This window comes from Chelonia mydas, chromosome 8 (assembly GCF_015237465.2).
Source record: "Chelonia mydas isolate rCheMyd1 chromosome 8, rCheMyd1.pri.v2, whole genome shotgun sequence".
Lineage (NCBI taxonomy): Eukaryota > Metazoa > Chordata > Testudines > Cheloniidae > Chelonia > Chelonia mydas.
Window position 1 is genome coordinate 15,322,228 of NC_057854.1, and position 71,578 is coordinate 15,393,805.

The 71,578-nt window shown below is 41.7% G+C and overlaps 3 protein-coding genes across 14 annotated transcripts in view; 1 reads left to right on the forward strand and 2 right to left on the reverse strand.

The window, feature by feature from the left end:
* Positions 1 to 3,166: 3,166 nt before the first annotated feature.
* On the reverse strand, positions 3,167 to 41,926 carry KIF3A (kinesin family member 3A). 8 transcript variants are annotated; one of them, XR_005226452.2, is made up of 20 exons: positions 41,768 to 41,926; positions 37,636 to 37,918; positions 36,069 to 36,213; positions 35,690 to 35,774; positions 33,544 to 33,649; positions 32,279 to 32,418; positions 31,410 to 31,607; positions 28,566 to 28,740; positions 23,867 to 23,977; positions 21,563 to 21,634; positions 19,627 to 19,635; positions 15,741 to 15,897; positions 14,570 to 14,750; positions 14,093 to 14,203; positions 12,807 to 12,932; positions 10,867 to 10,920; positions 9,472 to 9,540; positions 8,344 to 8,434; positions 6,946 to 6,990; positions 3,167 to 4,705 (listed from the first exon to the last, which is right to left on the reverse strand). XR_005226452.2 is itself a non-coding variant. In XM_037906493.2 (20 exons), the coding sequence occupies exons 1-20, from the start codon at positions 41,771 to 41,773 to the stop codon at positions 4,690 to 4,692; spliced, it is 2,214 nt and encodes a 737-aa protein (XP_037762421.1). In that variant the 5' UTR covers positions 41,774 to 41,926; the 3' UTR covers positions 3,167 to 4,689. The 8 variants fall into 8 exon arrangements, 6 of the variants coding, with proteins under 6 accessions (XP_037762421.1, XP_037762423.1, XP_037762422.1 ...); XM_037906493.2 differs by having other exon boundaries at positions 8,344 to 8,468; XR_005226451.2 differs by having other exon boundaries at positions 3,167 to 6,990.
* Positions 41,927 to 47,765: 5,839 nt separating this feature from the next.
* CCNI2 (cyclin I family member 2) lies at positions 47,766 to 59,615 on the forward strand. 2 transcript variants are annotated; one of them, XM_043552541.1, is made up of 8 exons: positions 47,787 to 48,148; positions 50,303 to 50,363; positions 51,274 to 51,430; positions 52,581 to 52,715; positions 53,515 to 53,589; positions 54,817 to 54,957; positions 56,012 to 56,242; positions 57,141 to 59,615. In XM_043552541.1, the coding sequence occupies exons 3-8, from the start codon at positions 51,317 to 51,319 to the stop codon at positions 57,543 to 57,545; spliced, it is 1,101 nt and encodes a 366-aa protein (XP_043408476.1). In that variant the 5' UTR covers positions 47,787 to 48,148; positions 50,303 to 50,363; positions 51,274 to 51,316; the 3' UTR covers positions 57,546 to 59,615. The 2 variants fall into 2 exon arrangements, with proteins under 2 accessions (XP_043408475.1, XP_043408476.1); XM_043552540.1 differs by lacking the exon at positions 50,303 to 50,363 and having other exon boundaries at positions 47,766 to 48,148.
* Positions 59,616 to 60,628: 1,013 nt separating this feature from the next.
* The window catches only part of SEPTIN8 (septin 8), a 71,599-nt gene continuing 60,649 nt past the window's right edge, over positions 60,629 to 71,578 (reverse strand). For 2 of the 4 annotated variants that reach the window (XM_043552536.1, XM_043552535.1), the window contains one exon: positions 60,629 to 65,017. In XM_043552536.1, the coding sequence (XP_043408471.1) occupies positions 64,963 to 65,017 (55 nt within the window). In that variant the 3' untranslated portion in view covers positions 60,629 to 64,962. Of the gene's footprint in view, positions 65,018 to 66,881; positions 69,910 to 71,578 lie in introns of those variants that run through there. The other 2 variants (XM_043552539.1, XM_037906265.2) reach the window with 1 other exon arrangement.

Here is a 71,578-nt window from a genome sequence, read left to right on the forward strand (position 1 = left end):
TTACACCAGAAAAGGAGGATCAGATTTTGACAATTGTGTGGTGCGAGCAGTGAGAATTGGTGCTAGCCCAGGTGCTCCAAAAAGAGCTATAACTCCGACAAGAGGCCAGTGTTAGTGACAGCAAAGGAGAAAAGGAGGAATTGAGCCTGGGAGGAAAGATAAGGAGCCATGTTTGGTTTCAGCTGGCAAAGGGCAAGAAAGAATCCAAAGCATGTGAGAGTCAAATGGATGGTGGGAAGCAGTCATTAAAGCCATGAATAGAATATTCATAGAGTCTATTTTGCAAATCCGGTGTTCAGAAACGTGATCTTATGCAAGCAAGCTACAGGGATGGCATAAACCTAAGGCCAGCAATAGCAAGCCAGTGGCTCAGAAGTACATAGAAGTTGGCTACGTGCTTCAAAGGGCAATATCAGTTCTAGAGCCATGAGGTGGTCACAGGTGATTTTGCAGAGTCCTTCATACAGCAGACCTCAGATTTCCTCTTTTGAGTGCTCAACTCAGTGCAGCGTGCGCCATCACCACCCCACTTTACTACTATCAACAATTCAAAGAGGAGTTTGTGACAGCAGCAGCAAAGGGCAAGGAAGGAGAAAGACCAGAGGGCCAGAAGGGCCAAGAACAAGAAGTCTGAGCTGAACACCCCCAGACTCCTGTGGCATTCAGAGCAGGAGTTTAGTTTCAAGTCTTTCTATCAACAAAATGCCTGACGCAGCAGGTTGCACTTAACTTCAGCAAAAGTGTGGGAGATTTCTGATGAAACACAGCATGCAGTAGCTTTGGAAAGTCCCTGTACTCCAGTAAGGTTCAACTGGTACATCAGCTGAGTCAGAGTATTCTCAATGGAACTGCTCAGTTATCTATCGAAACCCTTTATCTATTGCCTGCACATAGCCCAAGAAAGATTTTCTTCTGCGAAAGGAAAGCACTCTAATACACAGTATTGTGTGTGTGTGTGTGTCAATAAGTCATTCCTTACAGCAGAGGAAATGGAACTTAACTTCTAAAAACCTCAGCTAATTTTGCAGCAGCCTCGCAACACTGTTTAGAGTATGCAAGTGTGGTTATTAACACCAAGAGCACATTTTTAAAAACATGAAATCAAGAGCAGTTTCAAAATGCTCCCCAATCTGTCATCTCATCTTCTACGTGCAGGGACTATTTTTGTTGTTGTGTACACAAAATGCATAGGCCAATGGCCCCTAATCCAATCACAACACAAATAACTACTACAAACGGGGACAAGACTACCTGCCATCAACTCTAGCCTCTCGCCCCCTTTCCCAGAAGGGCATATAGGCATTACAGCATAGGAGGTGAGCAAGTGCAAGGGATAGCAGGATGGGCTGAAGGGAGAAAGGAAGAATTTTCTGAGGTGAGAACACTATTCCAGAGGATGCCTGCCTACTAGAAGGGGTGGATTACCATACCAATCAGAGAGTGGTCTCCAAGGACTTCAGCTGGAATCCATTTAGAGCTTTAAGGATAGATTTTCAGTAGTGCTCAGAACCCAGCTGCCCCTCCAATAGATTGGCTGGGTAAGGATCAATTTTGAAAATCTGGCCTGTATACGGAAAGTGTTGCCTTTAATCTATGAATCAAGAAATGAATGGGCAGCCAATGCAGCTGACAGAGCAGAGGTAATGTGTGCCCAGCAAGAATCACCACTTCAAAGATGGGGCAACTCTATTCTGCACAAGCTAAAATTTCTAAACGGTCAAATTACTCTTTCTGCAGTCAACACAGGTGGAAGATTGCATTTGTGCTATGGTCAGATCTCGGAGCAAAGCAGCATGAAGCCAGCCTACGGGTGAAATAGAAGACTTCCCAAGAGCACCAAGATGGTGCATGAAGTTGTGGTGGGAATTCAGTAGGTAGCACTTGGCTCTGAGTCATGCCAGGGTGTAAGTAGGGGCCTTACACTACTGCAGGAGCTATCTTTTGGGCTAAAGCCTAGATAGTCTGACCACATGTTGTTATTAAAGATTTCATGACACTTTTGCTAAAAGTAGATGTAATATATGCTAGTTTCTGGACAAATTCTAGGGCAGGTAATTCTATTCTTCCTAGTTAAAAGTCCCCTGAATTTAAATTGGACACAATCTTCACTTCCGCTCTTCAACTGCATACAACATTACACAATTTAAGAGCAGCTAGGTTCCTCTCGAGAGCATGCCACATTTCAGTAGTGGGTAAGATGTCTTTTTTTTTTTTTTTTTTTTAAAAAAAGCTCTAGCCCAACCAGGAGTTTTAGGTTTGAAGCAAGAATCACTGGGTGAAATTTTATGTTGATCAGACCAGTGCTCATGATGATCCCTTCTGACCTTAAAAACGTATGATCCTTATTGCTTACTTCCCTCGCAGGGGTGACTGACTTAGTTAAGACTGGTAAAACATTTGAGATCCTTGGAGGAAAGATGCTCCAGAAGTGCAATTAAATGCTATTATATTTCAAAGCTCTATTGCTGATCTTAGCTACTGTCCTTCTAATGACCATTGGATGGATCAGTCAACGCAGAGTAGTAAGAAGTTGTGTACACAGAAGAACAGCCATACTGAGTCAGACCAATGGTCCCTCTAGCTCAGCATTTTGTCTTCTAACAGTGGCCAGGGTCAGATGCTTTAGAGCAGGGGTAGTCAACTATTTTTTGTTGAGGTCCAAATTTCTTGGTCAAGGTATAGTTAAGGTCCACATTCCTGAGAACATTTAAAAAAACCCAATAATAATAAGTAAAAAAGATTTCAGGGTCAGTTCAAAAGCATCTGGCGATCAGGACTTGGCCTGCGGTCCACCTATTGACTACCCCTGCTTTAGAGGAAATGAACGGAACAGGGCAATTTCCAGAGATCCATCCAGTCATCCAGTTCCAGCTTCTACCAATTGGAGGTTTAGGGACACCTGGCGCATGGGGTTGCATCTCTGAACATCTTGACTAATTGCTATTGTTGGGCCTATCCTGCGTGACCTTATCTAAACTCTTTTTTGAACCTAGTTATACTTTTGGCCTTCACAACATCCCATGGCAACAAGTTTTATAGGCTGACTGTGTTGTGTGAAGTAGTACTTCCTTATGTTTGTTTTAAACCTGATGCCTATTAATTTAATCAGGTGACTCCTGGTTCTTGTGTTATGTGAAAAAAGCCACACTGATAAAAAGATGAAACATTAGAGGAGTTCAAATTTTTATTCCTTGGCAAGAACATGCACCATGTAGACACAATACTGGTATGTACAATGTAACAAATAAAATTTATACATAAAATACAATGAATAATCAGAAACAACACTTCCAACAAAGTTAGCAAAACAATAAATAGGGAGTAATTGTACAACTAGAATTTCTTGCCTATATACAAATTGGTGAAACAGAACTAAAGAGAAATAGCTATAATTTAAAGTGTGCAGACTACAGTATAAGTCAGTGAAAGGCACTAAGGCAGATTTCCCCCCCATTCTAGCAATTCCAGGACCAGGAAAAAATTAAATGCAAAATATGCTCTATTAAAAGCAGTGTTAAGAATGTAACAAACTGACAAAAGACCCAGGAAATGTCAGTGTTAAGGCCAACACTTCCTGAAGAGAGGAAACTGGGAGGAAAACTGACAGACACAACCACACAAAAGAGCATGAGTTAAGGAAAAAGACCGAACTGAGACCAGAATAGCTGTACTGGCTAAAGCATAAATTTAAAAAAAGATTTAAAAATGAGTTATGGACAGAATAAGCCTGCAGATAATCCAAGAGCTGCAGGGTAAATCTGTGGCCCAGATGCATTTTTAGCAACTTTAAAAATAATGCCCATACTCAGACAAATATTCAAACCTTTCAAAGATCAGTCAAGCTTCATAAATATAAACAGAACCTACTTAAAAATATTTCATTTCAAAGTTCCTCCTTTTTAATAGCAAGGGATTTTGTTCTCCAAAGCCGAAGCTGTGACAGCAAATCACAGCCAGCAAGTCTATCATGGAGCATGCTGGTTTTATGTGCAAATTGGTATAAAAGATAGAAATGACACAAGAAGCTTCCTTTTTTAACAAACATACATACAGAAAAGCTGTCCTCTTAACTACTGTTGTACAAGTAACATTTGTTTATCAGGGACTTGTCTTTTACAGATCTGTTCCACCGTAGCAAATGCATTTTTAGACTTAATCATTTAATGTTTTAGTATGGGTAGAATAGCTCACAATGGCACCTTCAAGGTGCCATTAATGGTCTGTCAGACAGACAGACCATTTGGTAAGATCATTTTTAAAAAGCACTGATTAAGGAGGAAGTGTTTATTTGCCTAGTTGCTGGATCCTACTGCAACAAGGTCATAATGGTATTAACTTTTATCATAAAAACCAAGGAACTCCAGATCTTCTATTACTGATGTTGGCCCCAATTCTACACTGAGCACATGGCTCCAGAAGCCCACATGAAGCTTGGGCTTCCTGCGGCTGCAGAGGTCCTCTTGCATGGACCTGGTGAAGGCCTGGGGCCATAGCAATGACTTCTGAGCCATTATGGACTCTCTTCAGTCTTTTTAGCATGTATGACAAGTATACAAGTTAGGTAAATTAGAACGTTTAATAAGTTTACTGCACATTCACAGTAAGTTAAGTTTAAGTACCAATACTTTAATTTTTCTTCAAGATGAGAAGTACACCTCATTTTGGGGGAAGAGCTTGATGAATTCCCTCTTATTTAAATGCTGTGCTATAAAAAAAGAAATCTTGTATAAACTTTAAAATGATAGTGCCAATTGTTTTTAAAAAAACCCATGCAACATAATAAGTTTTGCTCCTGGGTGAAGACACTGAGTATGCCTACCCTTCAATTAAACACCCACAGCTAGCCCATGTCAGCTGACTTGGGCACACAGGGTTTGGGCTGCAGTGTTGTAAAATTGTGGTGCAGATTTTCAGGCTAGGGCTGGAGCATTCCCTCTCGCAGGGTCCCAGAGCCTGGGCTCCAACCCAAGCACAAACATCTACACTGCAATTTTACAGTACCCAAGCCTGAGTTAGCTGACACGGACCAACCACGTATGTTTAGTCGCAGTGTAGACATACACATCAAAAGAAACAGATTTTTTAAAAAGGACAACAGAGCTTAACCAGAATGCTACTGAAATTCTCAAAGTTAAATATGTCCTTGTGAGACCAAATTTTAACTATCAGACTGTGCATCTTACACTTGCATATAGATCCACAAGACAGAACTATTGGTCACAGTACTAAGAAGGGGACATGAACACATGGTATTTTGATGCATTTTTAAATATTCTGCACACTACAGAAAGAATATTTCAACTAACTGTAAATCTTGTTACCAGAACGAATGCACGACACCCGCAGTGGAACAGTGCTATGCTTTTGTTCAGGGACTCCACCTTTTCACATCAGCAGTCACAGCTTTTTACACTCCATGCAACATTGTAAGGTTATGCTGAAGTTACAGACATTAATAATAAATGGGTTTATGAAGACTGAAGACATCTGTAACCGATGTGTTCCTGCACTAGTTACAGAACATACATAAGACAAAGGAATAATTTCTCCTGTATCACAAAAGCAATATATTAAAATGTTAAATGTTTAGTAGCAGCACAGTATTCAGGGGGAATCAAATGAACTAGTAAATCAGCAGCCACTCAATGCAAAGGATAATGATTTTAGAAGAAATTAAGCTACTGTCTCTAAGTGTAATGGAAAACAAAAGGCTACTTGGGTGTAGACAGGACCGACTTTTGTGCGGATGTTACTACTACCTGGAGATGGGAAGTAAAGGAAGCACCTCTCTATTTTAAAATATAAAGGGTCCAAATTCATCCCTGGTCAATAGAGCATTGCCCCCAAAATATTAGGGCCAAGGGTGCGAAAGCTAGCCACAAGCTCTGAAAACACCTAGCCTGAGCTATATTACGGGTTTGTGGCATTCTCTTTAACACATTAGGATTTTATCTTCTCCATCCATATTGAGAGTAGAGCAATTCATACAAAAAATGCAAGGCTCAGTTACAATCAGAGAGATCAGTTACACATCCTCCACTCAGTGCAAGCGCAGTCAAGGTGCAAAGCAGCCTTTTAAAAAGTAAAATATATTCTCTTGCATTTTCTTCAGCAATGGCCACCCACACAAAAGTAGTCAAAGTTGTTGCCTAGAGATTGTGTGCATTTAAACAGTAAATAAAAGGACAACAGCACTTCAAATAAAATGAAACTAAACAGTTTTGTTTTCATTTGCACTGAAACTAAACAAAACATTGTCCTTGCCCAATGTTCTTGAATTTGTACAGTTTAGGTTTTCAGAACAGTCACTCTTTCTGCAACAATATACAGTAAGTCTACATATGTCAGTTACTAAAGGAACAGAAAGACAATTAGTCATTTAATGTATGAAATTCAAATAGCAGCTACAAATAGGGAGTATTTAAATAGCCAAGGAAGGGGGCTCAGTATTCAGATTAAGTTATATCATGGATTTATACCCACTACATGAAAACATACAACAGTGCAACACAGGACAACAGTGTAAGCCGCTAGTTTATGTACAAAGCAGGACATAAAACAGAGTTATCAGGATTTAAAGTTCAGGATCTATCCACCACACTGGGCTAATATTTTTAAAATTTAAACACACCTAAAGTTCTTGCTTTCTATACATTTCAACAAGGTTTACTGCCACTGGTTTCCCTGCACAACACAAAGAGTGGTGTAATATATTGACAATTTTGCAACAACACATATATTGGTTTAACATATGTTAATATAACATACAGTATAAGGGTAATTAGGGAAACAAGTTCATTTTTGTTTACTGATGAGGCATTGTTTGGTAGCCCCTTCTGGTCAAATTGAGCCAGTTTTTCAATATTTTCTAACGAATTATGAATTTTAGCAAAGCATTACAACACACATTAATCTTTACTCTGAAGCGGAATGCAAAACACCTACTGAAGCAGAGAGTCAATGACGGCTCCTGGCTTTGCTGAACGTTTTCTGTTGAGAGAGGAGGGGTGGAAAAAGACAAAACACACATTAGTAGTCTACCCAAGAAAAGGAAGGGGTTAACATTTTCCAAATCTAAAGTATATAGTATTAACATTTACACAAGTTTGGTTTCTAGCCTCTAAAAATAATATGCTAAAATCTCAACAACGGCATATTTAATATTTTAGAAGGCTAACTCGAAGTACAATCTATCTAGGTTTACATTTGGTCATCCATCAGCACCACCCTCATTTGGACAGGTAACTTATGTGTACTCTCACATGTCACTTGTGAATCTGACCTCCAAAGTCTATGCATGCTAGAATAAAACACATCAAGTAGCCAGAGGAGAGGAATGTAGCAAGAACTACACACACAAATGTTTAAGGTGTTAAGGTAGGCCACTTCTTAAGTCACTTAGACTTGATTATGTGTCTTTAAGAGTCAAATTTACCCCACTTTATGCCTCTTAACTTGACCCCAAAAGTTAATGTTTCTTGCCAAAGCCAACTCTCCCATGATAAAAAACTACATAGCATGCGCAGTATGTTTTCTCTGTTGACTATAAATCTTCATGCACTACAGTCAGTTAAAAAGTGTACCTTAAAATCTGGGGTATGTGTAACATGACTGAGTAAGCATAATGTATTATGTTTGCTGACTTGGTGTTACTGTCCCAATCTTAATGCTGGTGGGCTTTTTGTATAATTAACCCAAACTGGAACCAGAACTAAACTTAGCAACTCCCAAACCTTGACTCAGACTGAGTCTCTACCTCATATCACCTAAGGAACGTTATATTCCTCTGTGTAGGCTTCAGTGATTTTAGCATTGTTGAGGCATGTATTCATATATGTCTTCCATTTAATTCCATTCTCCATTTTATTTAAATACCACTATTTATACTATGACAAATCTTATACCCCTTTTTATAGTTCTCTGCAGGCACAGGACTATTTAGTTTGAAAAAGTTAGTTTTTTAAATGTCAAAATTATTTAAAAAGGGGGAAAAAAGAAACTGTCAATTTTTGAAAAAACAGAGGAGAAATCAGAACCAGCTCTAATAATTTGGTATCTTGGCAACAGAAAATTGCCCTTAAATCAATAGAGCATGCTTTCCAAGTATTATGGCTTTTGATCAGCATTCACTATAGTTCAATGACCTTCTCTGTGGAATGCATCACAGCACTGCTCAAAGGGCCTGGGATCCTGCTGTTCATTCCTTAACTCCCATTCAAATTAAAGGGATGCCCAAATGCAGCCTACCGGACTGATCCCCAAAATAAACCTTTAGTTAGGACTTAAAACACTTCACATGGAAGTTCCCAACCACATACAAAACCATTTCACAAGAACTCTCACCTTCTATTAGTTTTAGGCCTTGATCTTCCTTTTGAAGTCCTCGGCCTCTCTAACTTCATCAAAGACTGCCTCAGGCTTTCTTCTGTGTAAGCTAGATAAACATGGGAAAGATCCACCTCAAAGGGCTAGAGAACAAATACACAGAATCCATTTTACGACTGTTAGTATATGTTCTTCTATAACACTTATCAAGAAGTGTGCTTCATCAAAACACAAAGACTATAAAAATCAGAGTTAGAAAGTTTTACAGCAGGAGATGCAGCACATATGGTAGGGCCCTACGAAATTCATGGTCCATTTTGGTCAATTTCATGGTCTCAGGATTTTAAAAATGGTAAATTTTATGATTTCAGCTATTTAAATCTGAAATTTCACAGTAATTGTAGGGGTCCTGAACACACACACACACACACAAAGCTGTGGGGTGGTCACAAGGGTTTTTTTTTTTTTTTTTTTTGGGGGGGGGGGGGGGGGAGGAGAAGAGGAGTTGTGGTATTCTACCCTTATTTCTGCACTGTTGCTGGCAGTGGCACTGCCTTCAGAGCTGGGCAGCTGGAGAGCAGCGGCTGCAGGCAGGAAGCCCAGCTCTGAAGGCAGAGCCAGTGCCAGCAGCAGGGTAGAAGTAAGGATGGCCTGGTATGGTATTGACACCCTTACTTCTGCGCTGCTGCCTGCAGAGCTGGGCCCTCAGTCAGCAGCCACCACTCTCCGGCCGCCCAGCTCTGAAGGCAGCAGCACAGAAGTAAGGGTTGAATAGTATGGTATTGCCACCCTTACTTCTGCCCTGCTGTTGGCGGGGTGCTGCCTTCAGAGCTGGGTGCCTGGCCAACAGCCACCGCTCCCTGGCTGCCCAGCTCTGAAGGCAGCACAGAAATAAGGGGACTCCCTTGCAACTCCCTTTTGGGTCAGGCCCCCCAATTTGGGCAACACTAGTCTCCTCCATGAAATCTGTATAGTATAGGGTAAAAGCATACAAAAGACAAGATTTCATGAGGGGAGGCTATATTTCACGGTCCTGGATGCATTTTTCAAGGCCGTGAATTTGGTAGGGCCCTACATATGGGTATTCATTGGCTTGTACACTATAGATCTATACAGTTTGATCCATATTTAAGAAGAGATACTTACATCTTTTTCCTTTTTATCTGGTACTGGGGTCTGTTTTCTCATGTTGTTCCCTGTATATGCAACACATTTCTTAAAGAAAGAGAAAGATCCGTTAGCAAAGTCAACTATATTATAAAACTGATTGCATGACTGGGTAGGTTTATATTTGCTTCCAGCCTCAATTCAATTAATTTGGGAGTTTACAAGATGAAAGACACACTTTGCACCTTTTACCCATCATGACAGTTAAGATTAGCTTGGATTAGAGCTGAATGAATAATTTTTTAAAAATCCACTCATTTCAAACCAATTTTTCTCTCTCTCGCCAAAACAAAAAAAATATATATTCAAAATTTTTTAATTTGGGTCAAATCAAAACATTTGACATTTTTTGTCTTGAAATGTGGATTCAAAACATTGTCAAAAAACAGTTCATTTTGACATTTCCAACATTTTTGTTGTCCAGTTTTTTGTCAAATTCAATCCCAAATTCATGAATAATTTTAGTGCCCTGAAAAATGCATTTCTGTATCTTTATTTTTTTTTTTCCTTCCTGCTCAGCTGCAGCTGGGATGTTCTTTATAAAGCGCCTGAAGCAGAACTTCCTAGGACTAGTGGCTAAATAGAACATCTATAGCTCTGCAACTTTTACTACCCTTGGCAGTTTGCCAGTCTAGTGAACTTCAGGCCATGATGCAAGATAAATATATATACACAAATATATATTTCTGTAAGATTTCAGATGATCTTTTCTGTTCCAACAACATGGCTGGTAATATTGTTGGTGACAGCTGCAATGGCTTCGATTAGCTCACATCAATGAAACACCAAAATCCTCAAAAAAGACTCAAACAAAAACCTGCCATAACATCTGGGATAAGTAACAAACCCATCACAGAGATCTTGCAGTCAGTGTCTTACTACAATTCCCTGAAAGTCCATTGTTTAAAAGACCCTCTGTTGTGATGATACTGTATGCCAACTGAAGTACCTCTGCCCTGTTAAAACAGGTTTCAATCAATCTGCAGCCAAACAATAGTTGCAACAAAGGGGTTAGCTCATCCCTTCACCTACTCCATTTATTCTGATGTGGGGCGAACTTCTAATTGGAATTTCCATTTTAACAATATTAACAGAAAGAGGTTTGAATCCTGGTTTGCTTTAGGAAAGCCAGAGAATTAACTGCAAGAGACATGAATGCTACATGTTTTAAAGTGCAGAAGTCAGGAAGTGAAAACATGAAGGTTATCAGAGTAACACTGACTCTCCATTATGGCACAATCTAACTAGTCAATGAAAACTGTATAGCTAAGGTTGGCGAGTTAGCCTGAGAACCGTCGCTTTCATTTCATACCCCTTGAGAACCTTTGCATTGCACTAGTGTAGCTACCTGCATTTTCTATCAGCTAAGCTTACCAACTGCCATTCTCCAATGTCTTCATTCCAGTGAACATAGTTTTCAATCATTTCCTTAGAAGAAATAAGAAAAATAATTGTTCTAGGTTTGTGAACTTTAACTCTTCATACACTCTAAATACATCTTCCATAAGGTATACCCAAGAGATCATGGGCAAAGTGAATTTAACAACAGCATTAAAGCCCTGTTAAACATGGCTCCTCCTCAAGTCAATTTAATCAAGGCTGATTCACTGATGTGGATGACCATATCCTGTTAAAAAACCACACCCACACACTGAAGGCCATAGCCTGTGAGGATAGGTCTACACTGCCATAAAAAAATCCGTGGCAGCAAGTTTCAGAGCCTAGGTCAACTGACTGGAGCTAAAAATTGCTGTGTAGATGTTTGGTTTCAGGCTGGAGCCCAGGCTCTGAGACCCACCTACAAATCCAGGTTTTCTCACCCCCCGCCCCCACCCACACAAACCCACTCTCCTGCTGGTAATAGGATTTGTGCTGGAAATGGCCCACCTTGATTATCATACACATTGTAAGGAGAGTGGTCACTTTAGATAAGCTATTACCAGCAGGAGAGTGTGGTGGGAGGAGGTATTTTTTCATGCTTTGTGTGTATATAAAAAGATCTTCTACACTTTCCACAGTATGCATCCGATGAAGTGAGCTGTAGCTCACGAAAGCTTATGCTCAAATAAATTGGTTAGTCTAAGGTGCCACAAGTACTCCTTTTCTTTTTATTTAAATTGTCAGATACAACGAATCTCAGGCATACCATAAACTGGGGAGCCAAGAGAACACTACAAAGGAAGTTCTAGGTACTGTCATGTTGTGCGTCTTTTAACATCAAATACTGCTGCTAACTTCATCTTCATCCATCTGTCCCTAGACCAGAACGGGTCCTGAAACATCCCATTAGTCATTCTGGTGAATGGATCAATTTTCATTAATTTTCTTGTAATGAACTGATAGCCCTGTTTTGGGGGATCTGCACCAGTTTTAACACTTTGCCTTTGGGTAGGCTACATAAGCTGGCTTTGTGCCTTGTAACTCCTACTCCCTTTTGATGGGAACTGTTCATCCTCAATCAATAATGCTTTTTATAGTAGGAGGTCCAACAGGAGATTTTCATTTCTGTGAAGAGCAGAGTGAAAGATGAATATTTAGGATGCGTTGGCAGAGTTTGAGCCTGTAGTTCCCTGTTGGTGCAGTCATCAGCTATTTGTAACCACTGTTGTCCAAAAGCTACTCAGTCCCAGGGTGAAGTTGCCACAGTGGACAATTACAGGTATACGTTTTCCTATTGTAGAGATGGCCTTCAATTTTAGAAAATACTTCAGATCTTTTAGACAGAGGGTGGAGAGGAAGTGGATCCACCCCAGATAATCAAGTAATTGCTTCACTTTATCAATATACTCAACCAGGCTTTTCAAAGCATTACATAAAGACTACAGGGAGAAAGGTGACTGGTGAAGTCATTCTGCTTAGTGAACAATTGTAATGCTCACCAGAAACCTCTGTCTTGGGATTTTCAGAAGACTGACTCAGTCACATCTGGGGTCTCTGATTTTCACGTTTTTGACAGTGATTTAAAACTAATATGGAAATGTGACAGAGTTGCACCTGGTAGCACGCATATAACTGTGTTGGTCTGAAACAAACCTAATTACCTTGATTTTCCTTCTAATTAAATTCAATTAGAGGTTTGCTGTGTTTTATAAATACTCTTTTACAAATATATACATAAGTTAGAATCTTAAGTGGCTCATTGTTTTTTGTGCGATGCTATTTAACACCTACTAGCTCTAAAACTGGATACAGAGATGAGGTGTGCTGAGTCACTCCCACTACTGATGGGGACAGAAGGAATGCTGGAGAAATCAATGGGTGTGTCTAACATTACTAAAAACCCCAAATCCAAGACTAGGCTTCCCTTCCTTTACCTGGTAGTCCTGAGGAATGAAGTTATCTATGATGAGCATTTGAAGACGAAGCTCCCTGCTGAGCTGCCGAATATTCTCCAGCAATCCTTCAATCTCTCTCTGATGTTCCTGTTGCAGATCTGCCATCTATGGACAATAAAGCAAGCCATCAGGAAGCTAGAAGTAGTTCAAACATGAAAGCCTTTTAAAAAGTTGTTGGCCTTTCATCATTCCATCTCCATTTAAATTCACAGGCAAAATGAATTCATTTATTATAAACTATCCCCAAGAATTGATAAATTAAACATACAAGCTCAGACTGGCACTTTTTGCCTACAAGACTTCTGCAAATCCCTGCTCTGCACTTGTTGGAAGAAACCAGGAGCAGAGCAGTCTAGGTATATCCTGTTCAAGGAAGGGACCTGCACACCCTAAAGAAAATCCCATTATCCAACAGACTACTATGCAGCTCAGGCAGCTGCAGGAAGCAGCTCTCAGCCTGAAGACCTCCTGCAGCATGGGCTACAGGCACCAGCCAATAGACATTCTGAGCTCCCACAGGCTGGAGGGAAAGGGAAAGAATGTGGTAACCAGGTGGCGAGTGATTGGGGATCCTGGACAGAAGGATAGGATAGGGGAAAAAAAGCTACAGAAAGGAGAAAAATATGCTACGGAGATGAAAAGTCACAGGAGAGAAACAAAAAAGAGTGAAATTCCAAGGAGATACAACTAAGATAAATTATTAATCCCATATTCTGTCAAGTGATTACATTACTCTGACAGAAAAGATAAGAGACTATTCAAGTCAAGCAGGAGCAGGGGATTGTGCAGAGCAAGTGTGTTGGCAACTGATGATTTTATAACATGTTTAGCGATAACTGGTGATTTTATTAAAGCTCCAGCTCCCAGAGTCATATGAATGAGACCCTCCGCTTTCATTTCAAAGAAAAATAATTCTCGCCTTCATTAGGGTGACCAGGTGTCCTGATTTCATAGGGACAGTTCTGATATTTGGGGCTTTGTCTTATATAGGCACCTATTACCCCCCACCCCCGTCCTGATTTTTCACACTTGCTGTCTGGTCACCCTAGCCCTCGTGGATTCAGAGAAAAGCTTGAAGATATAACCCCCAGAGGCTCAAATTACCAGTGTTCATGTAGTTCTCTGAAAACATACAAGCCAAGAGGTGCTTTATAAAGACACCGGTAAAACACTTTTCCAGAGTTACATAGTGCAGGGCACATATTTACAAACTAACTAAATTAGTAATTGGAAATACTAACTAAACAACTCTTTTGGACACTGACCTCTGATTTTGCAGCCATTAGCATTGTCCAGACTTTCTTCAGCTTCTTGGTCTTGCCCTGTGCCTCTTCCTGCAGGCTGGTGTACTTCTCTTCAATGTCCAGGCGTTCTTGCTGTTTGCAACATTTAAAAACAAAAGGCAACACACAATTTACTATTGTTAGAGAAGCATTTGGCTGTGGTATAGCCAGAGGAGAAACTACTTGGACTAAGTGAAGTGCCGGCTCTGCCTACACCGATCTGTATCACACACGCCCCACTGTTTTTACACACTGCTATAAAGCTTGTCCTTGCACACACTTCTGTACCAGAGAACTGCCTACCCATTTCAGGTGTCAGTCTCTAGGAACGCTGGCATCAGCTCCTGCCATAGCTTCCATATCAAGTGTGCAACAAGGCTGAGAGAGACAATGGAAGGTGAGGACAATCAGTCCTGTCAGTTAAGATCATCAGCACTACAATAAGGAAGCTAATCAAACCTCTTTTTCCTCAAGCTCTTTGCGAAGCTGCTCAGCTCTTTTTCTTCGCTCTTCAAGCTCCATGTTAGATTCCTCTAGAAGTTTCTCCTGCTCCTCAGCTTTTGCCAGCAAGTCCACACCTCCCACAATCACCTTCTTCTCCAAAGCTGATAACTTCTCCAGCAGCGACTGGTGTTCCTGTCTGATGAGAGAGACAGGGAGTGGAACACCATGTATTCCAGGCTCTCTCTAGTGGTGGGACCTGGCCTGAACAATGGGCCTGAAGTGTGGGCGGGAGGGGGCCTGAACACTCATCTCACTTTCGAGACTGCAAGAATAAGAAAATACAAGTCACTGGAGAGAGCTGCAGCTAAAAGTCGAACAGGGCAGCTGACAGTGAACAGTCTCTCCTGCTGCAAATCCTCCCTTCCACTGGGGGCTGCTGGGGCACTGAGATCAGGGAGACTGTCTCCTCCTCCACTTTCAATGCTCCCTCTGCTGGGGCCCAGGCAACATGGAGACCCAGGAGGAGAGAGAAAAAGAGGTGGCAGCAGCAGCTGTTTACCTCAGGGCCTTAGTGGCAAGGAGAAGAGAAAATAATCACACATGGGGGCCAGGGGAAGACAAGCAGGGATCATGGAGGCTTCACACAGGAGTCCATTACCTCTCCAGCCCTTGTCCCACCAGCCACGTGCCTCGTGCACCTGCTTGCCTTGTGCTCTGCCCTGAGGCTCTGTGAGAACTCACAGGTCACTTTTCAGCTCCAGCCTGGATCAGTCTTTCCACATCAAGACAGATTCTGTGCCCAGAATCAACCACCTCCATCTCATTAAACTGTATGGCAGTAAAGGCTGTTATGATGGTTCTTAGTACTTGGACTACTACATACAGGAGCTTGTCCGGCTTTTTCAAATTTGGAGTTTTTTTTTTTTTTAAAAAGCTCTATGGCTGGCTGAAATTTTGAAAAAAATTTAAAAAATGCAGTTTTTTTTTTTAATTGGATTTTCTGACCAGCTCTAACCTACACAGGAAGCTCATTTGCTTTAACAGCAGGACAGGGGAGCATTCATTTTGTGCATCCCTGCTTTAATCAACCAATTCATTTGAATTTCCACCAGTCACACATCCCTAATTAGATCTGATTACTGAACTGTAAAAAAAAAAAACCACGTTCTTATGATACAGTACTAACTGGGCTTTGAGCAGATCTTTTTCTCTCTTCTCCAGTTCAGCCCTGGCTTTGTTTCTCTCTTCCTCTTCCATGTCAAGCTTGGTTTCAAGTGCTTTTCTCTCTTCCTCAATCTTGGCTTGCATCTCTACCATTTTATCTGGGGAAACTTTCTTCTTGCCTTTGGAAAGATTCAGGTTAAGTATGAATTATTTGATGACAAAAATAAAACACCGTCTTTTATTATAGTGAAGATTTCTATCTTGTCATCCGATTTCAAATTAAATGTGATTTTCAACAAAAGTTAAATAAAAATATTTCAATGGCAATATATAGTTATACGGTATCTCTGCAACTACTGGAGTGTATAATAGTACTACTCAGTGCAAATGGATATTTAATAGATGCTGGTGATGCTTCCCAGCTCTGTCAGGAAACCAGCTTGTATCACATCACTGTCCAACACAGGCAACTTTTATACTAAATGTTTTAGAGTAGCTTTGTTATTAAGACTTCAACAAAGCCATCCAGTGGCACTTTGGAAACTGGACAAGAAGAAAAATAGTAACTGACTTATATGAAGAAGAGTTAGGTGCACACCAGACTAGTTCCATCTTCGAGATCTAGTAACATTTACAAGCCACTCAAGCCCTGCTTTTGCTATTTATTGCCACTGGGGACACAGAAGTATTAAGCTAATATTAGTGTATAATATTAAAATCAAATTTAAAAAAAGAATAAAACTGTTGTGAAAAAGACTGCCATCTTAAAAAAAGCCAGAAGTTTGAGACCTAAATTACTTTAAAGGGATAATGAAAGGTTAGTCTGCACAGTTCAATCCAGAGTTTATTTTTTAAGCAAACTTTAAAATGTAATCACTTCTCTTTATAATTAGATGCTCATGTTTCTTTTTGTAGCCTGTTAGAAGAGTTGAGTTCTAAAGCTAAGTTCAGAATTCCACTTTCCAAAAATTCACACTGGAAGAAATTTTCTCCAAGATACCCTTCTGTATTGCATTCCCTATGGAACGTCACTGCGAAAGTTAGCAGTAAGATCTTTTAAGACTGTATTGTCCACAATGAAGAACTACAATGTGCAGAGAAATGCAGAAAAGCCCTATTCGATAACAGCAGATAAGGGATGGACAACAGCTTGTGGACTCAGATTGTCTTTGTAGCAGTGTCCATTCAGAGATTCTGGGGTGGTGCGATTTGTAATGGTCTATAAAGGTAGTACTTTGACCACTGGTAAAAAGTAAAAAACAAACCAGTTTTTTACACTACACCTCTGTGATTACAATGGAGGTAACTTGAGCAGCTAACTGGTATTCAGATTGAGTTCAGTAGCCCTATAAGGTCATCTGAAAATAATTCAGAATTCTAGAACAAGAAGAATGGCTCCTATAAATCATCCTCCAAATCTCAGAGATCAACATTAGTTGAAAAATAACTTTGGATTGGGAAGATCTTAATTACAAAACTGCACAATATATCAATGCATATGAACATGAACAGGTTTTGGATTAATTGCACGAGGGGTGGCAGAGAGGATAGCAAGATACCAAGCTAATTTAGATTTCTAGAACTTTTAGTGTGTGGAAAATACCCTTTATTTACCCTGTTTTGATTTTTCCCAGCCACATTCTAACAAAATCTAGACAAAAGAAAACTAACTTGAATGTGTGAAAATCCAATAGCAACAATTTACCGCTACTGCAGGGGAGAAAAAACAAGAAAAAAAAACCCTGCAGAATACCCTGCCAAACATTATCATTCGGTAAAAGGCTCTCCACTGCGCGCACACACACACAACTTTTGTAAAGACACTGAAACATCACCTTATTAATTTTTAAATTAGGGCTGTCAAGCGATTAAAAAAATTAATTGTGCAATTAATCGCACTGTTAAACAATACTAGAATGCCATTTATTTAAATATTTTTGGTTGTCTTCTACATTTTCTAATATATTGATTTCAATTACACAGAATAAAAAGTGTACAGTGCTCACTTTATATTTATTTTTGATTACAAGTATTTGCACTGTAAAAAAAGAAATAGTATTTTTCAATTCACATAATACAAGTACTGTAGTGCAATCTCTTTATCACGAAAGCTGAACTTACAAAATGTAGAATTATGTACAAAAAACCGCATTCAAAAACAAAATGTAAAATTTTAGATCCTGCAAGTCCACACAGTCCTACTTCTTATTCAGCCAATCGCTAAGACAAACAAGTTTGTTTACATTTGCAGTAGATAAAGCTGCCCACTTCTTGTTTACAATGTCACCTTAAAGTGAAAACAGGTGTTCGCATGGCACTGTTGTGGCCAGCGCCACAAGGTATTTACGTGCCAGATGCGCTAAAGATTCATATGTCCCTTCATGCTTCAACCACCATTCCAGTGGACATGCATCCACGCTGAGGATGGGTTCTGTTCAATACCAGTCCAAAGCAGTACAGACCAATGCATGTTCATCATCTGAGTCAGATCTCACCAGCAGAAGGTTGATTTTCTTCTATGGTGCTTCGGGTTCTGTAGTTTCCACATCGGAGTGTTGCTCTTTGACGGCTTCTGAAAGCATGCTCCACACTTCGTCCCTCTCAGATTTTGGAAGGCACTTCAGATTCTTAAACCTTGGGTCGGTTAGAAATCTCACATAGATACCTTCTTTGTGTTTTGTGAAATCTGCAGTGAAAGTGTTCTTAAAATGAAGATGTGCTGGGTCATCATCTGAGACTGCTATAACATGAAATATATGGCAGAATGCGGGTAAAACAGATCAGGGGACATACAATTCTCCCCCAAGGAGTTCAGTCACAAATTTAATTAATGCATTATTTAACAAGTGTCATCAGCATGGAAGCATGTCCTCCTGAATGGTGGCCGAAGCATGAAGGGCCACACGATTGTTTAGCATATCTGGCACCTAAACACCTTGCAATGCTAGCTACAAAAGTGCCATGCAAATGCTCAATTCTCACTTTCTGGTGACATTGTAAATAAAAAAAGAGAGCAGCATTATTGCCTGTAAATGTAAACAAACTTGTTTGTCTTAGCGATTGGCTGAACAAGAAGGAGGACTAAGTGGACTTGTAGGCTCTGAAGTTTTACATTGTTTTGTTTGAGCGCAGTTATGTAACAACAACAAAAATCTACATTTGTAAGTTGCATTTTCACGACAAAGAGATTGCACTACAGTACTTATATGAAGTGAACTGAAAAATACGATTTCTTTTGTTTATCATTTTTACAGCGCAAATATTTGTAATCCAAAATATACACTTTGATTTCACTTAGAACACAGAATACAATGTATCTGAAAATGTAGAAAAACATCCAAACTATTTAATAAATTTCAATTGGTATTCTATTGTTTAAACGTGCAATTAAAACTGTGATTAATCACGATTCATTTTTTTGAGTTAATCGCGTGAGTTAACTAAGATTAATCAACAGCCCTATTTTAAATACACACACACACCCCCACCCACCAGAAATGGGGGTGTGGAGGGGGAATTATGTAGGTATCTGGGTGTAGTATATAATTTCGTGGCAGGATATGTGACATTAATTCAGGAACAGGACAATCAAAATAATTTGGTTTAGATTCTATTTGCTTCTCCTGTTGGCCCAATGGTGAGAAGTAGCAACATGTAGGTTCACAGCCGCAGTATGTTGCTTGACCAAGCTTTGGGCAATATACTTTAGAAGTCTGAGCTTTCTGTGAAATTCTATATAGAGAAATCCTTAAGCAAAAAGGTCAGGGACAGGTGAATGAAGGAGCCTTACCTGTCAAAACACATTCTTAGATCTTCTCAATTTTAAAGAATGAAAGTTAGATTGAGCAGCAAGACCGTTTACAAGCTCTGTATCTGTACTATATCGATCACAAATCAATCACACCAACCTGCTTGATCTTGCATTAAGAGGAAGTAGTAAGCAAATCGCAGATAGGCAGCATATGCATAAAAAAGGGAGGAAAAAGAAAAACATTACTGCTTGATTGTTTTGTGATAAGATCATCAGTATCAGTATAAGGATTAATCTAAATCTGCATCTACAGACAGAAAAAATCAGCAGAATAATCATTGAGAAATAAGAGGCCATTAAAGCAAATATTTGCGTTACGATTTATGGTTGGCCAGAGTAAATTTTCTGAACCAAAGGATACTTTTTTTTGCATATTCAGATTAATCTTCAAACCATTCTTGCATTCTCCTATTCAGTTCAATAAAACGCAGATTCTATATATGACATTACGAGCCTGCCGCAAAGATCATGCCCTAAGAAACATCCAAGCGGGCATCTACCACCCTAAAGTAAGACTGAGGTATGTTTTCAAGGTAGCCAATTTTTTTTTTACATTACCTGTAAAACCTTAGCACACAGAAAGAAAGCTTGCTTTGCATTTTAGCGAGATTTCCAAGTCAATTCTTTGTTTTATATGATCAACTGCACATATGGGATTTCAGCACAAGATTTCTATGTTCAATTAAACAGGATATTAGTAGGTTAATTTGCAGTAACTGATGCTTCCATAGAGGTATATGGCTAATTTTGGTTATTCAAGCAGGTGTGATCAGAATGAAACAGGAAAAGAAAAAGAAAAAAGATAATGTAGAAGGAAGACGACATGCAAAAGATCCACACAACATATGAGGACAATTACTATTTTGACTGTAGAACAAGTAGTGTTTATTCTACCACTGACGGTCTGAGCCAACTTCCACAGTAATAAATTGGAGTCTCTTCACTGACTGATGGGAGGTGGACTGGTCCCCAACTAAGTATTTCAGTAGACAACTTGCCATTAAGTGATTTGCCCACATCCAAATATTCTGGTTAAAAGCAAGTTCGGAAAAGCAAATGCATTTCAATGCCTCCAATAAAGTAAACCACTAGAGGGTTTTTACATTTTAAGCCTTCTTGACTGTGACAAGTAAATGGGATTTTGTATTTTACTATTGGTGGAAAAATGTTAATACCACCAATAAATGAACAGTTTAGAAACTAAGGAGCTCTCCTTTTTAGATAAAACTAGAAGATATCAACACCATGAACTATCAGCCTCTCTCTGCCTAAGAAAGGGGAAAAGTGTGACTCGGGCTTGCAGAAGTAAGATACAATCTAGTGTTAGAAAGTTCCCACCAATCTGGAATTAGGGCTTTTAAAGAGTATTTTGAGTAAAACAGCCATCACTAATTAATTAATTCTGGTGTTTATAAGAGGACCAAAAAGCCCTGCCTGGAGCCAGGGGCAACTAAGCCAATAGTTTCTTCATCCAGACCACTGGCCCCTTCTCTGAACAAAGAATGACAATGATGCCCAAGCAAATGATGATTTACAGTGACTTGGATATCTTTCCACAATAGACAAGTCACATTTACTTGCCACCCTTAAAGATCTGAATCCAGATCTCTTTAGATCAAAGGACTGTGAATTAATCAAATGCTATCTAGCCCCCTTTCCAGATTATAAATCTAAAGTAAGATTTTGATTGTTCCACTGATTTGTTCTCTGCCAATGTCTCAATAAAGAAGGAAGCCAATGAAACAAAAACTGGAATTGGATTTTCCGTGCTATTTCCCCCCTCTCTTTACAGTTAGCTCGAACAAAGCACTAACTTGCCTTACATTTTCTCAAACATTAAGCTAAGTTGTACGTTGAACAATTGTTTAAAGCTTGGAAGCAGCAAAAGAAAAGCATGCTTTAGCCAATTTATAAACCCACATTTTTCTCTTAAATAAAAAAGTGGCAGGGAGCAGTGTGGCATTTACAAAATGGAGTGCACAGGTTATGGAAAGGCCAAAGCTTTGTTAAATGACTTAAGAGCTCCCACTCACTAGTGAAGGACTTATCCAGAGGTTTCTCTATGACAGAGCATGTGGAGTCTGAACTACTGGTGCTGCTACTGCCTGGAAAACAAAAAAGTAAGACCCACGGAAAACCCAGGAAAGAAGGAACAAGAATATGAAGAAACACGCAGCTAAAAATTAGTTCCAAAAGAAAGAAATCCAAAGAAACCCAGAAGAACCAGCAAACTGGTTTGAAAAGGCAAAGTAATACTTATGTTTGGAAGCATTTGCTTGGATCCCACTTAGATACACTCCTGTAGAGCCACCATTGTATACTCTAAAATGTAGGCTATAGAACAACCATATTTCAGCAAAAATCCATCCTGACCATGTCTAGTATGAGACCCAATATGCCTAGTGATTTTTTTTGTTGTAATTGCTCAAAATGAAAAGTGACCCACATGTCTATTTTCGCTTTAATTCTACAGATTATGAAAAAAAATATTATGCACCATTCATTCTGTTATCAGGCACATGACTCCAAGAAGGATTTGTCCTATAAAGGGTCATAATACCTGCTTGCAAAGGGGCAGTTACTAAAAAGAAGCCTGTTGATCAGGTCACGAAGGTAACTAAATCACAAGAGAACTCTTGACCCACCGTGCTATTTAGAATCGACTAGTTTAACGCAGCAACATAAGTAGTGGTGGTCAGCTTTTTTGCCACAAGAAATGAGACAAGTGCTAGGCTACAGACCTATTAAACAATGGTATAGGCAATGAATTTCTAGAATCAATGAATCGTAATTGACAGGAGATTCTCAGCACCATACAATCCTCTGAACTGGCATACGCTGAAGATTTATAGTGCTTAGCAATGAAGGGCATATTACTTCATTGAGCTAAATTCTGCACTCAGATAACCTTCTGGATTTGCACCAGTTAATCCGAGAGCAGAACTTCAGCCCCAGAGATACTTCTGTAATTGTACTGAAGACCAGTTACAACAATTATACTTTTTGCCCTTATGGGCTGATAACCCACTATGAACATCAAGTAGAGTACACGTAAAAGTAAAATCATCTAACCAACTGAAAGCATGTAAACAAAACAGAAAGGCCACTTGTGGATTTTTAAAAACACACCAGGTAACCATGCCAACAGCACTAGCAGCAACTTGATTGAACACGATAAACAGCTGTCACATGAACATTACCCATCAAAAACAATCCCACATAAGCTTGAAATGACTTGTTTAAACCATACATCATATTGTAGATTTAATACGATTATGTTGCAATACTGATCATCAATAATGTGACTGAAGCCTCCTTAAACACCAACAATGAAACAAATTGTAGAGAAAGCTGCAGAATTTAGGCTCAGGACAGAGTTCTGGGAGTTCACCATGGCAAGATGCACTTTTTACATCTGAGTAAACCTTTAAACATAAAAAGGTTAATTAAAACTGGCATTTGAGCTTGGGGCCCCTCTGAAGAAAACAGACAATTTGTGACACTAATGAAAGACAAGTCAAATGTAACAGATTCCTTCCAGCATTAAGTTTGGAATTCTGTTTAAACACATTCTACACTTCAGACAGGAAAGAAGTCTGAGCACTAAAAATAGTTTAACAAACAGGATGAATTTAGCTTGTAATATTAGAGCCCAATCCTACAGTCTCTACTCCCAGCAAAGAGAAGTCAATGGGAGTTCCTTCATCTCTTCCATATACACAGCAGGCTCTTATTAGACAAGGCCACTAAGTTTCCTGTTTTTTGTTTTTTCTTTTTTTAGAAACTGATCTCTCTCCTTGTGGCAGCTCGTTAGACTCTCCCGCCCAGCGTTGCCAACCCTCCAGGATTGTCCTGGAGTCTCCAGGATTCAAGGATTAATCTTTAATTAAAGATTATGTCATGTGACGACACCTTCAGGATACATCGAAGCAAAATTGGCAACCCTACTCCCTCCCCACAACTCCACATCCCAGAGGCAGTTCTGTTGTGTGGGTTTGCTATCAGTCTCATAGACATGCGCACAGTAAAAAGCCATACGTGGCCACCCTGCTGTAACCAGGGAACCACCACGTAAGAGAAAGTTACTACAAGCAAAACTACCCAAGTGGAAGCAGATGCTATATAAAGGTATAGCAGTCTAGCTAGACTGACTGCTTCAAATGGCTTCGTTTCTACAAGAGGCATGATAATTGCAGCGGGCAGCAGAACTTTACTACCGTCTCAGTTAAGTTCATACTTATGCAAAGTTGCATCCTGATTCCTTCATGCAAAGAAATTTCCGGAGTCAACTTCTTGATGACTAAGGACGAGAGAATTGGAGCATGTGGATACCTTACCCCTTCGTTTTTTACGCTTTTCCCCATCCTCTCCAACCTCCCCATCTTCTTCTTCTTCTTCTTCATCTTCATCTTCAGAACCACTGATATCAGAGCCAGATATCTCTTCCCCTAAAACACAAATATATGTTTCCAAGGCACTCTCTTTCACAGCATATCAGACAATTAATTGTAACAGCAGCATTTTATCGACCTTCAACTTTATTTGAGCAGTGTCTTGGCAGCAGGTACTAAATGACTATACAGACAATGCAGATTTGGGAAAGATCTCAGTTTTTCCATTTGTTTACTCATGCAATAGGTACATGTTTCTTTTTCAGCATATAAAATCCGATAAATATTAAACCAGCCATCTCAGTAAGGCTGACAGTCCAGTTCCAAAATACGCTGACATACCAAAATTCTACCTATAATTATGTATTTTAGAAAGTTTGCGATTGGAGTCTAATATTGCAGCGTTTGTAAAGCACGAGTGCTAAGCATTATTCTGCTACAATTCTTCAACAAGATATTATTTTACCTCTAAGCACTTTAGATGAAGTTTGAAATACAGAGAAAAATGGCTACAATGTTCATCAGGAATAAATATTTATACTTTAAGCATTATGCCATATAGATGTTTTTTTTAAACTGTCCAGAGTCTCTCAGTTTTCTGAAAAGATGACTCTCTCCTGTAACGAAGGTATGCTTTGGTATTTTTAATGATTCAACTTCAATTTGAAACCAAAGTCTGTCAGAACTTTAAAATGTAATTCAGTGCAAAAGTTCAAAAGAATAGCACAGCTGCATCCTTACATCTATGAGTGTCAGTTTCTGAGCTGTACGCTTTAATCAGACTTCCATTTGCAAGGCATTTATTCTGCGGTGCGGGGCCCAAAATTAGCAAAGGGACTCAACAGGGGTTGAAATAATGGGTTAAGAACAGTGGGTGGGAACACTGCTGTACTTTCCATGTCTCTCTCGGATTGAAAAGATTTCCAAGTGGAAATCCGAGTGGAAATCTCCTTCTCTGTGCCTTCTCCCTTATCCACAATCGCTACGATTCTGATGTGTCCGTATAAACACATGGAATCATAGCTCTGCTCTCTCAGGCTATATGCTGCCAAGGACCCCACCTACGAAGAGGCTGATTCTCGTTTGTGGGATGTGAAGGGTTCAGTTGCTCACAGAGCCTGTGGAGCCATATGGTTTTGTAGCTTTACCCCCTTATTCTTTAGAAGGAGACTTAAAAGCCATCTCCACAAGTTCAGTTTGAGAGTTTCAGAGGCATTTGTTACCTTCCCAAGCACTTTTTTCTGCTAGGAGGAGAACATTTAACCCTTTGTCATTATGCTTTTTAAAACCCCAGTCTGCACTTGTCCCCAGCCTGACATTAACATAACATGAATGAGGAGGAAGCAGGAGCGCGTGAGAGGGCAGGGCTCCTGCCTCATTCTGAGAAAGAGGGACGATCAGCGAGTTATCTCAAGTGCCTATACACAAATGCAAGAAGCCTGGGAAACAAGCAGGGAGAACTGGAAGTCCTGGCTCAGTCAAGGAATTATGATGTGATTGGAATAACAGAGACTTGGTGGGATAACTCACATGACTGGAGTACTGTCATGGATGTATATAAACTGTTCAGGAAGGACAGGCAGGGCAGAAAAGGTGGGGGAGTTGCACTGTATGTAAGGGAGCAGTATGACTGCTCAGAACTCAAGTATGAAACTGCAGAAAAACCTGAGTGCCTCTGGATTAAGTTTAGAAGTGTGAGCAACAAGGGTGATGTCGTGGTGGGAGTCTGCTATAGACCACCGGACCAGGGGGATGAGGTGGACGAGGCTTTCTTCCGGCAACTCATGGAAGTTACTAGATTGCAGGCCCTGGTTCTCATGGGAGACTTCCAGCAGATATCAGGGTGATTGGAGAGCAATACAGTGGTGCACAGACAATCCAAGAAGTTTTTGGAAAGGGTAGGGGACAATTTCCTGGTGCAAGTGCTGGAGGAACCAACTAGGGGCAGAGCTCTTCTTGACCTGCTGCTCACAAACCAGGAAGAATTAGTAGGGGAAGCTAAAGTGGATGGGAACCTGGGAGGCAGTGACCATGAGATGGTTTAGTTCAGGATCCTGACACAGGGAAGAAAGGAGAGCAGCAGAATATGGACCCTGGACTTCAGAAAAGCAGACTTGGACTCCCTCAGGGAACTGATGAGCAGGATCCCCTGGGAGAATAATATGAGGGGGAAAGGAGTCCAGGAGAGCTGGCTGTATTTTAAAGAATCTTTATTGAGGTTACAGGGACAAACCATCCCAATGTGTAGAAAGAATAGTAAATATGGCAGGCGACCGGCTTGGCTTAACAGTGAAATCCTTGCTGATCTTGAACACAAAAAAGAAGCTTACAAGAAGTGGAAGATTGGACAAATGACCAGGGAAGAGTATAAAAATATTGCTTGTGGATGCAGGAATGAAATCAGGAAGGCCAAATCACACCTGGAGTTGCAGATAGCAAGAGCTGTTAAGAGTAACAAGAAGGGTTTCTTCAGGTATGTCAGCAACAAGAAGAAAGTCAAGGAAAGTGTGGGCCCCTTACTGAATGAGGGAGGCAACCTAGTGACAGAGGATGTGGAAAAAGCTAATGTACTCAATGCTTTTTTTTGTCTCCGTCTTCATGAACAAGGTCAGCTCCCAGACTACTGCACTGGGCAGCACAGCATGGGGAGGAGGTGACCAACCCTCTGTGGAGAAAGAAGTGGTTTGGGACTATTTAGAAAAGCTGGACGAGCACAAGTCCATGGGGCCGGATGCACTGCATCCAAGAGCGCTAAAGGAGTTTGCGGATGTGATTGCAGAGCCATTGGCCATTATCTTTGAAAACTCATGGCGATCCGGGGAAGTCCCGGACGACTGGAAAAAGGCTAATGTAGTGCCCATCTTCAAAAAAAGGAAGAAGGAGGATAGTGGGAACTACAGACCAGTCAGCCTCACCTCAGTCCCTGGAAAAATCATGGAGCAGGTCCTCAAGGAATCAATTCTGAAGCACTTAGAGGAGAGGAAAGTGATTAGGAATAGTCAGCATGGATTCACCAAGGGCAAGTCATGCCTGACTAATCTAATTGCCTTCTATGACGAGATAACTGGCTCTGTAGATGAGGGGAAAGCGGTGGACGTGTTGTTCCTTGACTTTAGCAAAGCTTTTGACACGGTCTCCCACAGTATTCTTGCCAGCAAGTTAAAGTAGTATGGACTGGATGAATGGACTATAAGGTGGATAGAAAGTTGGCTAGATTATCGGGCTCAACGGGTAGTAATCAATGGCTCCATGTCTAGTTGGCAGCCGGTATCAAGTGGAGTGCCCCAAGGGTCGGTCCTGGGGCCGGTTTTGTTCAATATCTTCATTAATGATCTGGAGGATGGTGTGGATTGCACCCTCAGCAAGTTTGCGGATGACACTAAACTGGGAGGAGAGGTAGATACGCTGGAGGGTAGGGATAGGATACAGAGGGACCTAGACAAATTAGAGGATTGGGCCAAAAGAAATCTGATGAGGTTCAACAAGGACAAGTGCAGAGTCCTGCACTTAGGATGGAAGAACCCCATGCACCACTACAGACTAGGGACCAAATGGCTCGGCAGCAGTTCTGCAGAAAAGGACCTAGGAGTTACAGAGGACGAGAAGCTGGATATGAGTCAGTGTGCCCTTGTTGCCAAGAAGGCCAATGGCATTTTGGGATGTATAGGTAGGGACATTGCCAGCAGATCGAGGGACGTGATCGTTCCCCTCTATTCGACATTGGTGAGGCCTCATCTGGAGTACTGTGTCCAGTTTTGGGCCCCACACTACAAGAAAGATGTGGAAAAACTGGAAAACGTCCAGCGGAGGGCAACAAAAGTTATTAGGGGACTGGAACACATGACTTATGAGGAGAGGCTGAGGGAACTGGGATTGTTTAGTCTGCAGAAGAGAAGAATGAGGGGGGATTTGATAGCTGCTTTCAACTACCTGAAAGGGGGTTCCAAAGAGGATGGATCTAGACTGTTCTTAGTGGTAGCTGATGACAGAACAAGGAGTCATGGTCTCAAGTTGCAGTGGGGGAGGTTTAGGTTGGATATTAGGAAAAACTTTTTCACTAGGAGGGTGGCGAAACACTAGAATACATTACCTAGGGAGGTGGTGGAATTTCCTTCCTTAGATATTTTTAAGGTCAGGCTTGACAAAGCCCTGGCTGGGATGATTTAGTTGGGGACTGGTCCTGCTTTGAGCAGGGGGTTGGACTAGATGACCTCCTGAGCTCCCTTCCAACCCTGATATTCTATGATTCTATGAGACTTTTAAAATTAGTACATTTCAATTATATACAGGTCACATCCAAACCTAAACCAAGGAGAGAAGAAAAGATGAAATCTGCTAGCTTACATTAGCTCTAAATACCATCTAGTGGACAAATCCAATACTTAACTGAAGAAAAAGCTCTAGCTTGCATTCAGCATAGAAATACGTGCATGCCATCTATTTCTATTTATGGGTGATTTTTGGGTTTCTTCTTTTTACTTGAGACTAATGTAACAAACTCATATGTAAAAGCACGGGGACTTCAGATGTTATTACAAAACTCCTGAAAAGCATACCATGGTAAGTCTTTAAAAAGGAGACGTGTCACACAGGAACAGAATAACCTGAAGGTACAGAGAACATTATTAGGAACAAGGGAAGTTACCTTCCTCCAGCTTTTTTTTAAGCTCTTCAATTTCTTTTTGAAACTGACGGAGCAAGGCATCCTTGGGATCTTCATTAATTCTGGCCTTATTCTTGATGTTTTTGGCACGGTTGGCATATCTGAGTGTGCTGATAGTCTCATCATAATTATAGTCTGCCGGACCAATATTTGCACACTGTTACATAAAAAAAAAAAAGGAGTTACTTGTGTAGATGGGATTTAGCACTACGTAAAAGCTTGAATGACACAAATACAAGGAATTGCAAGACCAGGAAATGTAAAAACAGACCCACGCCCTGTTCTGCAAATCCCTTACTGTAGTTTTCTGCCTGCAAACTGTACTTTTCTGCTGCCTTCAGAGCATGAACTAAGTCCTGCCCCGGGATGCAGAAGCACAGCTTCCATTTGACCCTATGCGTCTGGGTACTCTTGTTCTGGTCTATAGCCTCCCATGTCCATGAAGTGAATTTTATGTTCAGACAGATGTAAGGCTAAAAGCTGTACAGGATGAGAGTATGTGAACAGGACTGTTGTATACGAGAGACACAGGAGGTAATTGTACTGCTTTATAAGGTACTGGTGAGGCCCCAGCTGGAATACTGGATTAAGTTTGGGTGCCACATTTTAAGAAAGATGTGCCAAAGTGGAGAGTCCAGAGAAGAGGTACAGAAAATGACAAAAGGTTTAGAAAACCTGACCTATGAGTAGGGCCCTACCAAATTTGTGGCCATGAAAAACACGTTGTGGACCGTGAAATCTGGTATGTGTGTGCTTTTACCCTATACTATACAGACTTCATGAGGGAGATCAGCAGCGTTCCCTTTAATTTTTCCCCACGCATATGAGGAATGAATTTTATGATGTGCACAATATGGAGGTTATGTGACACATCACCTCCATATTGGTGTACATAACAAAATTCATGTGTCGGGGGTGGGGCCGAGGGGTTCGGAGTGTGGGAGGGGGCTCAGGGTGTGGGCTCGGAAGTGGGGCCGGGGATGCTGAGCTCAGGGCTGGGGCAGAGGATTGGGGTACGGGGAGGTGAGGGCTCCGACTCTGGGTGCAGGCTCCGGGACTACAGGAGGGAGGGAGGGAGGACGGACGGGGGAGAGAGAGAGAGGGAGAAAGAGGACTCCCCCCAGCTCTCTCTCGCTGCAACAGCACCTGGGCTGGGGAGGGGGTGGGGGAAGAGGCATCTCTCCTCAAGGCAGCTCTGAGGCTAGGTCCGTGGGATAGGCACCCCTCCCCTGGCCACAGCAGGTCCGGGGCATCTCTCCCTGCCGCAGCCCTGAGCACCTGTGCAGCGCTTAATAGGCTACTGCGTGGCTTAGAGGGAACTTAGGAAACCAGCGTTTCTCAAATTGGAGGTCCTGACCCAAAAGGGAGTTGCGGGCGGGGGGGAGTCACAAGGTTGTTTTAGGGGGAGGTTGCAGTATTGCCACCCTTACTTCTGCGCTGCCTTCAGAGCTGGGCAGACGGAGGGTGGCAGCTGTTGGCCGGGCGCCCAGTTCTGAGGGCAGCACCCTGCCAGCAACAGCGCAGAAGTCAGGGTAGCAGTGCCATACCATGCCATCCTTACTTCTGCGCTGCTGCTGGCAGTGCCTCTGCTTTCAGAGCTGGGCTCCTGGCCAGCAGCTGCTGCTCTCCAGCTGCCCAACTCTGAAGACACCGCCGCTGCCAGCAGCTGAGCAGAAGTCAGGGTAGCAGTACCGCAACCCCCCCTACAGTAACCTTGCAAACCCTCCCCGCTCCCTCCTTTTTGGGTCAGGGACACCTACTGTTACAACACCCTGAAATTTCAGATTTAAATGGCTGAAATCATGAAATTTATAACTGTTTTAATCCTATGACCATGAAATTGACCATGACTTTGGTAGGGCCCTACCTATGAGGAAAAGTTAAAACTGGGCATATTTAATCTTGAGAAAAGAAAACTGAGGAGGGCTGAAAGAAGTCTCAAATATGTGAAGGGCTGTTATAAAGAGGATATCATACACATTGTAAGGAGAGTGATCACTTTAGATAAGCTATTACCAGCAGGAGAGTGAGTTTGTGTGTGGGGGGGGGGGGGGGGGGGGGGGGGGGGGGGGGGGGGGGGGGCGGTGAGAAAACCTGGATTTGTGCTGGAAATGGCCCAACTTGATTATCATACACATTGTAAGGAGAGTGATCACTTTAGATAAGCTATTACCAGTAGGAGAGTGGGGTGGGAGGAGGTATTTTTTCATGCTTTGTGTGTATATAATAAGATCTTCTAAACTTTCCACAGTATGCATCCGATGAAGTGAGCTGTAGCTCACGAAAGCTTATGCTCAAATAAATTGGTTAGTCTCTAAGGAGCCACAAGTACTCCTTTTCTTTTTGCGAATACAGACTAACACGGCTGTTACTCTGAAACCTGTCATAAAGAGGATAGTGAGCAATTGTTCTCCACGTCCACTAAAAGTAGAACAAGAAGTAATGGGCTAAACCAGCAGCAAGGGAGATTTAGGTTAGATAATAGGGAAAACTTTCTAACTATAAGAATAGTAAGCACCAGAGCAGGCTTCCAAGGGAGCTTGTGGAAGCACCATCATTGAAGGATTTTAAGAACAGGTTGCACAAACACGTATTAGGGATGCCCTAGGTTCTTGGTCCTGCCTCAGCATAGGGGTTGGACTAAATGACCTCTCAAGGGGTCTTCCTGCCCTACATTTCTATGCACTGATGAAAGAGCACAGTCCTGAAATAAAAAAGGGTAAATACAAACGTCAAACTATTCCCATGAGAATTTTGCTTCAATTCCACCTTAAAGATATAAACCAGGTTACTGGGACATTGAACTTTGGCGTATCCCATTCTTACCATCATGGTTTTTGAGTTGCCCCCCAGGGAATCCTGAAGAAGTCGAGTCAATTTAGAGTTACGATAGGGCACATGAGTACTCTTGCCATCCACCAGTGCAGAAATAACATTCCCAAGAGTGGAAAGTGAAAGGTTAATTTTTGTGGCTTCCTTTAGTCGTTGCCCAGTAGCTCCAGTTTTTGTCTGCCTTTCTGATCCCTGGCGAAAGGAATACACAGGTATTTAGAGGGTGAAAGGACAGGGTCAAGCAGGTCTTAATGGAATCTTTAGACTCATGGTAGCACTGAACAGTGCACAGCAAAGAGACATAGCTGGAAAAATGGAATGTACCATTCTCATATACAAACACTTATTTTAGAAAAACAAACTGTAGCTAATACACAACACTGCATAACACCCTAATGATAAGTTTTTAAATATGATCTTCTGATTCCCCCAATCAATGGATATGAGGGAAAAGAAACATCTAGTAACTTATAAACAATTATACTTTTACAAGAAAAAAAATGTAATGGAACCATCTAGATGCACATAACACACTTGAGCGACCTCAAAAATGTGACTATTGTATCCCTTGTCCTCCCTCGGCCATCCTCTCCACTGGGAAAGTTATGCATGTCTAAGGAAGGCCCCAATCCTGCAATTTATTTCACATAGGCAGATCTTTGCATTCAGGCAGAATTGCATTGATTTAAGTCGGGTTCCACAGCAGTCTGTCCCCACAGAAACTCGTACTGCATCTGGGCCTTACATCGTAAGCTCTTTCAGGGAGGAGCAGTGCCTTTTCCCTATCTTGTTAAGGGTCCAGCATAACAATCAGTAACCATCCCACAACTAGCATTTTGTTAGAGCTGCACGTTACTACTTACAGCTAGATCTACAAGGTGCAGCTTGCCCATACGAACATGCATGTTTCCATCAACACCCTTCTCGCTGCATTCAATGGTAATAGTGAAGATGGCATGGGAACGGGAGCTGTGCTCATTCATATTAGTGGCACCAACAGAACCTTTAGTTAAGAGACCCAAAAACATCAGAATTAACAATGAACTATAAGGTAAAACAGTCCCTAATCTGAAAACAAAGAGGCCACAGAGCAGTTATAATTTACAGAGTTTATAATCTTACTTAAAACAACTGAATGCATTTCTTGTTTAACTTCAGAAAATGATAAGACTTAATAATTAGTGTAGAATAATAATCTCAGCTATAACACCCAACATTTTGCAGTGATTCTGATGCTGCATCTCCCCTCAGACCCTGTGGTGAAGGATTTTTTTCTGGGCTTGAAATTGCAGCATTCATCTTTAGTCTGGACGTGCAATCATTTGAAAGACAAGTAGAGGTTTTGCTTCTAGCTGTACCCCTGCATATGCCTTTCAAGGCCCAATCCCAAAAGGCACTAGGCAGCCTCACACCCATTCATCTCCTTTGGAAAATACAACTGACTCAGCAAAGACTGCAATCTAAGAGAGATGATGCTCAGTACCCATTAGGGTTAGACCATTAATCCTGGCTGATTGAGTTGTGTTTTACGAGTAGTAAAAATATTGCAGTTTTCAATGTAGTGGCAGTGACAGTCATTAACCCTTGCTTGATTTGTATATTAACCTATAGTACTTCATTCAGAAAGTGTCCTGGATGTTAAAATGAGCTGTTTTGTTGCTCCGAGAAAACATGCAATCGCATCACCAGTTTACAATACTACAGAGCACTGGTCTAACGTTTGCTCACCTGGGCAAAGGTGAGAGGAAGAAAAGGAGAATGAATGGGCAAGTTCAAGACCCACTAGGAGTCCCAGTGGTCTCCTCTTGCTTTGCTGTAGTCTCAAAACCTCAGTTACAGCCCCACTCTCACACCCTGTCTCACACCGTCAAGACTCCACATTGGAACAAGCCTTCCAGCCAAGAAAAGCTGCTGTATAGGGCCTGTCTTACCTTCATTGGCTGCTTCTGAATCACGGGACTTAGCAAGGAGTCATCCCTCTCACTGCTCAGCTGAGAGTGCTGTTCCTGAAGAGTTGTGAAGACTGTACCCAGGTCCGAAAGTCAGCTGTCTACCTGGCAATGCATAGTGCTACACTAAACTGTGCTCTGGACAAGAGTTTAAAACCCTAATAATGAGTGCTACTTACGGTTTTTGTGGCCTAGTGTCATGATTCTATCCATATCATCTGCATTGTTTACAACATAAGCTGAAAGATCTTTGATATAAACTCCCACATCAGGTCTCTCTTTAACCTAAACAAGAAACAGATTTGTTTGGGCACTTCCAGGAGGTGCACAGAGATTATTTTTGGGAGCTGTTCTCTGTAGTATTCGCATATACCAGTTATCATAACGTAATGCACTATGCTTCTAGAAATAGCAGTACTCTAGTTTCTGTTCTATACAAGCATGACTTATCAGAACCATACAAGCCTATGGATCAAGAGCGTTGTAGCCTTCTACTGCCCCTTCTCCCAAGGCAAATCAAATGGAGGGAACACCAATCAGGAGGAAGCCTCAAATCTCCATAGAGATCGTAAAGAGGGGTTCAGAGAGGGGAGTAGGCACAACACATTCAGAGGCAGAGAAAGCACTTGGTCTAATCAACTGTTTCCTGGCCCCAGGGACCACTGAGAATTTCTGAAGTATTTAATAAATAAAAAGCTGGATTGTCCATCTCTTATTTCTTCTCTCAAGAGAAGTACTTCAAACAAAGGTTTCAAGGCATTGCTACAATAACTGAACAGCATACCCCACATGCCACTCTCCTATTCTGTACAGATGCCCACATCTTTTCTCCTAGCCCTGGGAAGAGTCTTTGTGAAGTCAGCTAAAGAGCCATGGTTTAGAGCAGGGGTCTCAAACACGCAGCCCGCGGGGTTATTTCCTGCAGACCGCCAAGCAGCCCGCACTCCCCTGGCCTACCTCCCGGCCAGGGGTGGGCAAACTACAGCCCACAGGCCGGATCCAGCTGGCGGGATTGCCCCCCCGTGGCCCCGCGCTGCTCCCTGAAGCAGCCGGCACAACTTCCCTGCGGCCCAGGGAGGGGGTGGGGAGCAGAGGGCTCCGTGCATTGCCCTGGCTTCCAGGCACTGCCCCCCGCAACTCCAATTGGCCAGGAACGGGGAACTGCAGCCAATGGGAGCTTCGGGGCAGGTACCTGGAGGAGCCGCAAGGCAGCACACAGAGCCCTGTGCCCCCATGCCCCGGCCACAGGGACATGGTTCCAGCTGCTTCCCGGTGCGGAGCCGGGGCCGGCAGGCAGGGACCCTGCCCTGGCCCCAGTGCACGCTGCTGCCACCCTGGCGCCACTCTAAGTAAGCGGCGCAGGCCGAAGCCCGCACCCTGAATCCTTCCTGCACCGCCTGGGGGCGGGGAGGGGGGGTGGGGACTTCAGGGAATAGGTTGGAATGGAGGCAGGGAAGGGGTGGAGAGAGGGGCGGGGGCGGGGCCAGGGACAGCGATGGGGGGGTGTCAGTGATGCGGCCCTCGGGCCAATGCACTAGTCCTCACGTGGCCCTCGTGGTCATTTGAGTTTGAGACCCCTGGTTTACAGCCTGGGGATCTGCAGACTATGTCTAAAGGGTCCATGAAAGGCTGTAATTACCAGAGAACAGTGGTTTTCACCCCATGGTTGCTGGACCCCTTGGGATCTATAGACTATGTCTAAGATGTCCAAAGGTATCCACTCCTCCATCTGAAATTTTTTTAGGGGTTGCAAATGAAAAGATTGAAAACCACTGGTCTAGAACCAGAGAGTAAATATACCACCCTGCAAACTGTTGGCTCTTATAAACAGGCTCATAACTCACTGAGCGATCTACAGACAGTCTGTCAGGGAGCTCCCAAAAGTCTTTGGGATGATAAGATTGTGAGAAAACTGGCCATAAAAGTGGGAGAAGTTCCCTGGAGGGAATCACAGGAAAAGCACCGGTGTAAAGGACAAAGGCACTTTGGCCACGGAGTTCATTTGACAGCAATACAGGCGCTGACTAGAATGTTTTTGTATCCTATTTTGAATATTTTCAGCTATTCTTCCCCGGATTCTCCTAAGGGGAATTAGTCTAGAGTGTGAGGGAAATAATGTTACATTACTAGACTAAAGGTTAAGTGAGAAGAAGAAGTGAGAAAAGGCAAAATATTGATAGTGGCAAAAGGTCACCTTTGGTGCTAAGGAAAACTTTTCTTCCCCTCCAAGGTCTGTCTGTTCTTTTAACACTCAGTTCTTCTTGAAGAGACAATTTGTTCCTTTAAAATGCAAAATGTCAGTGATTCAAAACACTCCATCCTCACCTCTAGCCTCTGTGTCTGGTCTTTTCCGAGCAGGTCACGTACTTCTTCATTGTAAATTTCCAAGTAAGACACTCGAACCAAAAATCTAAGATTAAAAAAGTCATTTATAAACTGAAATATTTGTTAAATGTAACTGGTTTGATCTCAGTGTACAAAGAAAATATGCAGAGTACTAATACAAACTGACAGCTTACTGATTCATAAACGAAGATGTGCTTAAGCACAAGAGGTGAAATCCTGGCCCACAATTAAGTCAATGGCAAAACTCACATTGACTTTAACAGGGTCAGGATTTTACCCAAGATGTCTGAAAGTTTGTGCTTCAATCTTTTGCTTGTCTCGGGGATGGGGGTGAGGCAAAGGAAGAAAATTTGTTCACCTTGTGTCCCCCTCTGCCTTTGCAATGTGACCAAATATATGGGCAAATGAATTGGGGATGATTCCTCTAAGTTCAGGAACAGCTCGTACACCTTCCATGGTAAAAGTTTTGCCTGTGCCAGTCTGTCCATATGCAAAGATGGTGCCTGCAGTACAAGAAAAATATTTATAATGAATCGTAATACCAAAGATGGCAGTTTTTAATCATTACCTTGGCACTACCAAAACCACCACCAGCAACGAGTTAGAACTTACCAGCTTTTCCAGTACACACTGTACAGGCTTATAGGAAATGTAAGTGTTGTACAGTCTTTGCAAACAGGGCTGAACTACCACAAAGCACAACGGCTCTAGGAATATGTCTCACACAATCCGTCAGAGCTAGGCCAATCAATAATGTATTTATTAACAGGGAGAATATGCAAATGTAGAATGAATGACTCTTCGTTCAGGCACATTTACTCGTTTCCTTTAAATTTAAAAAGTAGATTTCAATCTTTGTCTTGTACAAAGGCAAAGAAAAGTAATTAACAAGACAAGGGTAACTCATGTTCCGAAATATGTACAAACCTGTTAAGACAGAAACATAAGTTTCTTTTTAAAAGGGTAACTGGCTACAGAATGGTGTCAACCTGCCTCAGGGCCACTCTCCATGGGTGGGCATCAGCAGTCCCTCAACCACAACTGTAGCAACCTCAAATTGATTCAGCACAGGCCCCACACATGGGCATTTCACAAACCAGGATACAGATTTTCAGAATCATTTACAATTTGGATTACATCACCAATCTGTGAGGCACGAAACTTCCTCCTTCACTTGTATCAGAAAGGCTTACCAGAATCACGGACCCAAGTATTGCAAAAATAAGTTTGGCTCCTAAGTCAGATTTATGCTTTGTTGCAGCTACAAAAAACCCCTGGCCAAAAACAGATACTTAATTCTACTCTACCTTTACACACAGCCTTAACAAATCTTTTGCCTTAGCATTTAAACTTCAGGAAACTTCCTATATTTTACACCTATACTTACCCCAATACAAATGAAGTATTTCTCCTAGATCTTTAAAATCTTTGCAACTTACTATTATTTATAACTGTCCATTTGGAAACAATTTATTTCCTTACCAATATTTTTCTTCCATTATACATACATGCCAAGTTGTTACTGCAGAGTTGCTCACACATGCAGGGCTACTGATATTTTACAAGAAGAAAAGCACTCAAGAACCTGGGTGTGCTAAAAAGATAAATAAAATGCAAATCCTTTACAAATAGAAAAAAGTAGTTGAGAAGTTTGACCCACTAACCTTGCCAGTACCTGATGCTCACAATGTAACTGATAATTATCTGTTACCAATTATAAAAGCACAACCACTGGCAACAGGGAACTCAGAATTGTGAATACCCTTATTGGATTTTCTATTTTAAGTAAAACGAGGTTATTGTTAACTATATGAATGATATGGTGCTTTTACCTGCAGACTTTCTTCAGATAAACTCCTACTAAAATCAGATGGAATTTTGACAGCATAAGGGATCCTTAATTTTTAGGACAATAAGGGACTTACCATTGTATCCTTCCAGAACAGAGTCAATAATTGGTCTCGCAGTTAAGTTATAGACATCAAGCTGTTTACTCTCTGGTCCAAAAACTGTATCAAATGTAAATGTCTTTGGAGGTTCGTTGGAAGAGTCTGTTTTATGAACAGTAATGGTTCCCCTCATTTCATCCACATTAACTGCCATCTTGTAGCACATTACTTTCTCTCTTTCATTGAAAGGTCGGCATCGGACGACAACCTTGACATTATCACAGCTCTCAGGCTTGTCCGGCTTCTCAGATTTGTTGATCTACACACATGAAAAACAAAATAAACATCTTCATGTGTTACAGTGTAAGATGTACAGATGTGCTTAAATGTACACACTGAGTAATTATATTACATATATTTAAGTACGAGCAAGTCTTTGCAGGATCAGGGGCCTAAGTGTTCAGAACAGGACTGATTTACAACTGGAGCTAACAGAATAAAGTGCAACAAAGAACTAATTTGATTAAATTAACCTTTTTCTGTTCACAAGTTGTACATGGGTTGTGAAATTCAAATGTATTAGTCATTCAAGATTTGTGAATTTCAACAAATGATTCTTCGCTTGCACTCTTTGTTGAAAATATTTGTTCATTTGAAAACATGTTCACTGTACTGTTTAGTTACATTGATATTGTTTTTAGTCCCTGATTGAAAGAAGTAAGTAAGTAATGAACACAAACTGCAGATTTTACAATCAAATATACTGTTAAACATTTGATTTTGAACAGTCAAGCTAAAATTCACATTTTGCAACTATGTACACTAATAACACATGTAAGCTTGAACATTCCCAGAATTCAAATACAGAAGGGTCATGAACACAATCAAACAGATTTCTTTTGAAGTGAATTTTTGCCAAAAAGTCCATATACACACTTCGTTCAGTTCTACTTCAAGTGTAACTTGGGGGACCATATTTGGGGTGCTGGGTCTTTCATATACTCCTAAAATACATGAAAGTTTTCTATTCTGCCATCAAGAATTTTGAAATACGAATTGTAAGCCAACTGTAACACAATGTGAGGTTGAACACTGCTGATGAAAGACATCTATCACTCATCTTAACACTTACAATTGCCCAGTCAGTACAAAAACCCCTATCGCTTGATGCTACAGAGGCTGCTAACTACCAGCCAGCATCTAACTTTTGCTAAGCAAGCTAATCAGGATGTTAGCATTTCGAGAGTGGGGTTGGTTTGGTTTTTTTGCTACTAGTCAGCAGCCAATATTCTGGATTGCTGTCAAGCTTTAGGCCAAAGCACTACTGAGGCAGCATTTGTTCTGCTGGTAGATGAGCTCCTCCAGCCCACAGACAAGAGAAGTACATGTACTCATCCTGTTGAATGGGTGATCAATTATTGTTCCATCATAGGACCAGCAATAAGAGACACTCCCTGATATGGCCTACAAAACAAGTGGGTTATAACGGGCAACAGTTCCTCCATCTCCAAAGACGTCACCTGCATCACTCCACAAGACTCAGTCCCTTCTCCCATTACTCTTTATGAAGCCATTGGGAGAACTAGTTAAATAATACTGGCGATCAGCACCCAGATGAAAAACTGGCTAAAGCTGAACCCAGTAAGACTGAGGAGAAAGAAGTAGCTTTAAAAGAACGTTCTTCTTGTATAACATTCCCCACCCAACCAAGGGCATCTGTCCTCAGATTGTTAAATTGGTTACTGTTATGTTCCACTGGAACAATGAAACCACTAACCAATAAGAGAAGGGTGAGAAACACAGCTTTCCGAGAAGTTGAACCTAGCCTATGGAGGTTACTTCCACAAGGGATAAGAATGATCAGTAAACTCAGCATTCTGAATTAAGCGTACTCGCATCAGAACACAACATGTAGGCAGAGCATTTTAAAAAAGAAAATCCCTATATATTAATCATGCTATTTCTCCTGTAAGTTGGGAAGAGAAAGATTTCTATTTCTACTCTGAAATACTTATAAAGAGCTCACATGCCAAGCTAATAGGGGCCTTATAAGTAAATTAGATCAAAAATCTTATCACCAAAGACTAAACCTAGTAAGAGCCACAGGGTGGCCAAATGTAACAGTTACTTTAGGTTATACATTGCAGTTCAGAGTCAGCAGAGGAGTCTAAAAGTAAAGACTTTAAGTGGAGATAGACTCAACAAGGCTAAAAACTTGCAGGTCCTCTGTCTGCAATCCAGTCATAAGGAGAAACCTTATTATTTAACTGAATCATTACTATTAGACAATGGTAAGGACTGCAGATCAGTAGTTCTCTGCTACAGTGAATATCATGTACTTTGAAATTCCTTGAACTCTCTAGCTCCCTAACATAAAAAAAAAAAAAATTCTGTAACTAGTTGAGATTTCACCATATGAAGAAAAATAAATTGCAGAGCATACATCAGACAGTATATGGGGCACCAATCATTCTGGCTGCATAGATTACCAAAAGCACCTGTCAAAGGTTATTGGAAAGGCAGGCATTTTGGGCCTAGGAAACATATTACCTTAAAAAAAAAAAAAAAAAAAAAAAAAAAAAAAAACGCAAGCCAAAAATAGCCTTATCACCATTAGAAGCTCAGGTTGATCGTAATAAATGTGCACAACAATCAGGATGACTTTGTGAATAATAAATAGAGACCACGGGAGGCACAACAGTGTGTTACTATCTATAATAAATTGAAATATGCATGTTCTGCAATCCAGTAATAGGAATACAGTATTTGCCATACTAGATACAAACCACTCACTCAAGAAGCCTAGGATCTAGCACTATCCAATGCTTCAGAAGAAGGTGTGAAAAATCTCTACACTTTCATTGTACAATAATCTATTTGAGGTGTGGAAGAAATTCCCTTTCTGAACCCTGCAACAACCAGTTTATGCCCTGAACTGTGAGATTTGTTTGCATACAGAACTATTAGTAAAAAACATATAATATACTAAACACAGCAATTGGCATGGAGGAACTTAGTTACAAAACAGGATATTATTCTAAGCAATAGTAGAATATTGCCCAGGTCTTCCACCACCCTCCAGGCCTATCCATTATAAAAGCATCCTGCTGGCTTATAAATGCACATGATTTAAGCTTCCCTGTGTCAAACTTCAACCACCACCTTTGTCTAGCACTTCTCTGCCCCTCCCTTCTCTCAGATCCCAGTACTCAGCAACACCCCAGGCCAGCACCATCCCTGTTACACCCGATCAGCACCTGCCTACACCGTGAACCGTAGGCCTAGGGCCCCAAACCTAAGGGCTCCAGAGCCTTCCTGCACCGTGAGCCTAGGACATCCGACACAAGCTACCCAGAGACAAGCACTTTACCAGGGCCCCTCTGCATCCTTCACCTCCGAGTGGGCACCACTCACAGGCCAGACCCTCCCGTACCCTGCACTCCATCTCTCAATACCAGGCCCATGATCCCAGACCCACTCCACAGACCCAGCCCAGAGCCCCACTGTAGTCCATCCCCCAATGCCAGGCCCCGACCTCAGACCCACTCCCTAGACCAGGCCCAGAGCCCCCCTATACCCTGCACTCCACCCCCCAATGCCAGGCCCCGACCTCAGACCCAGCCCAGAGCCCCCCTGTACCCTGCACTCCACCCCCCAGTGCCAGGCCCCGACCTCAGACCCAGCCCAGAGCGCCCCGTACCCTGCACTCCACCCCCCAGTGCCAGGCCCGGACCTCAGACCCAGCCCAGAGCCCCCCTGTACCCTGCACCCCACCCCCCAATGCCAGGCCCCGACCTCAGACCCAGCCCAGAGCCCCCCTGTACCCTGCACTCCATCCCCCAGTGCCAGGCCCGGACCTCAGACCCACTCCCCAAACCCAGCCCAGAGCCCCCCTGTACCTCGCACTCCACCCCCACCCCATGCCAGGCCCCTCTCCTCAGTCCCCCCTCCCCGCTCTAAGGCCCCCCGTACCCTGCGCTCCACCCCCCAATGCCAGGCCTCGACCCCAGATCCACTCCCCCTCCCCGGCCCCCCTGTACCCCGCACGCCACCCCCCCAAGCCGGCCCAGCCTCCCCGCTGCTCCCAGGCCCCGCGCCACCCTAGCAACGGCACAACGCTCCGTAGCGACGGGGAAGGCGGGACCGCGGGCCGGGTCTGGATCCTCACCGGCATCCTGAGCTAGTCCCTGCGGGGCGGCTCCGGTCCGCACCCAGCTTCTCCGCCCGAAGGGGAAGGGCGGGCTCAGTGTAACCCCGAACCCGCTACAGTGTAACAATAACAGCGGCGCGAGAGCCGCGGCGCCTGCCGCTCCTGGCCCAACCTCCACGCGCGAGTGACTGGGCGCTCAGCTAACCCCTGCGCCATGCGGAGGACGCTCAACCAATGGGCTTGGGGATGGGGTGGGGCGCCTCTACCCCCCGCGCGGCCATTGGTGCAGGGTTCCAGCCAATGAGGGGAGAAGGCAGGGGCTGGGCGAAGCGGCCTCACTGCAGCAGCCGCGCCCGATGCTTCGGGGGGTTTGGCTCTGTTGAGGTTGGGGGCTGGGCCGGGCCGGGCCGGGCTGGGCTCGGCGCGGCGCGGGGCCACACGCAGCCCAGAGTGGAAGCTGGATCCAAAAGCAGCCTCCTGGAGCAGCAACTGTCGTCACCATATTGCATCATTAATAATAATTAATGCTAATTAACTATTCATTCATTAGTACTGATCTAGAGGTTCTCATCCAGAGAGCTCAGCATGCTCTGCCCAGTTCAGGAGCTGATCCTGCAGTCTGATCTGCTCAGGTGTACGCCATACGCCCACACAGACTCCAGCAAAGGGGCCGGAATCTGGCATTATCTGGCCAGCTGAGGATTTACTGGTCTATACAGCTAGCTTCTATCTCAGCCTCCTGACCCAGAGACAGGCCTGGTTGGAGCAGCGCTAGATTCTGGCTATTCTGACCTGACAGGTGGCCTCTTTGTGGGACTTTTACCAGCTAGCCAAGGTCAGAGCAAGTTCCCAAGTTGCTCGAACCGGGGCAGTGATGGCAGAGCATGAGGGGCACAGAATCAGGGAGCTATAATAACCAATTGTCTGATGGCCTCCCCTCTGCTGCAAGGAGCTGATCTCTGCTACAGCAAAGAACCTGGCCTGTAGATGTTAGTGTTCACCATAGTCGGGTTATTAGTTTATTTGGTAGAAGGCTCTGTTGTTATTATGGCTACACTATGACATGTACAGATGAGAAGCAGTTATTACGCAACACAGTGAAAGGGTCTGGTCCTGCAAGTGCTTTCATGTTTGCTCAGCACAAAATCAAGCCTGGTCTCCTTCCTCACAGAAATACTCTCACTGACTTCAGTGGGGCTTACTCACATGAGTAAGGTGAGCAAACATTGAGACCAATTTTCTCTTAAGGGAGCCATTGTGAAAAATGAGAACACAGTATTTTTATATTGAGGACCAAATCCTGGTTTTAGCATACATCCTGAGTACTGGGGGCTGGAAAGAAACAATTCCCTCATAGGCTGCACAGTAACTGTAAAACAGCAAAACCCTGCTGTGGTTTTACCCCACAGATCCTAATTTCACATAAAGAAATGGATCTGATTCTTCTCCAGTCTCTTCCCATCCTTCCCCCAAAATCCATAAGGAGTTTTCCCCCACATTGCCTGCAAAGCAAATTTCCTGTGTACTGTCTTGGAGTCCTGTACCATCTGCAGAGTAGCTGCACAGGTATAACTAGAGGGACCACCATTTACAGTTACAGTGGGCAGCCACGGAGAGGGGAAGAAGTATATATGGGGCAACTCAGCCTCTAATTTTATACATCTACAAAAAACATCAATATCAGAGGAAAGGTGAGGTCTGTAACATTTAGCAACTGTGCACATTTGCCCTCAGGTTATATGAGAAAGTGGAAATATGGCAGGGGTCAAGACTAAGTTTTTATAAGAGGATGGGTTAGACACCTAATATAGTATTATACAACTAGCAATTATCCTGTGGCATATGCATGGGAACTTGCACATAATTACAGGAGTGTGTACCATTTCCTCAGACCTATAGGTGCTGTCAAAAGTGAGTCAAAAAGGTGAGAATAAGTAAGTAAAACATAATCTCTTCACAGCTATTTTTCATTATGTATATAGTGCCACAATGGTATATAGCACTTGACAGTGTGCAAAGAATCCTAATGGGGACATTTAACCCTCCCCTCCAAGAGTTTATAACTTAAAAGCAAGAAGAGATTCAAATACAGTAAACAGACAGAATGGTGTGTGGATGTCTCCAGAGAGCAGCTGGGGCTTTGAAAGGGCATGGCATATATTAGCTGGGGGTCTACTCCATATGAAAGTGCTGCATAAAAGAATCCAAAATTAGGCATGGAGGGAAAAGACAAGGGAAGCAGTCAGGGGAGAAGCTTGGGTGGAACAAAAGGAGCCAGACAGAGGAGAGAAAGGCAAAAGCAGTTATATAGAGCTACGAGAGTGAAGAAGAGACACTTGGATTGTCTTATGAGAAGCCAGGACAAAGATCCAATTCCTACAATCCTTGAGTAGCAGGTAGGGAAACTGCTCCAAGCAACCGCATTTTGGCTGGAGCTATAGAAGAAATTGCACAGGGGTACACCAGAGAAGGACTCTGAAGGAAGTTGTTGTGGTCAAGGCAGTAGTCAATGCAAGGAAAGGAAAGAGGAAGGGACAGATTCTGGAGATATTCTAAAGGAAGAAAAGGTAGGAACTGTAGCCCAGTCTTGTATTTTTTCCTCTGCCAAAACTTGAACTGACTACAGTGAAAGCAAGATTTGGCCCTATGGTAGCTAATGGACATATTCAGCCACCCTTACTCATAGTGAGTGGAACTTTGAAATCAGCTGGCCTACTTGTGGAATGAGGTACTACCCAATTCACAATTTGGCCCTGAATGTGTGGGAATTAATTTAAAATATTTATTATGATATAGGTCTTAGCTTTTCTTTCTTTTTTGCTGAACATATTTTCCATTCGTATAACACAACATTTTAGTCACTACCACAATAGTTTTCAGTCACGGGCCCATGGGAGTTTTAAGACTGTGTCTAAGGGGTACGTGAAAGGTTGTCATTACCACAGAATAGTGATTTTCAACTTGTGGTCCGCGGACCACTGAGGATTTGCAGACTAAGATTTCCAAAGGGGTCCGCACCTCCATCAGAAAATGTTTAGGGATCCGCAAATGAAAAAAGGTTGAAAACCATTGGTCTACACCGTGAGTTTACTGGAATTTGTTTCGGGAGCAATTTCTAACATATGGCCATCCAAGGCTTGGGCTGCATGTACATTGAGAATGACTCATAGACTTTAAGGTCAGAAGGGACCATCATGATCATCTAGATTGACCTCCTGCACATTGCAGGCCACGGAACTTCACCCACCCACTCCTGAAATAGACTCCTAACCTCTGGCTAAGTTACTGAAGTCTTCAAATCATGGTTTAAAGACAAGTTACAGAGAATTCATCATTTACACTAGTTTAAACCTGCAAATGACCTGTGTCCCATGCTGTAGAGGAAGGAAAAGAAAACCCATGGCCTTTGCCAATCTGACCTGGGGCAAAATTCCTTCCTAACCCCAAATATGGCTATCTGTTAGACCCTGAGCATGTGGGCAAGATCCTCCAGGCAGAGATACCTTGGAAAGAATTCTCTGTAGGAACATTAGATGGGGAGGGCTCTGAGTTACATCTCCAGCTCTTGGAGATTTTTGCTACTGGCAGTCACCAATGAGTTACATGACACTGTCGGCAGTTTCATCATACCATCCCCTCCATAAACTTATCAAGCTCAGTCTTGGAAACCAGTTAGATTTTTTGCTCCCACTGCTCCCCTTGGAAGGCTGTTGGTTAGAAACATTCGCCTAATTTCAAATCTAACAAAAAAACAATAGCTAGCTCTTCACCTCCCTTGAACCAATCTGCACCCCCATAATCCTTCCCCCTTCTTAAAAGCCTGGGAAAACAGGCAGCCTTGCAGTGCATTCAGAAGGGTATTTAAATTGATACTATTATATTTTCATAATAAAATGTCATTAATAAAACTTGCTTAATGAAGTTCTTTGTACAACAGCTCAGGTGAACTTAGTGTGGGCCAATTTTTGACCAATTCCTATTAAATCCATGAGTTGTTTGGCCCAACCAGTCAAATCCTAGCTTTTTGAAGTTAATATCAAGACTTCCATTGGCTTCAAGGGAAGCAGGTTTTGGCTCTGATTTTGTTAATTCTGTGTGTGTTTGAGAATTGGTCTAAGGGAAGTGGCTGAGGCCAAATGTTCCAGGCCAGGTGTCTATGATTATGATCGTATCAAAGAAGTGTTCCAATTTTGAAGGTGTTGCAGCACAGTGATACTTGAGCTGTGATATTCTACAAGTGCCTGACACTCTTTATGGGGCCTGATCCAAAGCCCACTGAAGTCAAAAGAAAGCTTCCCTTTGGGTCGGTCTACACTCGCGGCAGTTGTAGAGTATGGACTTTGCATGTCCAGCTAGCATGGGTATAAATAGCAGTGTCGAGAGTGAGGCAGTCCTTAGGTGAGTAGACATGCCAGAACCCATGGGTACAATGTACCCTACACAGCTCTCTAAGTGCCCAGCCAGCGCATCCCCCATCTACACTGCTGCTTTTAGCAGTGTAATATCACGCTGTCCCTCCATGGCCAGAGCCTTTCCTCAATGCAGTGAAAGACTCTGACAGCAGAGAAAGGTTCTTGCAGGAGGAAGGCACCAGGTAAAGGCTCTGGCAGCTCCCCACTGCCAGAATCTTTCCCGGCTGCTTCTTCTCTACCAGAGCCTTTCCCTGCAGCGTGTAGCTACACATCACAGTGAGTGTGGACGCTGTGTGTACCCTACACACTGCCACAAGTGTAGACAAGGCCTTTGACTTCAGTGGGAATTGGATCAAGCCCCTGTGTAGGCTCCTCTTCCCTGTAAGCTCTTTAAAGTGTCATGTGACTCCCGGATCAGCTGTGAACACAATCTGGTGGGTGCCCTAGGAAAAACAATGACAATTTGAAACAGGTAGAAGGAGGCAGAAAGAAATACATACATATGAGTGGTAGTGAACCAACAGAGGCAGAGTTCTCATGCTCCATCTGTCAAGCTGCCCTAGATAATACAGTTCATATCACAACCTTTACTCAGCTCTCTTGGCGGCTATATATTGAAGTGGATTGTCCCAGTGATTGGAGCAGGACCCTGGCTGCAGCACTGGATAACTCAAGTTGTGAACAGCTACAACATGGTTTTGTCTTCGTCTGTGGATATATATGGTATAACCAAGTTAAGGAATTACATACCCTAAATATCTACCAGGTTTAAAACAAAAGACCTACCAACATATAACTCTTATTAGTCAAGAAAGACATCTGCACCTGAATGCAGTTCTGAGATGCAGATAGAGGCTAGAGCCTGCTATGCCAGTGAATGAAATTGAGACCCAGAAACTATTAACAGAAGTGGAATTGAGGAGTCTGTTTTTATTTTCCAGACTGAGTAAAACACAAAACCCAAAGACCATAAACAGTGAGAATCAAATGCCCTGTTTAAAATGTGTTCCCAGTTTAATATAACAGAAGGTATGATCAGTAATAGACTAACAGTTATTAAACGTGTAACACATAACATTAAATACAGACACTCAGGTCCCCAATCCGGCAAACACTTCCACATGTGCTTCGTTTTTATTACCCTGAGTATCAGTGACACGACTCGGATCACTCTCCAGACTGCGCATTTGTTCCTGCAAACGCGTTTGCTTTTCGCTAGTCTTGCCCGCTATGTTTTCGGAAGTGTGGACCCGGGCGTCAGCAGAGGAATCCTTGCCGCGGCAACTCTCGAGAGCCCAAACAAAGGCCGGCGAGTGGCCGACGGCCACGCTGGCCTGGATACAGCGGGTGCTGAAAGCCCCCAGGGGACCCAGGGAGGCTGGGACGGTCCGAGAACCAGAGCCGGCTGCCAGGCTGACACCGGATCCCGCCTCCAGCCGGGCGGGCTTGTTCTCAGGGCCGCAGGGCAGGAGGAGTTGCGTGCGTGCGGGCGGGGAGCTGCCTGCTCCATGCGGAGGCTCACGTAGCCCCCGGGAGGGGGAGCTGTCCTCCTGCAGCTGGGCTGGGCACCCCCGGGACCCGGCAGGGGAGGGCGAGCTGTGCGAGCCCAGCTCCCGGCAGGGGAGAGGCGGAGCCTGGCGCGATCAGAGCCAGCCCCAAAGGCTGCGCAGGCTCCGGAGCCTGTCAACAGAGCGATTCTCCCCGCTAGGTATCCCTGCCAGCGGCTCGTCCTCCGGGGCAGGGCAGGGCTGTCTTCCCCGCGGGCTGGGCGGGGGTCAGCAGCCCCCGTCTAGCATGATCCGGGGAGAGCCCCTCTGCCTGCACAGGCGGAGCCATTTCCTGGAGCTGAGGCTGCCGCAGCCGGCGCTGGGACTGGACACAATGGGAGGGGAAGCGGCGGAGTGAAGGGCTGAACCCCACCGTGCAGGCGGCTCCCCAATGCCCTGCCCGCGCGACCCAGGAGACCCGCGGCGGCCGATCCAGGGAGGTGAGCCCCGGGGAAGGGACGGGCACGGGTGTAGCTCTCGGCGGGACTGCCCCCCCCACCGGCCCCACTGGTACCCCGTGCTGGTACCCTGACTCTGATCCCAGCCCCCACCGCGTTCCCCGAGATTCCTGACTTGGGGCAGCCGCTCCCCGGCTCCCAGGGCCGGTGGTGTGGTTACTTGTGTAGTTAGTTGCCAGCCCATCACATGATCGCTCTCCCTTTTGTTTCCGAAATGAAAACGAAAGAGGGATGGTGGAGTCGCTGCCTGCCTTGCTCCTGCCCTCTGCCCCTGAGCCTGGTTATTGTGTGGGTGCTGAGTGCAGCGTCCAGACAGAAGTTACCCCCCAGCGCGGGCTCAGATTGTGCTCCCAACATAAGGGCCTGGGAACAGAGCGGGAGAGGAAACCCCTGGCCCAGATGCGTTCACACTAAGATCCAACAGTCAAATTCCACTCCCCTCCCCTTCCTTCTGGTGCCTTTTCAGCATTAAAAAAAAAACTAGAGCGAGAGAGAAACAGACAACTCCAGGGAACCAGGATTTTTTGCCCCCATCAGCTCTACAAGGGAGATAGAGCACAATGAGAAGTCAAGTGACAAAGGGTCCTAAGGGCATCCCTGGCACCAGGTCAAAATCATGGACAGTCCCCGGGTTTCGCCCAGTTACAAGGAGACCCCCCTCCACCCTACATCTTAACACCCTGTGACAACCAGCCCCCCTGAGTGGGTTGTCATATAAAGGGGGCTTTGGGCCAATATGTGACGAAGGGGGAAAACGAGCGCACAGATACAAGATACTCCCACCCTTCCCACGGCCTGATATCCAAGTTAAAATGGGGTGGGGGGTTGTTAATGCTGCTCTAAAGCTATCCCTGCTCTGAGTGTTTTCGGAGGGAAGGGGTGGCACAGTACAGGCAATGGCTGCTAGCCATGGCAACACAACGTGAGGCCCACAGCTGGAGACTGATAGGATTATGGAGGTCTCTCTCTCCATACCCTGGCTAGGCTCACAAGTGTTTAGAGAGGTGAGAATTTCCTACAGGTGCTAATTTCTTCAATCCTCACCCCTCTCACCCACCTTTCCCCCAACCATGTCAATCTCCCACTGCTTCCATCTTCTTTCTGTTTTAAAAAAAAAATAGTCGAGCTTACCTTATTGCTGCTGCTTCCAGATCCAAGGTTTAGCCCACTCAGGGAATGGGGTACCCTGTGCGACAGCAGGTCCCTGTGATTGGCTCTGCCTCATCAGTGTGACTGGGGATCCAGAGTTATGGCCAGGGATTCCTGATCTATATGGCCTACCCAGGCCCATCCTCATCATCCTGCTGTCAGTCCTGTGCAGAGGATGGTGTGTCTGAAATGTAGGTCTCTTATTCTCATGCGCCATTTGGGTAAATGTTGCCAGCTGCACCTCTTTGTGGGAACAAAGGAGGCAAAGACAAGAGAAGGAAATGAACTGTTGAATCATTTGATCCATTCCCCTGCTGTGGCAGGATTACTCTGTAAGGTGTCATTTTAAATAATGTGGTGCTTCAGGAAAGGCAGAAGATTGCAAATGGATTTTGATAAGAATCATTTGTAAATGTAAAATGTGAGAGATCCTTTCTGTTAATCACTTGGAGTGCCAAGTTTGCACATACAGTATTTTGGGAAGTATAGTTACTTATATTGCCAATATTCATTTTTCTGTATTAAGAATTGCTTCTATTTAATTTTAATTGTTTTTAATTTTTTTTTAAACCAGGAACAGGGATATGTAAGTGTGTATCAGAAAGTGGCCTGACAGTTCTTGTTTCAAACTCTCCTTTTGCTTAAATTGGCTTCAGTTCTTGTTTGAAACTCTCCCTTTGGTTAATGTTACGGCTTTCAGTTCTGATGCTCTTTTACACCCAGTGCCAATTAAAGCCAAAGTCATGTGCATTATTTTTGCCTTTAGCAGGGGAGGGGAAAAACATGTCATGGAGTTTCAGCTTTGGAAATGTAGAGTAGTTTCCAGAAGATTCATGGAGGCTTTGAATACTTAACTGAGCTGCTGAAAATAGTGATAAGAGCTTCTGGGAAGCAAAGATGAAGAAGCCAGGGTCCACAGGTCTTTATAAAGAAAAGAAGTCGAGAACTTAAAATTAGTAAAAATCAACCTTGGGTCCTGTTTCACAGGTGAAACACTATGTCCAGTGCTCATGCTCTTTCCTTTCAGCTACTCAAGTGGCACTGAAATGTAAGCATTAAAATCTTTAATTTCACCTTGACAATGAAGTTCACATTTCTTGATACCCAAGTGTAACTGTTTTGACTGGTTAGAGGTGGTGATTTTTCTAAAGCAATGCTGTTAGTTTAAAATTTTGTTTTTAAAAATCAAATTTCCTTACCTGTGTTACCAGTAACAGCCAAGATTAAAACAACAAACAGAATTTTTAAAATATAGTTTATTTTTCATTAGCTTTCATTTAGCATCTTTGCATTGCTTTCTGCTTGACTAACGGAAACAGACTCACCAGTTTCATTTCAGGTTCTCAGTCACTAGCACTAGACTGTAAAGTTTAGATTCCAAACACTGCAATCAAAGTTTTATCTCGTTTTAAGCAAAACTCTTTCCCCTGGAATTATAAAACCCATTGAAAACAATTTTGTTCTTAGGTTTTGTGTGAAAACAAAGCAAAAAAGGATGTTGAACCTGTTTACCTTAAACTAAAACTTTAGGCCTCTGTTTTCCAAAACCTTTAATGTAGCAGTTAATAGTTTTGTTTTTTTTAAAGCTAGTTGGGAACCTCATTTCATTTATAGAGTGCGTGAGCTCAGTAGTAGGTAGTCTTCCATCAGAAGGCTACTGCAAGCATTTATGAAGTCTATGAAGAAAAGCTCTTGGCTGCATAGTTGTTCAGCTGTCTGAGGTTCTTTCATCATGGATCTGCTTCTGTGGAAGTTAATGGCAAAATTGTCATGAACTGGCATGAAAGCAAGATTGGGTCCTACCTCTTAACATCTTTGGCCAATAGACAAGTAGCAGGGACATTCTTTAGCTAGTTCTCAACATTTTAAAGTTGAAGAAGCCACTATGAAAAAAATCCTAATATAGTTTTAAGGAGTTATGATAATGTTTTATAATGCTTCAGTTTTCCTTGGTTTAGATAGCTGTGCCTGCCTGGGAAACTGGCCCATCCACTCGTTGCCATGAAGTGTACCGGCTCTTCTGAGTGTCAGAGACTGCCCTTCCTACTAGAGGATGCCCTAACAAGAGAGGCCAGGAATTGGAAGGTGCCAGTTTTTTGGAATTTCACACTGAAGGTATTTTTTTTCTCTTCTCTATGGAAATGCATTAGGATTCCAGAAGGTTTTCTGCAAAATACAGCCCCAATTCTGCTATCCGATCCACATGTCCACATCGCATATGGACTAGATACCAGGATTGGGATCTGTGTCTGTCCAGATTTCAATTTAGTATAACAAGATGCACAATATCTAAAACACAGTTGATCCAAGATAAAATTTAGAGAATATCCTTGCATAAATGAGAACCTGGGAGTGGCGATCAGATGACAGGGGATTGTGTTTATTTGGTGTTAAATAGGTCATATACGTAAGTAATCCTAACATGTACAGTGCTTGGTCACTTTTTATTCCCCACCCTCCAATTTCACTGAGATGAGAGTAAGAGAGGATGCTCTGCGATCTAATGATTAGGAGTCAGGAAACTAAATTCTGTTCCTGGCTCTGCCATTGGTTACCTAGGGAAGCCACTTAACTTCGCTCAGTTTTTCTTTCTGTCATATGGGGATAATAATGCTTACCACATTGTAAAGTGCTTTGAGATCAAAGTGCAAAATTGCCCTTGAAAAGCATTTCAGGCTATGTCCCTTCTCTTCACAATCTAATGGAAGTGCTAGATAAGTGCAAGGTATTAGTATTTGTTTTATTAATGAACCGGGCACTATCGTCTGAATGGATAATTTGAGATCAATATAATACAAGTTAACGGTGGACATTGTTATCTGAATCATCCCCTAATTTATACTTTGTGCCTATGACACAGCTCTGGTTGCTTTTACATTAACATTTAAATGCATACCATAAATCACTTACAATAATACAATGTCAACAAGACTTATTTTAGTCTGTCCTCTCCTCGGAACACGTCCTCACAAGAAAAGCCTCTGTAGGTAGATAGGTTTTGTGGCATGTCCTGTATGGTAGCAAACTTGGCTTCTATCCAGTCCAGGGATAGAGCAAATTTGAGAGACAAGGAGCTGCACAAAGAACCTGTAGATGTACAAATCAGCTCAAGCCCTCAAGATGATCTCTACTGTTGGACTAAGAGTATAACTGAGCTGTTGATTAGAGCATTTAAACAGATGGGTTTTTAAATTCTATTCCTCCAAAGTAAGTGTGGTGTTTAACAAACCACCAATTGTGTTTTAACTTTCTTCCTCCATCTCAGGGCACAGATCTCTCTCCATCACATTATGAGAAAGCAGTTCTCTGGATTGCAGAATTGAGCTCCCAGTTCCAATTTTACTCTGAAACGTTTGCCTTGGCTATCAACATTCTTAACCGGTTTTTGGCATCAGTAAAGGTAGAGATTCTCTTTGGAAGCTTTCTTTTATGATTTTATTATTAACCAGGGCTGCCGCGAATATTTAATTAGGATTCAGTTTGTACACAAATCTAGCTGGACTGTAGGTATTTCGGAATCACTCCGATAGTGAACCTCTAGAAAGCACAGAACTCAGATAGCAATCAAGGCCCTGGCACGTGCTAAACTTTAAGTCAGTAGGACATAAGTAGGAGCTTAATTTAAGTACACACTTGAGTGCTGTCCTAAATAGGGATTCCCCCTGAATTATAGTTCAAATGTAGTTATAAACATGAAGACTTTGTGTTCGTGCAACTACGTTTCACCACTATGTTACACAAACTACGGGCCCGATGGCTCTGCCTTTGGAATCAGTGGCAAAATTTCCCATTGGCTTCGGTGTCAACAGGACAGGATCCTATCTTATGTATTATTACTCAGAGTCATAATCGGCATCAGGCAAAGGTTCAAGTCTAGTATACAGTACCCACCAATTTACAATAAATAAATGGAATCATCACATTCTGACTGCAGGTTAGGGCTGACTGTATTGCATGATCTAAGAACGGAATGCTGTGATACCTGCACTCAGGAGGGGATTCCTTCCATTGTAATTTTTCATGTCTTTGCTTTGTTTGAGCATCAAATTATCCTTTACTAATAGGAACTTCAATTTAGGTCAAAGCTGTTTTAATGCAAACTAAAGGTGAAGATTTGGGCCTCTCTGTCTGAATACCATTGTTTATTTTCATCTAGAACGTTGTCTTCTATGCTCAGTGTTTTGCTCTTTCCCCTTCAGGCACAAGTAAAATACCTTCGGTGCATAGCAGTTACCTGCCTCGTCCTTGCAGCAAAAACCAATGAAGAAGATGAGGTCTGTATGTTTTATTTAAATACAGTAAATCAACTTCTGGTCATTCTTGGATGTCATTGATGTTTCCAGGCTTTTACCAATTTATCCTCTTTGTCCTTTGGTTAGCTAACCTGTAAAGTGGGAACAATAACACTTGTCTTGTCTTGATATTGCTTAACCATCATTTAGAAAGTGTAATGAGTCCCTTGAATGAAAGATGTATATTATTAAAGCTCTGTCCTTCACTTGTGCTGCAGTGATGGGAAATTGGGAGATTAAGGAAGCCAAGACAGGGTAATAGTTCTTCAAAGGAAGGTTAGAAGGTATGTATTTTCCTGAGGGTAGAAGATGTGGCTTGACTTCTATCCAATTAAGTTTGGAGCAGATAACTCAAACATGGGTTGGTTCCCAGTCCATTCATTAAACACTTAAATCAGCAACTGCTTACCTGAAAAGAGATAATATCTGTGAGATAATTACCCAGTTATAATCATTTGGCTAAAACCTCTCGCAGCATTTTGAAAGCACACCTCAAAAATTATGTAAACCATTTTGGACTAGTTCCATTTCAAATTTGGAGTTAAAAAAAAATCGAAGGCTTGTAATAATAGCGCAAAATTGCCTTTGAAGAGCATAGACTGCATCCTCTCCTCTTCGTTATCTAAATGTGGCCAAAGCTTTTATTTTTCAAACTGTAATGAAAGGAGAAGAGCTCTGGGCTCAAGATCTTTTTAAAGGTCATGAAGTAGAAGAACGCGGTATTGTAAATGCTGGAGTCAGAAGTGTGTTTCTCCTTGAACATGTCAACATCCTTGAAGTGCTCTGCAGAGATGCTCATAAGCCTTCACACAATACATACCGTAAGGTTGTGCTTTGCAATATTTTCCCAGTGTACAGGAGAAGTTGAGTCATTGGCCACAGGAAATAAGATAACCACAAATAAAGAAAAAGCACCGAGAAACAGGCTAGCAGGAGGCTTCAGAGAGACCGTCACAACAGCAAAATAATAAGGCTGGGGAAGCAGTGCTCTTGAATCTCGAGTTTCATATTAAACAGGGTCACATTCCCTCTTGGTGTTGTCAGGAGGTATTTAGAAATCGGGTAACCTGAATTTAAACAATTCTTGGCTCCTCAAGGCACCCATGTGTTAATCAGATCCCTTTGCACGCACAGACAACAAAAGGTCACACACAACGTTGTGTAGTAAGGTGGCTTCTTTATTATTATTATTCTTTTCAATTTTCACAGGTAATACCATCAGTGAAGAAGCTTGCAGTGCAGAGTGGTTGTAAATGCTCTCCAGCTGAGATTTTGAGAATGGAAAGAATTATACTAGATAAGCTTCACTGGGATCTTTACACAGCTACACCCATGGATTTCTTAAACATTGTAAGCACTAAAAATTTTGCAAAAGTCTAAACCAGTTTTGTTTCTCGTTTAAGGAAACAGCTCTTTTACCAATTAAGACTAGAAAACACAGATGCACGTGTGCTCACCACCCCCCTCCACAGTGACTTTTAAGCCACACATTCTTAGCTATCTGCAAGTCTTTTGAAGAATGTTACAGTGCAAAATGTCGATTTCTTTTAAACACTGCTAGTCAAAACCTTTAATTTTTGTTTAAAAATTATTCAACCAGACCCCCATTTTTAAAGGACAACTAAAATGGACTTTAAAAAGATTCCTGTACTGCACAATTGTACTCCATTTTTATTTCTATTTTTTTAAATACACACTGCAAAAATATTTCTAACTATTTCCATTCTATTAATACTGTACATACAAAGCTGTCAGAATTTTTGCTACATTTCACACACAGGTCCTCTCAAACCATCTTTTGCCCACCACTGAAACTTGACCACAGTTTTGGGCAATTAGACCATACGGATCTGGCACTTAGTCACATTATTTGCTAAACACTTCATAGAAACAATTACACTTTTCTTAAATAAATGATCATGTGTTTATAAGGCAAAAATCACGTGTTATGAACATACCCTGGGCTCTCTTTTTATGGTAATGGATGGATATTTAAACCATATTAAGCTGCTGATTGTTTGAAAACCACCTATCATAGCCAGGTGCTTGGACTATGAATTTACTGAGGAAACAGAAGCATTACAACTGAATTTACTCCTATCTGCTGGCCTGAATACCACTTGTCTTTTGTTGGCAATCAGGATAATGCAGTGACTTCAGAATTTGTTAGAAAACACAGACCTTTTACATTCATTATAAGCTTTAAAACAGTTTGATGGTTGGCAAGTACAACACAAACCAAGTAACAATGGTAACAGGGAAAATATTTCTACACTTCCTGATGTGGATTGAAATTAGTTTGCACTTCTGGTCAATAACATATGAAACGTACAAAGTTCACTGTTGACCTCTGCTTTTTTTATATATATATATGTATGTATGTATATATTTATCTTCTCTCCAGTTCCATGCCATGGTGATGTCCAACTGGCCCCATCTACTAAATGGGCTGCCTCAGATGAATCCTTCCCGCCATGTTGCGTTCTTGACCAAACAGCTACAGCACTGTATGGCATGCCACCAACTATTGCAGTTTAAGGGCTCCACATTGGCTTTGGTGATCATCACCTTAGAGTTGGAGAGGCTGACTCCTGACTGGTTTCCTGTTATTACTGATCTGCTAAAAAAAGCACAGGTAGGAGTCAAAATGGCCTCAAACCACAAATTTGAGGCCAGCGCACAGATAAATGAATAAAGCTTGCGGCGTATTTACAACCAACATTGCACGTTTTTAATGTACTTCTCAGGAGTGCATGTATATGTCAGGGTCTGTTTTCCCTTTGATACCAACCCCCTTAGTGTTAATAGGAGTTAGGTACTCCTGGAGGAAAGAGTGCACTGCATTTCGTTACGGGGGTCTTTTATTGTGAAAGGTGGGTCAATCACATTAGACCCAATTTTCGAGACATCTCAGTGCTCATTTGCTCTCAAAGAGGAGGAGGTTCTTCATTGTTCTCAATGGGAACTGCTGGGTGCTGAGCAGGATTGAAAATCTGCTCGTTTATATGATTTAGGAATGCCAGGATCTTTCAGTGCATTTACTTCAGCTAAAAACAGTCTGTTGAAGATATGGATAGATGAAGGCCACACCCTACCTCCTGGGCATTTCTGTTTGTCTTGAAATGGAGACATTTTCTCTTATTTACAGAACACACGTGCTCATTAAGAACATGTGCAGTGAGTATGGAGGTAGTCTGGGAGTCAAAAAACCTAGAATCTGTTCTTAACTTTGCCATTTGCTCATCATGTGACCTTGGGCTCGTCAGTGACTGAATCCCCTACATCCTAGTTTCCTCGTCAGTAACATTGGGATAATGATTTTCACCCACCTTTTGTAAAATTCTTTGAGATCTACTGATGAGAAGCTCTATAAATGCTCAGCTATTATTATAAGCCTTGAATACTGGAAAATTTGATATTGGTTTTTTCCTTTCACTGAGCTTACTTAGAATTGCACATCAATTAAAGCTTTCACCAGAGGACAGAATAATTTAACAAACTGGAGAAAAATGGTTCTGTATCTTTCATTGCAGGTTAGTAGCGTCAAATTCATCCATTGTAAAGAGCTTGTGGATCAGCAGCTAATGCATTTACAACCATCCAATGCTGTTTATATCTTTAATCCTGCCAACCAAGTCATCCAAGCCCATCCAGAGGAAAAGTTACCCTACTGTTATTCTGAATGGAAGAATTCAAGTCAAATTAGTTCAAGGGTCATTGTGAGTCAGCCAGTTCCAGCAACTTTCACACCTACTTCCGTCAAAATTTATGAAGACAGCATGGAGACAGATGAGTTCTATGATGGATTCAGGCACCTATACAACGAGGATGGTGTCCCAGAAGGTGGAAGGGTCAGCATCGCTGGCTCATGCAATAATCTGAGGCAAGGAGACCGTAGTTCCCCTTGTCCTCCATTACAGCCACCTGAAATTAACTAGGGGAGGCCATAATTGTGTAGGAACTAGCAAATGCGGTTGCCAATAGGTCAGATGAATGGAATGCTAGATGCTGTCAAATGAAAGCATTCCTTGTTTTGGATAGAGCAATGCCAAAAACATTAACTTGCCGCCTTTTTAAGTGTGTCCTAAAACAATGTTTGCTACTTCCCCACCATTTTTGTATGATCTGAGCATAAAGATGGGTAAAAACCTCAACAGCTATGGATAGCTGAAGTCATACAACTCAGGGATCTAAATTCAGCAGATGGGGCTTCACACTGCACTTGGAGGAACTGATGGAACTACATTCCTTGGGCAGCTATTATTTAGGCTCTTCCCAGCATGCATTGTGACTTCAGCCCTTCCAGACTATAACGTTGTTCTCTTCTACAAGCTGTTTCCATAATATGAACAGCTGTAGGTGAGTTGCCTTGTGGGGAAGGGAGCTGCCATTGCATGGACCGTTGGGTCTACTGAAATATTCCTAGGTGGGACCAAACTTCTGATTTAACAGTGAACAAAAATGTGTCATGAGAACAGACTAAGCCACAGTGTAGGAAATTCCAGTTTTACTTAAGGGCTGATCTTGAACTCAAAAGATGCTCTGAGTGCTCTGGCACCTTTCAGAATCAAGCTTTTAGGGACTGATCCATTGCAACCAATGGAAAGATTCCAGTGGGCTTTGCATCAGACCTTCACAGATTATGTGGTGCAATTGAATTTTGTTCATATTGTAGCATGCGAACTGTCTCTCTCTTTTTTTTTTTTTTTTTTTTAAAAAACACCTTTTCTTTTACAATTTATATATTTTTAAAAACATTTGGTTCTTTGCCTTAACTACTAATTTCCACAGTGAGGCAGCTAAACTGACTTCTGTAGTTTGTAACAGTTTTAAAGCAGCCTGGCAAATGTTTTAAAGGATGAGTCCTGAAAGAGTGATTGTTACGTTTTTATTTAAAACGGGGGCCAGCACTTTTAAGTTAATTTTTTGTTTGTATACTAATTTGAAAGGGTAATCAGAACAATACTGTAGGGAAAACAGATTCGGCCTTGATCCTGCAAGTTGTGGCCCAGTATGAAAGCTAGTTGCGTGCCTTTGTATGAGTGCAGGTAAGGGGCTTCAGGCATAACTCATCAGAGTGAGGGCCCCGGCCCATTCACTCTCAGTTGCGCGAGGGTGAACATGGGGTGGGGCTAAGCAGAGACCTGGATGTAAGTGCCGTCCTCATACTACTAGAGGGTTTACCCAAGCCTCACTCTAGCTATGCAGCAGCATTCTCCTTAATGAAGGACGAGGTTTCCTGGCAATCTTTGTCCTGCTCATCTCTTTTTACCTTGTGCTTATGTGAAGCATCTCCCGCAGCTACGCTGTGCAGGCTCAAAACTGTTAGTGGCTGAATTAACAGATTTAGTTTTAGAAATGTTCTGGTAAAATGTTGACAGCGTAAGCACCGTGGTACGGTCAGCTTTGTGTGTGTGTGTGCGTGCATGCACATGCACGGGTGTGTAAGCCAAATTTCTTTTAAACTGCAAAAATATGTGCTAAATGTACCAAACAGTTGTTATCGCAGGGTGATGAATTAATGCAAGCGAGAGATGTGTGTATGAGTGGATTTGGACAACCATTGGAACACAGGATGGAGTCGTACAGCAAGGCAAGGGCTACCACAAACTGTGAATGTTGCGCTTTATACTAGTTTAAACCACAGCTCTCCTTACAGGTTGAACAGGGTGGTTTGCCAGTCTGTCTCTTTGCAAGGATGTAGTAAATAAGTTTTCAAATTGGAATTAAAAAAGGATGCACTGTACCAGAAGAGAAAACCGTTTACAAGCCTTTCCACGCATCTCGAGGGCTAGTTTCTGGAGGGACTTGGAATGTTATTTATTAATCCTGCCGAAGTCGCATAAGGAACGTTTTCATTTTGTGGTAGGACCCCCCGAAAAAAAGCCAAGAAGAAAAAAAAAAAAAGCAGCGCCTTCCTTTTCTATCACAAACTGTGACTTGACTGCCTTACTTTTAAAGAGGCAAGTTATCTTTTGTAGTTTTCCTTAAATAAACCGTAATCTAAATTCTGGCTTTCTGAGTGTGTTCCTTAAGGTTAAGAATGTAATAAAATTGGAATAGGGCCACAATCTGCCCTGATGCCACTCCATGCAATCCCTTGAAGGTAACAGGGTTGAGGGGGTGTTTGTCAAGGGACAATTTGGTCCCAGGGCCGTTTCATTTTGTATGCTGTTTCTTATGCACCCTCAGTAGCATAGCTGTAACTGACCTAAAACACTCAGACACATTGCACATCTTCCTTCCTGTCTAGCTTTGAGCTTGTGGGTAGTTTCCTGCCCCTCAGCTGGACAATTCATCCTACACTATTTAACAAAGCCAAATTTTAACCTTTCTGTATTCTGGTCCATGGCACTTATCCCACTTTGTATACGGTTTCTTCATTCTAAAAGGCACACTCACACTGAAAAGCCTATTCAGAAATGTCACCATTTCCCAAATTAGGAACATGACTTGACACTAAAAGTGAACAGCAAAATCTACAGAGTGCCCATTGCAACAAAGGTATTCTGGCAGCTCTGTACCTTTGGGAGCATGCATCACCTCCCAAACACGTATTCTAATGTTACAGCTGTATCATAAATGTACTCGTTAGACTTCTGCACTTCCTCAACAGACAAACAAAATGTCACTTGTCAGCTAGCCATGGCTATGTTATCTACATAAAGATCATCCATTAGAACTTATAAAACTCCATGGTATATCGCTCAGACATACTTGCTGTTCTTTTAAGGACAGAAGAGCTGCTGCAATGGTCTGACCCGAGCTATAAGGAAGACAGTATTATCTTGGGTGTATGCGGTGCATGTAAATTTCCACACCTGTAAGGGAATACGGTCTGGGCTTGTTAGCAGCTCTTCCCTTATTGACTGAGCAACTAATCAGCATGGGAAGGCTGTGTATACTGTTTAGTCAAGCGTCCTAAGGATCAGTAATACCAGAATTTAGAATCATGTTGCCAAGTTCGATTTCATGGATCAGTATTTTCCTTTTGCCACCCCCCTTCCCCTCTTTTTTTTTGGTACAAGTCCACATCAATCACAGATTACACTCATTCCAAGCAAGATTTGCACTGGTCTCTCTTCACAGTATTATAAAGGACATCAGTGTATTCCGTTAATTAGCCAAATCATTGTGGCAATAGCAGCTATGGCTAAACTGTTGTGTATCATTATCATATTAAATAACCACTTTATTATAGAGGTTATACCTGCCATTGCTCCTGGGCAGAATTGTACCGATTCAGCCAGCTTTGCACTGGCTTGTGAAGGTCTGGTGTCGTTAGAGCTGATTTTGGCAGGACCGCTATTTGCCAGCGGCTTGGCATGTACATATTTATACCAGGCAAAGGTCTCTTATAACCTAGGGGGTAAATGTATATTCAGTGGTGCTTACTCAAGACTATCAAAGCTTCTGCTAACCAAAAACAGCCAGTAACGTATGTTTCTAGCAGAGAAGCAGCTTGGGCTTTAAGACTGAGCATAGGACAGAGAATCAGGAATGCCTCATGTCTAATCCTGGCTCTGCTACTGACTGACCATGTGATCTTGGGAAAGTTACTGAACTTTTGTGTCTGTTTCCTTATTTTATTTGGGATAAAATACTGATTTCTCTGTCTCATGGAGCACTGTGAGGGTCATAATTAATGACACTCATTTGTGGAGGGAGTGGGTTGTTCTTTAGTGGAATGTTCTCCTATGCCAACGTGTCACACCAGGAAAGATCTGGATGCAAAATATTATTGCAACATACCATACGAGAGAAGGGTCTGATTTTCTTCTCTCCTACACCACTGCAGCTCTATTGACTTCAGCAGAGTTACTCCTGATTTACACTGGTATAACTGAGAGCAGAACCTGGCTTCAGGGGTATTATCTCTATAGTTTAATACAAGGTGAAGTTTTAGTGGTGGAAAAAACTCTTCCTGAGCCCTTAGGTGGTAATAACACGCCTATTTCTGTAATTAGGGAAACAGGGAGAATTTGCGGGGTGAGGAGGGTGAGTTGTACCATGGTTGATTCTGGATCCCCTTGCTGATGGTCTGTATGGATGGCCTAGCCTGGGTTTCCACATCGACAGTCCTTGTAAAGAAATGCCACAGGCTAATTATAGAATATTCCCAAAGAGCAATGTAGCTCAGCAAGACAGAGCACCTTGTCTGGTAAGGTGAAAAGGCTTGGGTCCGCTCTCACCCTGAATGGAGTTTTTCAGTCGTGTGGACACACCCTCTTCTTTTGAATGGTGTATTTAGCAAGCAATTTTTCCTGGTGTGAAACAGCATTTAATGACACATTAAGGGCGTGTCTACACTACACAGCTTTTAGAGACAAGGTTTTTTTAATACTAAAATATTCAAATATGCACACCTCCACACCAGTCAAAAACAAATAACAGTCCAAAGCGCATCTGGACAGTTCTAAGTGAGCTCCACAGTGACGGATATGGGCAGGACCTATGCTAAGGCAGCCCGGTGGTTAATTAAAATCCTGGATAATCAACATCAACTATCAAAGATGGGATCTTTTTTGCCTCTTGCCTTACCCTGGTCAGACCTCCCGCACAACGAAACACAAAGTAACAAGTACCTTTTACACAGACCTGCCATAACATAGGAAATCATCTACTATAAGTAATTTGTGGGACTGGTTAGCCTGTAAGCAGTTTCCTGATAAATCCTTCAGATACTGTTGTCTTCCAAGCAGTTTGAGAATCAAAACATGAACGTGAACTGAACATAGAAGCACATGCATACAGAGTGAAATAGTTTCCCATCAATGTGGTCACGTTTCTCCTTCATTAAATGTGTGCCACAGAGACTGGCTATATACCACAGTTAATAAAGCATATTACAAACAATCAGATCTAAATGTAGCATCAGGGCATTTCAAATAATATTCCAACCTTTGATCACTACTCGCTGCATACGTCGTGCAGTTAATCTAAAAGAGAAGGTAATTTACAGTTACACGTATTAGGAAACTCCTGTGGTCAGACAAAGAAGAGATCCAGAAGCAGAGCAATAAAGAAGAAGGATTTGAGATTCAAAATTCATTTGCCCTTACACAGGTTTCTGAAAGAAATAGAGGTGCTGAAACTTGAAGCAAAAGTACATGGCTGCAATGGGCTAATATTTTCCCCCTTTAATAACAGTAACATAAGAACAGTCATAACATTTAGTCCCATATCCTGTCTACAACTGACCAATACCAATGCTTCAAGAGAAGGTGAAAAACCTCAACATAGAAAATTATGCAGCAATGTGCCTGTGGAAAAAGTTAGTGGTTGGCTTATGTTTTGAAGCATGGGAGGTTGATATTACTTACAACTTTTACCCTCCTTAGTGTAACTGACAATATCATATCAATGCCTAATCCTTGTTTGAATCCTACTATGCTCTTTTGTCTTAATAGCCTACAACAGCACATTCCACACGTTAATTATACTTTATATAAAATGTTTCCTTCTACATCAGTTTAATCTGCTACCTCGGGGAGTTTGCTTTGGTCATTACTGGGGATCGCAGGGTATGTGCCTGTGACTTTCAGTAAATGTATCTCTGTGATCGCGTGTATGTAAAAGGCACCCCAATGCTCTGGTGATGGGAGCGTTCATGACAATGAGAACTCTGAGCCCTCTCTGGAGCACACATGCACTATCCCTGTCTCAAGCGGCACACATGCACTATCCCTGTCTCAAGATGCACACAGTCATTTCCTCATTAATCCAAATTCTGGACCCATTCTGTTCAATGGGCACTTCGCGACAGACTCCAAGATCTGGCATATTGTGGAGATCACAGAAAGCTACGTTTCTTTCCATTCTGTGGCCCAGCTCACTGTCTCCACTTGGCTCTTTGCACCATTCAAGCGCTACAAAGGGAGTGGAAACCTCCCTCGAGACACCTGCCAGGGACTGCCCTCAGATGAAGGGAGCCCCCAGCAGGCACTGGGCCAGCATAGCTAGCTCCTGCCCCTGCCCACTCACAGCCCTACTGCAGGGCATGTGTTGGGGCAGGGAAAGTGGCCAGAACAGGATGTGCTCTGGCTATCTCCATCTGGTGTATAGCTAGGAAAGTTTAGAGCAGCACCAATGTTGCTGTAAACCTGCACCCAGAGAGAGAAAATCAGGGAGCTGTAACCAGCTCCCTAGTAGCCCCACTCTGTTTCTATCAGGTTTTTATTCTTATCTATTTTAAAGGAGACAAACAGGGTAAAGCGAACTAGATTTATGGCTAATTATGAATTGGGACACATGGCTTCATTTTTTCACTGAACATATTTAGGTTTACTATAAAGTACACTTTTAAAGTATATATTCATTTCACAATTCATCTTTTTATTAAACCTACCTTTGGTGCAATGAAGATTATTCCTGTAATTAGTTTATGCAAGTTTTTAAACAAAAATGAAAAATGGGCTTCTGTATATTTCTATACTTTTGGTTTGGTGCAGAGAAAGTGCAGCCTTTTACCAGTATTTGCTTTTAGGGGAAGTGGCCCTCTGGCATAAACATATAACCTACAACCATGAACTCTACATTTTTCAGATTTCTAGCTTTAGGCCCTAGTGCATAAAACTTAACCCCGTCATGAACTAATTACATTTAGTTGTCCTTTAAAATGGTTCCATTATCACTCAACGCATAAACAGATTATTTGCAGATAGAGAAGGATTCTGGAATTGCAATCCAATATTACCTGGAACTGAAGAATCAGGTGCAAGCACAGAAATTGGGGACAACGGAAGTTTTAGGAGAGGATTTTTAAACATGAGGCACATGTGTTATCATTGGGAAAATTGAACAAATAAAGGGATTCTTTTGGCTATAAAAGTTTTCACTGATAATCTACATTTAAAAAACTATACAAAATAGTTATTGCTAAGAAATATTAGAATCCATCTGATATGTTAAGGACATTAGAAACTTCTCTAATTACAATCCAAAAATCAAATTAAGAGGAACAAATCAAACTCCCATTACTGTACAATGGCAGCTTAAGCAGCAAGCTGAAAATCTGATTCATGCTAACACACCAAGACGGTTCCTCTGCTACTTGGAAACTTTAACAGTGTAAATGCTTATGACTACTTTGTATGGGTTCTTAACCCCAGAGATGATTAGTATCTTGGTTTTAGTGCTTGTCATGCATTAGCCGTAATTAGCAATTTATCTTTTAGTGAGTATCTTAGATTTCATTTATCAAGAAACCTGTTCAAAAGAACTTGTCCAAATCAAAAGATACAGTATGTCTTAGTTCTTGCTATATACTCTCTTCTGTGCAATATATTGCAAGCATAAAGGTGAAAGCACCAGTTAATTTCTTCTGCATGAGATGTTTTGGCCTTAATAAATCTTCTAATTAACATGTCTTCCTGATGTTATGGAGCAGGCACTGGGAAGACTAAAAAAGCTACAGAAAGAACAAGAGAGAGTCAATATTTAAGTTGCAGGTAAATTGCATCAAGTGTAGAGAGCACAAAAGGTCAAAGTAGCACAAAACCTAAAGTTGCACATAGGCTGGTAACATGCAGCGCTAGGCATGCACGAGGCACCCCTGACTTGAACGGGGACATATTTGCGGAAGATTTCATGTTGGAACTGGGATTTTTAAATCAACTGGTAATGCTGGAGAAATCATCCAAAATAAAGATATTCCACAGAGACAGAAGGAAAGTGGAGCCCGTCTCCCTTGTACTCAAGTTTAGCCATAACGGAGGACCTCTGGAGATTAGCTAGTTCAATGAAAAAACAATTTTCTAAGATTAAGTACCAAGAGGCCAAACCGGTCTGTGCCTTAGAGACTTTATACACTTAACCACTACACCCTCCTCCCTCTTAAATACCACAGAACTGGGAGGCAAGAAACCTGGGTTTTGCTGCTGAGCCAGATATAGGTTTGCTGTGTGACCTAGGTACCAGTTGTTTGATCTCTTGTTTTCTATCTTTCCCAGCCTATAAACTGCAGATAATACCTACCTCATCTGGGTGTAGTGAGGCTTAACATTCACCATTGTCTGTAAAAAAAGCTTTGAGATCCTTGGAAGGTGGTACAGAAATGCAAAATATTATTATAAAGGTTACTTCTGTGGGAGAGAGAAGCCACCCTGAGAAATATTTTACCAGGTCACAAAGTGTTCACCATTAATTATTACCAATGCAGCTACTAGAGAACTATGTACCCTCTTCCGTCACTCCCTTTACACATAGACCTTATAGGCCAAAGTTTCTTAATTTCCAGTTCAGGATGTGGTTAAGTCACATTTGCTGCAGCTTCCATCTGCTTGAGTACACTTCCCACAGAATCCCATCTAATTCTAATAACTCCAAGACTTAACAATTCTTAACACTGTGATCCAGGCTGGGCTCCCAGGCCAGGTGGCAATAGTACCATCAAGGCCATCAAAGGTTGGTCAATGGTCATCAGAACACAGCACATGCCTTCCTTCTTTCACCCATATCCATTCAAATCCCCAAAACACCAACTATTATGGAACAGTTTTTATTTTTAAAGCTCTGGGTTTCAGGACAGCTTTGGCCAAAAACACAACCAGAGCTAGTGTCACATGTTAAGGTCAAAGTCTGCCTGAGGCTGGAATTAAGGTTGTTACTTCTTAAGCGCAACCGTAATTTCTGAGTCCAGTAGCTTAGGACAAACAGATCGAGACGCTCATTCCTCAAGTTATACTTGATTTAAGAGTTAGCAGGGCCCCATGGAAGATACATTCAGAAAAGGACTCCAGTTAGATTTTTAATTAGCAAGTCTCTCCAAAATAATTTTGTGTATTTGTTTCCTAGGGTTGCTGAGTGAACTAAGGGCACGTTGTGCCCCTGCATAAATGTATGTAGCTTCCATTAACACTGACAGGAAGTGTCAGTAGAAGACCAGATCCCCCACCTTTTCATGGAGATCCTATAGTAACAGTTTGGCCAACTTTACATCAGAGAAACATCTGATAGATCTATTCTTAGAGAATTACACAGTGGAAGACTGTTTATAAGCATCTTGAAAAAGCAGCATTTGCCCAATAGGAGAGAAACATAAGTTGGTACTTAAGAATTTTCCCCAAGATAGAAAAGCATCTCTTTTTGTACACCATATGATACATTTACTAGTTAGCTATTTTTATTTCATCGAGAGCCCAATTCAAAGCCATAACAGAAAACAAATACTGTATCTGGATAAGCTTGCAATCATTACACTATTATTTCATTAGGATGCTATTAGCAGATGCAAATTTTAGAAAAGTACTGTCAAATAAACGACACCACAAAACTCAAAATAAATGTGAGATTTAATAAAAGAAATAAGTACAAAGTGAACAAAAATAATTGAAAGTCAAAAAACAGTACGAATGACAAAGTGAATGAATGCAACAGTTTCTGAGAAGCATGTTAACTTTCCAAAAGAGCAGTTCCACAAATTTCTCCATATTTTTGCCAAATTAAAAACAAAAAAACCCAGCACCCACTTCTGTGTGGAACCTGTTCCATGCACACATAAAACGTTTATAAAATTAAGAGACATCCAAAATACATTTTAACTTAAAAAGCAGAAAAAATACATGGTAATGGGTGTTTAAATGATAGGAAATGGATAACTTTTCCATTAATGCCAGCATTTTACAGATGTATGTTAAAAAAATAACCAGAAAAAATATTCTAATTGGATTGCTCATTTTGGGTATAATTTCTGAAGCAATCGTTATTTTCTTCTAGCCTACAACACAAGAGGTAAATCTTCAGCTTGGAGTGAGATTAGTGTCACATTATATTGATAACTTGTTAAATAAAAAGCAAGTACATAACTACCTTAATGCACCAAACATTTAAATTTGGTCTCAGGCAAAAATAAAAATCAAGTACTAACAAAAGAAGAAGCATATATTGACTTCTGTTGGGAGAGAATATTATGGTCTATCAATTCAAGAGGTTAATAATGACCAAGGGAAAGTTGAGGTCAGTATTTAACTAAAAGGACAATGATGTTTACCACAACATAAAGTCAATGTATATATATAATAATAATAATAATTAATAATTAATATATCATTACATACATTCTGAATGTCTTCAGAAATATCTGGAAATCTCTCTCTTATGGCCACGGATATTAAGTTTTTATTTTTATCATCATTATTTTTTTTTTTTAACTAACATACTAAGAAAACAATAGTTACAGCTCTAGGAATAAAAGTATTCTGATTGCTGATGAGCCAATCAGGAAGAAAATATTTGCATAGATGATCTTGTTGGCTGCAGCATGAGATCAGGAGAAAACTACTGTCTGAAAAGCCAATCATAATGCATTCATTTGCATGTGTGATCTAATTAGTTAACTTTATTCCAACTCTCAGTAATGTTGGCCTTTGAGAAGGTAAAATAATATAAACCAGAAGCTATTGCTTTACTCATGTGATTAGTCCACTGATCTTTATGGAACTTCTCACATGAGTAAGAATACCATGATTTTCTACTAATTTGCCACATGACTATTTTCAGCCAATCATGTGCTAGGATTGTCGTGTATGTAACAATATGCTATATTCTTTGAGCATCTATTCTAAAAAACATATTAACCCTCAACATTTGACAGTTATTCTTTACAATATATTTAGTTTAAAGAGGCACAGCCTTAAAATTAAATGGTCAGATCTCAGCAAAGTCCTGAATAAGTGTTAATACTCTCTATTAACTCTCTTTCTTTTTAAAATGGCCTGTCTTTAAAAGTACCTGTATAATTTTCATGAGGTTCTTACTTACAAATATCAAGTAATACTGTGACATGATTTTCAATATATTCATATAAAAGGCCAACATCCGTAAGAAAATATTTCAACACCTGAGCATGTATTAAAAAAGCTGCTTTATCAGGATATGCAAGTTGAAGAACCTCAGTATACAATACAGCTAAATGCTACCTCTGAACAGACCTGCTAAAGGCTCAGATTACAAGGCTATACACCATGTTTTAAAAGTCAAATAAGGAATTTGCCAGCACATTTGTTTAAAGACTAAGAGATCTCTAAAAATGATTAGAAGAAATGAATGCTAAATAAAATGGACATGCTCACAATCAACACCTAATTAGCCAGTGTTTGCTGAAACGGTTAACCAAAACTCTAAAGGCACTAAGTGGGAGCTAGTATAAAACATTTGTTTTCTTTTAGCCCATTATCGGAAGGAATTTTTGAGTCTAACTATTTTTAGCTAAGACAACTGTGTCTAAATGAAAAAGGGACAATCTACCTAACACACCCACAGTCACCAACTGCCTTGCCTACATCATGCAAAGGGTGGGCCATTGGCCACTGCTTGAAATAGTATTGTTCCTTATACAGCCTTGTGGGCTAAACAGTGTTTTCCAAATATCAAAATAGTGTTAAAGAGAAAAATTTGTGAGAGGAGGGGACTAATGGGACTTGGGAGTACGTAGCCCCGCTTAGAATCAGGCTGCTTGTATTCATTACACATCTGTTTATGGGTATATTTTTTACACTGGAAACAATTTAAAAGTTCAAGATGAATGATCAAACATCTTGACAGCAAAACACACTGGTTAAGTTACAAGTGGAGGTACAAAAATCCCATCGTTCCACATAATATAACATACCCTAAGGAAAGGAAAAATTTCCTATTTAAATGTTCCATGTTAGCAGTAAAGAAAAATCAAAACATTGTCATAGGACTTGTATTGCCACTTTCTTTATATTATGCATGGCACAAAGTGTTTAGAGAAATTAGGTTTTTTTAAAAAAATTACCTGAGAGTAGGTTACTCAGCCTAGAGCACTTGGGACCTGTTAGGAAATTCAAAGTGTTGTTTTCAATTCTAAACTTATTCAAGTTGTGACTTTTGTTAGAAAAATAAAAGTGTGTTCTTCACACTACTCATAACAAATGTAGAAAAAAAATCAAATCAGGAGCCCCATTAAGCAGTAAAAATTAATGTAATCTGTAAAGTAACTATCATTTAGTAATATTAGTTCTGATAAAACAATTATGGTCACTTTACAAGTGGATGTTTGCCCATCAGGTCTGAAACAAAACAAGCCTGCTCATTTTCAGGATTAGTTGACTTTGTGTCAGAAAATTTACACAATATGACGTTTACTTCCTTAAAAACTATTCATAAATCCTGTACAGATAACAATACATTGTTACACTGTAAACACTGAAGAGGCTCATTTTCTCTTTCACTTTGGTCCACTCACACAATGTTATGACAGAAGTAACACAAGGTAGGAAACTCGCGCAACTTAACACATGAAAGTACAAAGTCCACTCTTGGCCTGCGTGCGATTAACTGAAAGAAACAAAAACATAAAACAAAAACAGCATGGATTAATGTTATGGAAATTAAACAAAAGCAAACTCTAAAGAAAACATATACAATGAAGACGAGAGACCACAGATCTGGCATTTCAGGACTTGCTAACTGCGTCCTAAACTAAAGGTGGTGCGAAGCATAATCTGGCTGACAATTGCATTTGTGAAAGCCAGCCTCCTTGTTGAAACATTTTATCTGATTATTTGCAATCCTTAATCCCCGATTCCTGATTTTAATAATCAAAGCTATGAAAAAAAATTAACTCTATAGAAATTTAAAATCAAATGTCAGATTTAATGAGCCATCTTACAAGAACTTCAATGAAACAGAATTAGTAAAGCATTTCTGCCAAGGATTCCTATTCTATCTCCCCATTCCTTCTCCCTGGGCTTACTTATCTCCTGCTCCCAGAGGCCAACAGAAGATCTATCTGTTCAAGAACAGGCGGATGGTCCTCTGTTCAGACACCACTCCTACATCCACCAAATGGGTTGAGGAAGCATCCTTTGTGACATTCTCGGGTCCTGATTTCCCAATCCCTGCACCTTGGGTAGTCAGTGAGCGTAGAACACTACCATTATGAGTTGGTGGCATTTTACTCTCTCTTTTCACTGGTGTAAATGACTGCACAAGTTCAGCATAACAGAACTGGACTGTCAGCCTTTGTCAGTTAAGGGAGCAGGAATCCAGACTCCGCAAATCCAACCCAGGTCTCTTGTGTGATAGTGCTCTGTACTAACTACAGATTCAGCTTTATAGAGTGTCAGCCTGACTGAAGTTTTCCACACACATACCCCTTTCCCAAGGTTAATATGAAAAGCACTGCTCTAAAATCATACTAAAATATGTGACAACCCAACAACTCAATCAGGAAGAGGCATCGAAGCATGTTTTCAGTAGTATCCACCAGAGGTCGCTGTTTGCACAGGTAAAAACTATCAAGGTTCCGGCACTTTGCTAGTTATGCTTTTGGTGAAACATCCCAAATTAAAGACACTGGATAATTAGGAATTTAAACACACAGCTCCCATTAATTTCAGTGGGTCTTGTGTGGCTAAATCTCCTAGTCCTCTTGAAAAATGTTTACTACTAAGCATATTATAACTTGGGCTGGGCAGGAAACTGTTTTTCCATTCCAGGAGACTTTGAAAAATTTTCCCATCCCAAATCAGGATGAAAAATCAATCTCAAAATTTTCATGAACTGACAAATTTTTTTAAAAAATGGTTTCTTGGGGGGGTCAATCAAAAACATTTAATTAAAACATTTCATTTCAACTTCAACTTGTTCTCTTTTTAGCATAAATTAAGTTACATTTTGAAAGGAAAAGTCATTTTGACCAAAACTTTTTGTTTAAATAATGTCGAAAGGGGATGTTTCAACAATTTCAAAATGTTTTTTCCAACATTTTTTTAAGTCGGGAAACTCATTAAACCGACCCTTGCTTTTCTCAAAAAATTGCTGGCCAGCTGTAATTATAACAGTCCCCATAGGGGCAGAGCTGGGTGGGATGGGTTGAGACATAAGGCTACATTAATGTTCTTCCACACTCTCCCTCCTGTCTCCACATGGATATGCAATAACGGTATTACCAAAAAAAAAAAAAAAAAAAAAAGGATGGGAATACCATTCCAGACAAAATATT

Bases quoted from the DNA above. Each gene is read 5' to 3' on its own strand.
- KIF3A (XM_037906493.2), bottom strand. The intron at 35,775-36,068 runs GTGAACAAATTT...TTTTAATCTTAG, and splicing joins AAGGCAGAGGGGGACACAAG to ATTTTTGGTTCGAGTGTCTT. The intron at 14,204-14,569 runs GTTTGATTAGCT...TGTTGCAAACAG, and splicing joins AAGAGCTTGAGGAAAAAGAG to CAAGAACGCCTGGACATTGA.
- CCNI2 (XM_043552540.1), top strand. From the start codon at position 51,317: ATGAAGTGTACCGGCTCTTCTGAGTGTCAGAGACTGCCCTTCCTACTA. The intron at 53,590-54,816 runs GTCTGTATGTTT...CAATTTTCACAG, and splicing joins AAACCAATGAAGAAGATGAG to GTAATACCATCAGTGAAGAA. The intron at 56,243-57,140 runs GTAGGAGTCAAA...CTTTCATTGCAG, and splicing joins ATCTGCTAAAAAAAGCACAG to GTTAGTAGCGTCAAATTCAT.